Source organism: Primulina huaijiensis, chromosome 9, assembly GCF_012295235.1.
Source record: "Primulina huaijiensis isolate GDHJ02 chromosome 9, ASM1229523v2, whole genome shotgun sequence".
Lineage (NCBI taxonomy): Eukaryota > Viridiplantae > Streptophyta > Magnoliopsida > Lamiales > Gesneriaceae > Primulina > Primulina huaijiensis.
In genome coordinates, this window is record NC_133314.1 from 15,231,081 (window position 1) to 15,303,169 (window position 72,089).

Sequence of the window (72,089 nt, forward strand, 5' to 3'; positions counted from 1 at the left end):
AAGAGGAACAACAGACTTGGGACTTTTGCATTCAAAATATGCTAATCCAAGTATAATTGGTTATGCCGATGCTGGATACTTATCTGATCCACACAAGGCAAGTTCTCAAACTGGATATGTCTTTACTCGTGGAGGCACTGCAATTTCTTGGCGTTCACAGAAACAAACGCTCGTCACAACTTAATCAAATAATGCCGAGATTATTGCACTACATGAAGCAAGCCGTGAATGTTGTGTGGTTAAAATCAATGACCCAACATATCCAAATCTCATGCGGATTATCATTCGACGAGAAACCCGTGATACTATATGAAGATAATGCTGCATGTGTTGCTCAAATGAAAGAAAGATACATAAAAAGAGACAGAACTAAACATATTCGTCTTAAGTTCTTCGCATACACCAAGGAGCTTGAGAAGAATAAATATATTGATGTTAGCCACATTCAATCAAGTAAAAACTCATCAGATCTCTTCACAAAGGCACTTCCTACGACAATATTTAGAAAGCACATATATAATATTGGGATCCGCAATATACGAAATTTGTGAAGAATTGTTCATGTCAACATGAGGGGGAGTTTACGTGACTGCACTCTTTTTCCCTTACTATGGTTTTTATCCCAATGGGTTTTTCCTAGTAAGGTTTTTAACGAGGCAGTATAAAAACACGTAATGAAGACAATCATTATGATCATCATCACAAGGGAGAGTGTTGAAAATGTAAAAAATATTTATGTTGAAAATTATAATGTTGAATGTTGAAAATTAGGTAAAATTAGGTGTTGAATATTGAAAATTAGCGTGTGATGATGTATGTAATGATGAAATTGTTTTTGGATTGTTTTTCAAAGAAATACTATAAATAGGTCTCCATTTGTAAAGATTTGAGACAATTGAGTTGAGAGAAAAATATTATAAAGTGTGTAGTGTGATAATTTTGAGAGTTTGAGACTTTTACATTTTACCGTAAATTTTTACTTTTTCATAACAAGATATACTATTATTATTATTTTTTTACGTGTTGCATGCTTTTACAATCTATTGTACATGTGTGTAGAGAGAGAGGCGCTCGCCCACATGGCAGGCAAGTTGTATGTCTTGTTAGATTATTTTTTTTAATTTTCGAGAAGATGTTCATGTTAATATAAACATTTAATTAATGGTGTCAATTCGGGTGGGTTGAGTCGAGTTGAACAATAGTACTATTTAAAAATTGCTCAACCCGAACCTGAATCCGAATCAATCCGATTAACCAGATTTCGATTTTTTTTAAATTTTTTTAAAGAAAATTAAATAAAATTCAAAAAAAATATTATTTTAATTTAAATAAAAATAACACTATCTCCCTCATATTTAAATTTGAAAGTCTAATTGTAGAAAAATAAAATATATTTATTAAATCAAATAAACAATTGTTTAGAAAATAAAAAATGTTCAAAATAAATATTAAATTATAAAAATTTATGATATAAATATACAATAAATATTTTTTCAGACATACAATATATAAAAATGTAGGCAATATTTATTAATTATATATTTTTTAAAAAAAATTAACATTTTCAGGTCAACTCGGGTTGACTCGAACCCAACCCAACCCGATCAATTTTTTTGGGTCAGCTATCGGATCCAACCCGATCTGACCCGAACCCGAAAACCTCAAACTCAAACCTTATTTTTTTCGGATTGAATCTTGTCGGGTTGGTGGGTCGTGTCTAATTTTTATACCCTACATTTAATGTATGTTTTTTGAGATCCGAAATGGTGTGTGGGGGCAGTTGATGTGATATTTCAGAAGATGCTCATATATAGTAACTAATCTTGTTATATAAATTAAATTTTGAAATATTAAATATGAATTAAAATTTTCCAAAATTTTTAAAGTTTTATTTTTTAAAAATGTTTTATATAAATTAATTTTTTTTTCTAAAGATAAAAATCCTGAGTCCGCTACGATCATGTGGTTGATGTGATTTTAATGAATAAAGAATTTAATATTTAAGATATTGTTATAAGAATAAATGTATTTTAAGGATATAAAGAAAAGACAATGACGCTATTTTATCTCGGTATGAAACTTCAATATATAATATAAGATAATTTATCTATAAAAGAAAAAATTAAAAATAATTGGAAACAAAATTTTGTTAAATTACCGGTCAGACAAAGGGCAAAAACTTGTGTGAGACAGTCTCACGGTTAGTATTCTGGGAGACGGATCTCTTATTTGAGTCATCCATGAAAAAATATTACTTTTATGCTAAGAGTATTATTTTTTATTGTGAATATCGGTAGGATTGACCCGTCTCACAGATAAAGAATCACGAGACCGTCTCACAAGAGACCTACTCCAGATAAAGATGGATCGCCATTTTAAGGAATCAAAAGTTCTATTCAACCTGAAACCAAAAAAATTGGAAAACTTTAATCAACATCAGTTGCTTAATTTACTACTCAAATTTTTCACAAAAAAGAAAATTATAAAAAACCTCTAATTGTCAAAATCGGAACACTAATTCTAAAAAATTATGGCCCTTACGCAGTGGAATTGTAACAGTTATACGGCATCTCCCCTTTAGAGGAGTAAAAATTAGGAACTGATATCAGTAAACCACGAAAAGTGGAGGAATCTCAGTGCCTAGGTCAAAATGTGTTGATATGAATAATGTTATGCATGATATATGTTTTCGAAAATTATGTATATTATTATGTATGTGCTCGAATGGCTCCCACTTGCTGAGTGACGACCATATCACTCATCCCTTATTATCTCTTCCCAGATAATCCTGAAGGTTCATAGGGAATTCATCAAGAGCTATATCCGTCTATACCGGATTAGTTGGATCCAAGTGATTTAATTCATCAAAGATATAAAATTCTAACACTTTATGAATGTTTAATCATAAAACCATACGAGTGCTCAAACATATATATTTTGATTGTCAAAATAAAATAAAAATTTTAAAAAACTTCCGCTGCATTTGGGCACGAGAAAACTGAGATCCAACAGTGGTATCAGAGCCATGTTTTTCTAAATCGTATGATTTTGATATTGAATGATTTGTTTCTAACCACACAAGAAAATTTTTCAAAAAATTGTAGCACCATTAAAATTATTTTTTTCAGAAAACAAAAAAATAAAAAATTTCGGATCTGCCCGGAACTGTTCCGAGCAGACGCACGCAGCCCTGCGCAGCGTGCGGACGCTGGCCGCGCACTGCGCAGCGCAGCGTGCGGACCCTGCGCGCACAGGAGACCCGCCACTGCCCGAAACGTTAGGGCAGCATGCGGGTAGCGCGGACGGCTGCCCGTGAGTGTCTCGAGAACCGTGCTAGATGATGGGCTTGTATTGTTTGGGCCTAGGGTGTAATTTTCTGATTTTTCAAATTTTTGGGCAAAATAGATATTTTTGAAAATTGGTTCAATTTTTCTTGAAAAATTAATTTTTGAAAAATTAATAATTTTCTTGTAAAATAAATAATTAGAATATGATTTTAATTATTTTTGGTAAAAATGAGTTTTACAAGAAATCAATTATTATTGATTTAATTGAAAATTAAATAAAAGTATTTATTTAATTTATTAAATGCTTTAAAAATTGTGGTGGTTAGTGATAAAATTATTAGATATATGATTTATCAGTTAATTGAATTGTTTAATTAATTGAAGTTAATATTTGATATTAAATGCATGAAGGATGATCGAGAGCGTTGACCAATATGTTAGGTGTCTGTTAGGATATTTTACTGTTTTATTCATTTTCTTAATATTTGATATTATTAAATTGGGCCTGGTTTATGGCCCGTTCTCACCTCATGAGATGTATCCCTTATGTGTCATGGCTATTTAAATGTAATTATTAGAAATAGTGAGAGATCAAGACTGGAAGATGTTGGACCCAATGAACAAGATGAAGACATGTAAAATATTGGACGCTCTTGTAATAGTTGCATTTGCATCCCTGCATTCACTTAGGTTTTTGGACCTGGATCCATGTAATAAACAATCTTTATTTTAATATAATTCATTATTTCATGGTTTGTTGTTTCTTTATCTGAATACCCATGTGAACAACATAGATAAAGACCTTGATTGTACTTTAATAAAAATGAATCGTGATTCGATGTTGAAACTCATTTGTAAACACTGTATGATCTAAATTAGTTCCTAGTCGATTCAGCCGCCTAAAACATGGATAAAGGTCGCTTGAGCTCGAGACTAGCATATGTGATGTTGTGTACCGCGCTTCTTGGTAAGGGCCCAGAGATGTCCAAACATGCAGATGGGTAGTCATATGATGATTATACCGAACAACCCTCCCTCAGACTTTCTAAGTTGTTATCATTCATCGAGAAGATAAATCCGTGGTTATGATTGTACACCATTATTCTTTACGACCCGGGACAACACTGAGACTCTATATACCATGGTTGTGCTTTGACTCTTTTACTGGCTCCAAGAGAGTCATCAGGTGGCGAGATTGGGTACAGTAGCGACACATATAGGAGCCAGTGCATTATAGTCGGGGATTCACCGCTCACCTACGGGTGTGGATATCCTATGTGATCTGATAAAATAATAGTGCATGGAATCTCTGGCCAGAGTATGAGATGTACGTTTGAGAAGGAGTTCTCCAGTAGTACATGCGATGCCTCTATTTATATGTGTCACATCATTATCGAATTATTATGCAACCCTCGATGAACAAATGGATGCAGATTCGATCGGGATATATGAGATGAAGAGATCGTATTGTACGTTAATCATAATCGACTGGTTCTTGCATGCACTATCAGTTATACCTAGGGAATCATGGAGCGATGCTACTAGACGCTCTTTTCATGGTTCTATGGGTTTAATCAAAATATGATTTCTGGCATTCTCATGATCAATTGTTGATATATGGAATGAGGCAAATTAGGCTAAGCCCGAATAAATGATTATGTCCAGAATCACAAGGAGTTGTGAATCCACGACTAGCTGTATCCCTGAACCGTTGAGATTCACACAAGCACTGGATCGTTTGTTCCCGTTGAGAGAATAAATTCAAGAAGTTGAATTTATATTATGATATAGTAAATTCAAGAAGTTGAATTTATGATAATTAAATTTTGGGAGAATAAATTCAAAAAGTTGAATTTATAAAATTTGAGGATTTATTTTATTAAGCTCAAAAGTTGAGTTTATTAAATATTAAGTTTTCGGAGGTGATAAATTCAAAAAGTTGAATTTGAAATTTAATTATTAATTTCAAATGTTGAATTTATAATGTATTTAATTTATTAAGCTCAAAAGTTGAGTTCATTAAATATTAATTAAATATAGTGGGAAATATGTTTAATGTGCTTGTAGGAGTACAAGTCCAGCATACTTAAATAATTAAATTTCTTAATGGACTTTGATTAATTAATTAAACTAGTTGGACTATCTCAATTAATTAATCAAGTTCATTAATGTTAATTATGTGTATTAAGGTCATGACTTAATTATAAATAAGAAAAAGCAAGTCATAATCCTAGCCTCCACACCTTGAGTTTTTCGAAAATCACTCTCCTCTCTCCCTCAATATTTCGGCCACCTTGATTAGATTTTAGGGTTGCGCCGCCTCTCGATATTTTAATCTCCAACGTAAAAATTTATTCTAATTTTTCTAGTGCAAATTAGAAGATGAACAAATCATTTAGTCGTGGACCTGATTAGATGAATAAAGAAAAGAGTTCTTGAAGAAAGTTCGTAGGGAATTCATCAAGAGCTATATCCGTCTATAGCGGATTAGTTGGAGCCAAGTGATTTAATTCACCAAAGGTATAAAATTCTAACGCCCTATAAATGTTTAATCATAAAACCATACAAGTGCTCAAACATATATATTTTGATTGTCAAAATAAAATAAAAATTTTAAAAAACTTCCGCTGCGTTTGGGCACGAGAAAACCGACATCCCACAAATTTCTTGTGCGCTATAAAGTTATCAAAATCTCCTAGAGTTGAAATTGAGGAAAATAAGGATTGAAGGGGAGAAAAGAGTAAAAAAAAAAAAAAAAGGGAAAAAAAAAAAAAAAAAAAAAAAAAAGGGCATGAAACAAGAGAACTGCTAAAGAGGTGGAAAAATAGTGAATGTTCAAAAAAGAAAAAAATGAAAGTGAATGGTGGAAACGGTTTTGTTAAAAGTTAAGAGATAATGAACTATTATTATAAATGACGTAAATGCATGCTGGGATGAGAATGCACATAATGGTTACATTGGACTTACTCTCTTGTTTTTATCCTTATTTTTTATTGTAACCATGAGTCGAAGTTTTACATTACAAGCTTAAAAATATCTATTGATTTTCTTATATTTATCAAATATATCAGTGGAGATGGGAATGAGGATTTAACCTATGGACTTTTGAGAAACATTTTTTATGAGTAAGGATCTTGATCAAAAAACACACACACACACGCGTCTCATTGATTTGATGTATTTTTTCGAGTCATTACTGTCTTCATCAACTTACTTGGATGAATTATTTGAACAGAAAGTTAGCCTAAAAAGTCCTAATAATCTGTTTGACTAATGATTTCTTTAGTGGAGAAAAAAAAAAGTATAACATTCTCTGAGATCTTTTATAATTAAACTATTTAACGAGTTGAGCTTGTTCTTAGTTATTTATTTATTTATTTTTTTCTGTTTCTTCCATAATTTTGTTCAGGACTAACAAAAGTTAAGTTTGAGGAATTTTGATAAATTAAATTTTAGAACTTATATTTTATATATAATTGACTTGATTTATGTTAGTTTTCGAGAAGATTTACATGTTTGGTACGAGTATGTTGTGTCGTGCAGGAATTAGGCAATACATATTTTTTGGGATAAAAAGGCTTGAAAAACGACAAAAAGAATGAAATAAAAGTGCGGGATAAGGAAACAAATCAGTAGCCGAAGCGCCCCAATGCTTGACGTTTGTGAAAAGAAAAAATTAATTCGAAGCTTAAACACCTCAACTCCAGAAGGCACAATGTAATGTCCAAAAATCCGATTACGTAAACCGCATGCATGAAAATTATTAAATTGCTAAATTATTTTAATTAAATGATTTTTGGATGCATGAAGAATATATATTGATTGACTAAATGATTAACTGTGTAATTTTTCTTGGTTTCATAATTTAAAAATTTTCAGACGAATATCAGTGGTTAACATGGAGAGGAACGAAGACGATTAAGGTATTAAATATTTAAAAGCTAAATTTTTATTTTTAGTTAAGAAAATGTTTATTTTAAATAATTTAAGAATTTTTGCATTTTTAGGGTCAAATTTAAATTATTCAGTGGAGCCAGGAATTTTATGTAATTTATATGAGATTTTGGAAATAAGTGTTTTTAAATCTTTCAAATTTGAGGCCTAATGATTTTATTGATCTTAATGGACCTAATTTATTAATTAAAACCTAGGGTTAATAAAGCCTATTAATTAAGTGAACTTTTTGTTTTTTTATTATTAAATCCTAAACACACACACCCCTAAACACACATACACTTTACATAGGAAAGGTGAGCTGCCGAACTAAGGGTCTTGGGCAAGGGAAGTTTTGAATTTTTTTCTCCTCTGTTCTTCGATTTTCTTTCTCGTTCTTTCTTTCAGCAACAACACCCGAATCCCTTGCATCCTAAGGTGGGTTTTTGGTGGGTTTTTTTTTACAAGAAAAAGGGTAGAAATAGTCCTTTGTTCGTCACCGACGTTCCACCGCACCGATAATCGTATTTCGAGCATTTTAAATGCAAAGGCACATTCTAAACCCTACTTTTTTACATCATTCAAACAATATTATGCATGAATGAAGAAACATGATGATCAAGTTTTATTGACGTTTTGAATAATTTATTTTAAAGTTTTGAAGTTTTTATATGATGTTTAGAGATTCTAAAAGGAGTCTCATGTAGGTTAGAAAAGGGCTGGAACGAGAGGGAAAAGCGCCAAGCTTCGGTTAATGTTTATTGCATGTAAGGTTTCGATTTTGGCACTTGCGAGGGGAGGCTGCGTGCGGGCTGTCCAGCTGTGATCAAGACCTTGTTTTGGGTTTAGTCATGGTCCTAGAGAGTCCTAGCATGTCTGGAGACAAGGGTAGTACGATAGAGAAGCGTCGAGGGCTTGGTTGGGGCCTAGGGCGCATGGTTTTGGGGAAAGAAAGGGAGGAAGACGGCGCATGGTGGGCTGTTCACGGCAGCTGGTGCGTGAGTGGTCCAGTAGGTCCTAGAAGGGTGTCTAAGGTGCTGGAGTTGGTCTAGCTAGGGGCTGGTCGAAGGTGGCTCATGGAAGGAAGGGTTGCGATGCCTGAAGGAGGGAAAACGTGCTGTTTGGCTAGGGCTGAGGGAAGAGATTGGACATTGGTCTTGTGTGTTGGACCGCGGCTCATGATGGTGGACTAAGGTCTAGTAATTTGTGGTTCGAGTTTGAGAAAAATTTATTAAGTTTCGAGTCAATTCGGGCTACAAATGAATTACGTTTTAGCTATTAAGTTGGATAAATCGAACGGCGCGAGTTTACGTTTAAGAAAATTAGTAGAAGTCGAAAAAAAGGTTACATGATGGTTCGGGATAGGCTCGAGTAAAGAAACGTAGGAAAAAATAAAAAACGATTAGTTCGGGTCCAGGGGTAAAATGATCATTTTATGTCTCCGGGTAGTTCCAAAATCCTCAAAGTGTTCGGGCTACCACTGGAATTTCGTTTTAGCGATTAAGTTGAATAAATCTAAGGGCGCGAGTTTACGTTTAAGAAAATTAGTAGAAGTCAAAAATAAGGTTATATTATGGTTCGGGATAGGCTCGAGTCAAGAAACGTAGGAAAAAGTCAAAAACGAGAAGTTCGGGTCCACGGTAAAATGATCATTTTACGTCCCCGGGTAGTTCGAATGTCTTGACAACGTCCTGAGGGGTCATAATATATGTCAATTGATTTTTAAAATGAATATGATGAATTTATGATATTTTTACGATAAAATGTTACAGTTGAGCGATTTTCCAGAAAATATTTATTTTACGATTTTTTTAGGATATGATATGTTATAAAAAGAAATGAAAAATATTTTAAACGATTTGAATTGACTGCGAGTCGGAGGATTTGTGGTAGATCTGTTTTAAGAAGGGGTGGTGAACTTACTTTATTTTAGGCCACGACCTAGTGACAAGAGTTGCCTCAACGCCGATGGTTCGAATACAAATAATCCTACACTTTATTTCTGGCCTGACAACGTTCAAGACAAAGAAGTTTATCAGGTTAAGGTTTAAAAGATAGCTTGAACATTGTTGCTGGGGACTTTGGAAGACTTGAGAAGGAGAAAAGAATAGAGAAAAGTTCGTTACCAATTAAGTTTGTCCCTTATCATAAATAGATCGTCGCTTTCCTATTTTGGACTTATTAAATATAGAGTTTCTATTTATAACTTTCTAAAAGTAAAAACTTTATCAAAATCGTCTCCGGTTCTCTCGCAGCCTTCAGATTCATTTATTTGACATGCAGGTGGGGGACTCTGTACAAAAATGACAAACTGCATCATGTGCATCCTACAAGAACCGGAGGTAGCAAGGGATTGGCTATGGTCAGTGAGAAATGTTGACCGCTGAATTTCAATAAATATGTAACAAAAATACACAGTGCCTCTTATAAAGAACTATCATAACGCATCACTTTGTAGAACTATATATTGTTATAAACTGATCGCAAGAAGCTCCTCGACGATTTAGCTAATAATAGGATCAGAACCACAACTTAACTCCACAGGCTGCACACTGCATAGGAAACAAGAATAAAATGATATCATATGCTTGTTCTCAACAAATGAGTAGAATGATTGACATTAATAAGTACACAACTAGGTAAAAGTCAATCATCATAGATGTCATTGTATGTTTGATGCATCGATAATTAGTTCATCATATGACTATCAAACCCATTGGAAGGCATACCTTTGCCTAACTTTGAACATTCCTGTGCCAACTTGTGGTGGTATTCCCACAATGATGCATTCACTAACTCCTTCAATCCTATCCACCCTCCCATTCACAGAAGCATTAAAAAGAAGATCTGCGGTCCTTTCAAATGAAGCCAGCATTAGTATACTGTCTTTCATTTTCTGCACCCCATGTCTTGTTATTCCCAAGACTTCACCCTGAAAAGATAATCATGCATGATTGATCAAGTGAAAATATGAAGTTTAAACATCCAAAGTTGTGGAAATATCAGTCAGAATATTCTTTGTTGTCAACGAAACCTAATAAACCTAGTAAAGGGCCTGTTCTGCAAACTAATTTCCCAGACAACTAAAAATCACAGTATTTATTAATAGCCGATCGTTGCTCTTCTTTTATTAATGATTTATAGTATTATAGGATGATGGTTTATGGCTTTACGTTATGGTATGAATGGTAATTGATGTGATAAAATGGAATAGAGATGAGAATGGATGAGTAGAATAGATGGTCGATCTTGAGCCAAATATGTAATGGAAGCACAAAAACAATATGAAAACTGTGGCAGTAGTTGTGATTTTTAGTATAATAATTTGTATTTTGATCATGATGATATGAGAGCGCTTCCATTAGAAAGATAAAATATAAGACTATAACTTTCATGTTTTGAGTTTAGTTCAAATTATCGTGGAAAACGAGCCAAAGTGACAAATTACTTTTATGGGGAAAATCTTTCCAAATTTTTATTAAAATGAATTCCTTTCTCCAATCTATTCAAGGCTTCCGTGTTATGCTTTTGTAATTTCATTGAAGTCAAAGGGTGTTACATATAGTAACAGAATGTAGAAGAGAACAAATGGATTCAACAATCCGAGTATTTCTGCACAGCCATGGAAATAAAAAAGCATACAATATTCTCTTGCCATTGAAACCGCTAGCCAATTTCTGAAAATGTGCTTGAATGAATCTCCCCCAACCAACTCTCCCCCTTTTATTTTCCCTCCTCCAGTTCCTACTTCTAGTACGTTAATGTCGTTTTCAGCCCACTATTCTTTCTAGGCCCAATATGCTTGAGAGCCCACAACATCCTGACTCATTGCTTACGCAGTTTACTTAAGGTTGTCATATTTCATGGTTGACATTTGCATAACTTGGAAAGATTTAAAAAAACAGATAATTTAGATTAATTCCCAATGCTCATTGATTATGTGACATGACAACTTTCTCACTCTATCCTCTTGGTCAAAACTCCAGCTTTTTTCCTCACATGCATATTAGGATGTACAAATAAATTTCATGATAATGTGAGCTTGCTTCGTAATGAAATGAATCATACAAATTGTATACAAGTTAGCTTCGCCCAATACAAGCTTATAATTGAAAGAAAATGCGAAACTTATTGAATATATATTTTAGTTGACAACGATGGTCAACTAGGTAGTAGTTGTCCGCATTGATGCCATGCAGTAAGGTCACAGTTGGACAACTGCAGTCTCAAAGACCATATACCAGCAAATATCAAATTCTGACAAATGAAATTACCTTGGATGTCATTAAATCAGCCAAAAGCATCATGTGACGTGTGTCTATGGTTATTCCATGACTTGACATGGTTAATTGCATCTCATCAATAATCGATTTTCTTGCAGCTTCAATTCCAAGTGTCTTCCATACCTCAATAATGTGATTACTCGTAGTTTTACACCCATTAACTCCTTGAATGCCCATGACAGATAGCAGTCCAGTCCTGTACGTCAAAACAATAGCAAAACAACTTACCAACATAATCTAAATAACACTATATTGAATTCTGTATGCCATGAATGCACTTTTAGTCGTACATGCTATATATACATGTATGTATGGCAACTGGTGCCTGGAACACTAATGGAACATAAAATGAATGTTGAATAATGAAAGCATCCAAACTGAATAATAACATATTTTCATCATAATTTTTGAGCCTATAAAAGGAAAATTACAAATTAAACATCAAGAAACATACCCTTCTACAAGCAAATCAAAAGTTTCCTTTCCATTTTCCACAGTTTTCTTTATTATAGCACGTTCAACGGAATTGATTCCCTGACATAAAACAGCAATACACATTAGCATTTCGGAGGATTATTCAGAATGAAAATTCAAAGTCTCACCTTCACAACTACTTTGGAGAGCTTTTTCAGAAGCCCTCGGAGTTCAAATTGAAGCGTACTTCTATCAGCTTGCAGAACCACTTCCAGTTTCTTGGGATTCAATACCTTAACTTGCTGCAGCATTAGTATCAGTAAAAGCAAAGCTTCTATACAAACACAAACAAAAGGATGGATAGCTGAGGCACATTCATACCTGCTCCTTCAATTTCATTTTTGGGGTACGTAGAATTGATTCTTTTACTGTATATGCATCAATAGATAGTTGTGAATCCTGTAATCTTTTGACATCAAGTGTTATAACTACGGATGCCTTCCTTGATGCTTGAGACGTCTTAATACTTCTAGCTACCTACAGAGTACAGATATAAATTCGTCGATGGACCAACTTGATACTTCGCAATCACATAAAACCACAAAGCAAGGAAAATTCTCTTGAGTTGCACGAGCCGAATTTCAACGAACACTGAAGTCATAAGAAAAACCTGACTGCACAAAAAGCATTTGATGCTCGATGATAGCAAACTGGCATTGCACAATTTTAAGCCAACTATTATCATAATAGAGACAAAAACTCCAAATGCATGTGCCTAAAATCTGATAAATAATTGAAGTTATAAAGGCAATGACAACATGATGCAGACATAACCTGCAACAGGACCTTTACCATACAAAATCACCGCCTAAAGACAACAATTCAAATGCCATGTCCCAATTATTTAGCACTGTTACAAAAAATTCCCCATGCATTTTCCCCTAAATTCTCCCAGAGGATCTCCATTATGTGCAACTGCATAATCCTCAATTAATATGGATGAAGATTACCTGCTCTAAGAGTGTTTTCTCAATACGACCTTTTACTATTCTTGCACTTATCTCGTTGTCCACATACTCAAGTCTTGCAGATATAATTGGAGTGCTGATCGTTTTAGCAGCATTAGTTACTTCCAATATCCGAGGAACCCCAAGGGTAACATCTATCGTAAAATTAAGATTAAACTAATTGAAAAAACAATAAAAAGGAAGATAATGTTAGTTGAGCATATTTTATCAGAGAAGGATACTCATGCTGGCAACTCCAGCAAAGTGGAAAGTTTTCAATGTCATCTGCGTTCCCGGTTCTCCTAGACTCTGTGCTCCAATTGCACCAATTGCTGTCCCAGATTCAATTTTCTTCGAATGGTAACGAGAGACACATGTTTCTAAGAATACCTAAAAATTTATGGAAAATTACTTATCAATGCATGAAGGAGTATCTTAGATCTGTACAGACGAATAAATGCAAAAATATGGAATCATCACAACCACAAATTCAGTTAACCAGAACCAGAAGATAATAAAGGGGTTACACTGCACGATTGAATCCTTTTTACTTACTCTCATCAGAGAATAGGAAATAAACAAAAACAGTAAAGAAAAAGCAAACCTTCATCGTTGCACAGTGCTCAATTTAAACACTAAGATATTTCGAAAATAAATTAAACATGACGACAAGGTATGTTTACTTTTTGAGCAAGGTGACACCAAGTAATTAGTCATCAAAGAATTATGACAATAAACTTGGAGATATATTTAGTTTTTTCTTTGTTTAATTAAGCAGCATTTTCAGTATGTGGGCAGAAGGCTTCTACAGAACCAACTATACTGTCATGTCACATGAGGATATCCATGATCGATTTGTTATGACTAGGGCTAGCACATGATTGAAGGGCTTGACTGATTCAATAGTACGAATAAACAGAAAAGGCAATAAAATTAAATTTCTTTCAGCCCAGTGAGAAATTAAAAAAGAAGAAAGATTATAGAAAATTATAGAGAACAATACATACATACATATATAAATTCTTGAAGCTCAAATATTCAGATAGACAAGACAGATCAATATTTGTACTTGATTAGGTCTCTGGTAGTATAAGAGTCCTCGTACAAGTGACTAGGAATCCTTGTTCAAGTGAATTAGGAATATTTTGTACTCTTTATTTCTAACCTAATAAAATTCGACTCTTCCCAACCCATGGGTTTTCTCTCTACATGGTATCAGGGACCTTCATGGGTCCATGACTAAGTACGGTATGGCCTCAGCACCAGAAGCCCCTCCTCCACGACCATCGCCCACTTCTTCCATTCTGTCTGATAGTACATCCATTCTCATCACAAATCATAAACTCAATGGGCATAATTATCTACATCCGTCCAAATCGGTTATGATGTTTTTTTTGTGGCAAGGGCAAGGATGATTTTCTCTCCGGTGTGGCTCGCTGTCCGGCCAAAGATGATAAAACTTTCAAATCCTGGAGATCAAAGAACAATATGGCGATGTGGTTGATCAACTCTATGACAACTGAGATTGGAGATAACTTTCTGCTCTATCCCACGGCCAAGGACATCAAGGACGCTACTCGAGAAACTTATTCATGTAAAGAGAATGTTGTTGAACTGTTCGAGATCGAGAGTCGTTTCCATTAATTAAAACAGGTCGATGGCTGTATCACACAATATTTCACGAGCCTTGACAAAAACTGGCAGCAACTTGATTTGTTTGAAACGCAAAACTGGAAGTACCCTGCTGATGGGACAAGTTTTCGGGCCATCATTGAGAACATCTTTCAATTTTTAATAGGCCCCAATACCCAATTACCTAATTTGATGAAGTGAGAAGGTGTATTCTTGCCTTGAAACCACTGCCCACACTACGCGAGGCGTTCTCCCAGACCCACCATGAAGAAAGCCGGCAGAAACTAATGCTCGGCCAATCCCCTACGGCTGCGCAATTGGAGGGTTTTGCTCTGGCCTCCCATCACACCCTACTAGTTAAGCTGCCCACTGCTGATCACTCTGATTTCCCAGCTGGGAATACTCCTCAATATTCGGATGCCTCCAACAGCATGCGACAGGGGCATTTTTGGTGTCCTAAGTGCCAGAAACCCACACATACTTGGATACATGTTGGAAGATCCACGGCAAGCCTGCAGATCAGAAGCTTGCCCATGATCGACGGGTAAATTCTGCTTCAACAGCTGACAGTAAATAGGATCAGGAACCGTTTAGCAACGAGCTAATTGGCACTTAGAGTGCAGTCCACAAAGGGATTATCCCCTCTGCCTTACACTCCCAGAGAGTTCTTTCCAATGTCTAGATAATTGATTCAAGATCATCAACATACATGACTGGGAATTTGAGGTTGTCCAATTCTTACTGCCCGTTTACGACTTCCTGCTCCATCAGAATCGCAAATGGAACTTGCTACCAAGTGCTAGGTTCAGGGACGATATGTATATCGAAGGACCTATCTTTACATTCCGTTTCGTTTGTCCCAGATCTTATTTGTAATTTGTTGTCTGTCAGTTACCTGAATCGGTATCTTAATTGCATCACCAAATTTGTGCATGACTCTTGTATTTTTCAGCACTTGGCATCATGCAAGACGAATGCCAATCCCGATTGTTGTGATGGGTTGTATCTAGGAATGTAAATGAACCAAACCGTTTGCGAGCTATTCGAAACTCGGCTCGATGAAAAGCTCGTTTGAGTTTGTTTGTTAATCATATCAAACCAAGCCCAAGCTCGATTATGAGCACGAAAATTTAATCAAACCAAGCTCAAGCCTAAGGATATTCGGCTCGTGAGCTCGCAAACATGTTCGATAATAGGCTCGCGAGCTCGATCTCGAGCTTGGCTCGTAAGCTCGAGTCGTTTAGGTGGCTCGTAAGCTTGAGCTTTGCTCATTTGTTGAGTTGACAATGGAAGGAATTGAATACAAGACATGTTTGAAAAAATGATGAATTCACATCATTTAGTCACAATTACATTTTTAATCTTATTTGCATATCATTATACAAAAATGTTCTTTAAAATACAATAAATAAAATAAATTAACAGAAATACATCAACTTATTCTTTTTCCCTAAAAATTTACATAATCAAGTCATATACAAGTTGAGTAACTTTACTATTAGTCTATGAAGGTTAATTAAAAATTTTACATGCTAAATTGATATGCCATTTGACATTAATCAATAATTTAAGTTAATTATGTCGAATTCATTTCATAATGATGTGTTGTGTTCGATCTACTATATTTAATGAATATTCTAGATGTATATAATGAATATTTTAGATGTATGATTTTGGTGATATCAGTATATAATGAATATTCTAGATGTATGATTTTGGAATGTTCAATAATATACTGATTTATGTTTTTTTAGCTCTTATTTGTGTCGTTTTGGTTATTTATCAATGAATTTACATTTTTATGTCTGATCTAAAATTAGTTTATAGATATATTTAATTTTTAACAAGCTCGATTCAAACTCAAACTCGATCTTAATTCTATGCTTATCGAGCTCGAAAACGAGACGAGCTCAAGCCAGGCTTGTTAAACATGCTAAACAAGCTATTAATGAATCAAGCTCGAGCTTGGCTTGATTAACATGCTAAATGAGCTAAACAAACGCCGAGCTCGAGAATTTCAATACAAACCGAGCTCAAGCCTGATAATAAAAGCTCGAATCAAGCTCGAGCTCGAACTCGAGCCTCAAACAATCTTAAACAAACCAAGCTCAAGCCTGATACTGTTTGGTTGGATCGTTTACATCCCTAGTTGTATCTCCTCAAAGTTTTGTCCCATGCATTCCAACACCCAAATTTTTCACATCTTGAGAAACTATTTCCTTTAATATTTCGTAATAAAAGTTCCAAGTTTTTAATTGTGATATGTGTCAACTGTCTAAACACACATGGACTTCTTTCTCACCACAATTGTATAAACCATCGCAGCCTTTTTCATTGATTCATAATGACATTTGGGTCCCTATAATACAAAACATAGTTATTTAGAGCGCAAGGTGCACTAAAGCGCTAGGGTACCCTAGAGCTTAAAGCGCAAGGCAAATCGCACACTTTGTCGAATTAAAACGCATTTGGCATAAATTTTAAAATTCAATATATATAAAGTGATTTATACAATAAATCTATAATATTACACATAACCAGAAAAAAAAAACCTATAATCATCTAAAATTCATTAGTAAGTCATCAATTCATAGTATATTGAAAAAAAACTTCAAATATTTAAACAACCGGGACTACTTTAACTCTGTTCATCTTCACTTGAGGTGGCCATATCCTTACTTTTTACTCACAATGTTCCAAAACATATTTGGGGGATGTTATCCTACTCTCCACTTATCTGATCAACCGAATGCTCTCTCGTTTCCTCCAGTATAAGGCTCCCATTCAGTCTCTCCAAGCCTATTTCCCTACTTCACATTGTTTCATGATATCCCTCTCAAAATTTTTGGTTGCTCGGTGTTTTTGCACGTACATCCTCATAACCGTTGTAAATTTGATCCCCGCGTTATCAGGTGTGTATTTTCCTTGGCTATTCTGCAAATCAAAAAAGTGCTACTCTTCCATCACCAATAAATTTTATTCTTCCATGGATTTCACATTTTTCGAACATGAGCCCTTTTATCCCAATTATATGATTAAAAGGGAGCTAGCACTCAGTGAATCTCATCCTTGGGAACTTGAAACATCTGCCTTACCACAACTGCAACCTACGGTAACATTAGATGCCCCTACCACTTCACCGGAGCCAAAACTACGCACATCATCACCGAGTCAGCAAATCGGCCACCACAAGTCCATGCAAGTAGGAACCTGCACCATAAGGATATTCAACAGCACCCCACACAGATATAATAGAGCGCTAACTCGACCACTGAGCCAACGTTCATTGACGATACACAAGGTATGAGTAATTTAAATTACGATGATTATCATTGATTGATGATGATGATATGTCCATCGCATTAGGAAAAGGTGTTTGGTCATGACACAACATCCTATATGTAAATTTGTTTTTCTTGAGAAATTATAACCTGCATATCGAGTGATTGTATTCAGATTAGACCAGGTTCAGATTTCATCAACCATAGAAGTTGCTCACCAAGTTCCTAACTAGAAGGTTATTACCTTTGAAGAAATACGGGCACTTGAGTAAAATAATACTTGTATTCTTAGGGAACTCTCTCATAGAAAACCGACAGTTGAGTGTAAATGGATCTTCTCATTAAAGCACAAAGCTGATGGTGCTATCGAATGGCTCAAAGCTCGATTGGTAGCAAATGGATATACGCAATCACACGACATCGACTACCAAAAGACTTTTGCTCTTGTGGCCAACCATAATACCATTCGAGTTCTTCTAAAGATTGTTGCAAACCTGGATTGGCCGTTGTATCAACTTGTTAAAAACGTCTTACTCAATGATGATATGGAAGAAGAGATTTACATGGATATTCCACCTGGTTTTGAAACTGCGTCTACAACCAATAAAGTATGCAAGTTGAGGAAATCAACTTGTTAAAAACGTCTTACTCAATGATGATATGGTTCCATTGTTTCTCAAATGTTCTAAAAAGAAATGGATACACACAGGGTCAATTTGAACACACTTTATTCAGCACACTCCGGAGAAGGAAATAGCCCAGTCCTCATTGTTTATGTTGATGATATTGTTCTTACGGGATATCACATTGAGGAAATGGCGAGTGTAAAGGCCTTACTCTCAAGGGAAACTGAAATGAAGGACCTTGGAATTCTCAAATACTTTCTGGGAATGGAAATGAAAAGATCATCTCTAGGGATTTCAATATCTCAAAGGAAATATGTGCTAGACGTCTTCAAGGCAACCGAAATGATGGGAAGCAAACCAGTAGAAACGCCAATGGATGAAAATGTTAAGCTTGACGTATACAGTGACCTTCCTGTGGTTGACAAAAGAGATTTCAAAGGTTAGTTGGAAAAACCCAGATGGATGTTGTATACCGAGTTCTTAGATACCTCAAAAATCCAGGCACGAGAGATTAAAGTGTATAACGATGCTGATTGGGCTGGAATCCACACTGAAAGGCATTCTACATCAGGGTATTATACATTTTAGTGGGGAATTAAGTAAATCGGAGGAGCTAGAAGCAATCTGTGGTGGCACACAGAATTTCGAGCTCTGGCTCGTGGGACAAGCGAAGGTCTGCGGCTGAAAAGACAACTCGCTGAATTAAAGATTAGGGAGGACGATCCATGAAAGTAAGGTGTGACAATCATGATCGAGTCGATCGACATTTTATAGGTGAGAAGACTGAGAACGGTCATTGATCTCAGCTACATCCCCACTCACATGCACACTGCAGATATATTGACCAAGGCACTTCACACACCGACCTTTAAAGACTTGAGTTCCAAGCTAACTATTTATGATCAACATCTACAACCCAGCTTGAAGGAGAGTGTTGAAGCTCGAATATTTAGATAGATAGTATAGATAATTATTTGTAATTGATTAGATCTCTAGTAGGATAAGAGTCCTTGTTCAAGTGAATTAAGAATATAGAACTCTATAAATAAGATTCTTGTACTCTTTATTTTTAAACTAATAAAATTTGGCTCTATATATATATATATACACATATTAAGAATAATAATTCTCAACACCATATTTTTCAAAACTTGTTTTATGTCGAGCCTTAAACAATTCCAAATAATGTCAAAAGAGTTCGTTGTTCAAAAGGTCAGAGAAAACATCACCAGACTCAAAAGGTCCAATTTTAGTAAACCATAATTTCCCAATCTTGCTTAATTGTGCCACTACAGATTACGGTTGCTCTAGCTTCTGAAATAGCCAAACAGACCTAGAATACTTCTCTAAGAACCCAATCAAGCACTTCCATGTTTTTTCCCAACCGTAAACCAAAATGTTGTACATAAACAGACACATCAAATCTACAAATCTCATCTCCCTTGCAAAGCTTAATTATTTGGTATATTGACTAAATAGAAACAATTATAAAAAATAATAATTTAGCCATATGCACATATAAGTTTGAAAGTGTAAATAATGTGCTACTATGTTTCAACTAAGTTTCCAATATAATCCAAAAAACACTTGGGAGAATTCAAAACAAAGGTGAGAATCACCTCTAGTCGAAGGAATCGAGAAGCGGAAAATAAAATTACCTGTAGTTGCTGCCTAGTGATCCCTACGGTGTTTGCAGCAACAGTTTCTAAATGAACTTGACACTCTCTGGAATCTTGTCCTTCATGCAGTTTCAGGGCAAGAGTTGATTTTCCTGAATTCTCTAGGATAAACTTCGATAACAACACAGAAAAAGTCTCCAAGCATCCTTTTTGAGGCGGCAAATCCAGTGAGCACCCCCCTTTAGTGACATTGAATTTTGAGAGTCTTTCATCAGTTATTTCCTCTATCATATTCTTAATATCTTGAGTAGATAAAATCTGCTGCCCTAATGCAGGGCAGGTGGCCTGTCAAGATAATAATGGAAAATGACAAATAAATATAAGTGAGGACATTGTTGCTAGTTGGTGACTAAAAATATCCTCAATAGACAAGGAGAAAAACGGCAGGTTCCAAGACCTTCACTTTCATAAGTAATCTTTCAAAGTTCAATGGAAGTCCACTTTTCCCTTCCATTTGTGCAGGATCCATACCATCACCTCCATATATAAACTGAACAATGCAAGCACTTGAATTTCTAACGGAATTGTCATAGTGAACAGATAGGTCCTCCATAGATTTCATTAGTCTACGCGACAAGTACCCCGTTTCAGCAGTTTTAACCTGCAAGAATAATAATAGTCTTTTGAGCTGGATTAACAACGGCTGCTTAGAAAGATAACATCACTCAAGCATGAAAAAGGTGCGTTGCTTCTTCACATAATATGTATGCCTGCCTCTATTTCTCTTATATTTTAGAACACAACATCATGCAAGTTTTTCTCCGAGATTTTATTGTGTTTTAAATTGAACAGTTACGTTCAAATTTAGGAGGTGCAAAAAATCAAAGAATACATCCAGGAAACATATTTGATATTGTTAAGATTACGATGTGTGATTGGACTGTAAATAGTTAAAACGAATAGTTCCTACCATATTTGTTACAATATTTCACATTTATAAAGAGACGATGACTACAATCTAAAATAAGATATCTTTATTTCACTACTACAACTCAAAATTAAGGAAATACCACCTCACTTCATTTATACATCTCACCATCTAAGTTTCCAACCAACAGAAAGTTAGGTAAGTACCCTCCATCCAATTTCTCACCTCATGCAGTTTCTCCGACCAAACACACCAAGGTCACCATAGGAAAATAACATGGATGGCAGGATTTAGGAAACAACAAAATTGCCTAGCAAAACACACGTTTTGTATGACCAAGTTTACGCATGATATTATAGTCTCATGGTCAGAAAACCGAGCCCAAAGCATCTCAATCCCAATACATTACACTTTTTGTGAACCGGAGACCGACAGATTTTGCAGAGTGCAAGAATTAACAATGTAACTGGGCTATGGTCAACTTTAAAGAAAGATGCAGAAAATAGAAGTGCCGAATAAGTCAACTGTATTTTAACTTTTATCCCTGATGGAATTCTGAAAGCTTGCAGAGATCGTTGGGGACACTCGTAGAGGAAAATTTTCAATTTGTTATCTTTCGTTTCCGTAATTAGAAAATAAAAAATTTATCCCTACCGCAGTATCTACGAGACCTTCTCTCCCTCCCATGGTGTGGAAAAAAAATTCTGTTGCAGTTAATCCAGAATAAAACGAATTCTGAACAAAGCCTTTAGCCTGCATTAAAAACAAAAAATCGATGTTAGGTCTTGCACACATTCTTTTTTTGACTTTGAGTTGAACTCACGAAATGGTGATAACTTATTTACAGACAGCAATCAATTGTAAACCTTAGCTCACTGGGAGGCATATATAATTTAATGATGAACACTACTTTTATCTTATTTGAAAGATTAAGCATGTGTTTTATTTAATCATGGCAATGTGGATGTACACTGATAATGTCATCAGGCTTATACTACTGCGTGAAATTTCCTGGGGCAACCTGTCTTAGGATTTCTCTGGTTTCTGTTTATAATGGTGGTCAAGTTAAATGCCCTGAAATTTCCCTAGGCAATTCATCTTTTAGGATTTTCCTTGGTTTTTTATTACAATGGAGATCAAGTTATATGGCCTCATCGTATGTCTGCATTCCATTCACAAAACAATTTCAGGCACCCTACCAGTTATTTTAAAAGAACTATAAAAATAAAATCAAAGGTAATCTAGTATCCCACAAACCAAAAAATAAAAATAATAATTATCAAATACGACGGTATACATCTGGGTCCTTCGCTTCTCTTTCAAAATGAGGCAGCGTTCGATCAATGAATCCATTTGGAGCACGACGACCACCAACAGATTGTTGACCGACACATGCAATCATCTGGCAAATGTTAATGGGAGATCCTTTGGAACCACACTGTGACATGATTAAGGGGCTGTTCCTCCAATTCAGATTATCCATACAAACCTATCACAAACAAAAATTTACCATGTCCAATAAGTATATTAGTCTAAAATGTAATAAAGAAGGTGAAACTAATGACTGAAGAAATTTCTAAAGATACTATAAATACACATTTTATCAACAAAAAAAATTATAAGAAACAATATTTTATTAATAAAATAATAAGAGTTAATCATTTTCAACAGAAACTGTATAATATCAATGCTCTATCAATGATACACATAGGCCTAATCTCTCAATATATCTGGGATCGACACATTCTTAAATTCACCATGAGTGTCAATCCACATAACTTTGATATTGATTTTATCCCAGCACTCGTCACTATTTTCTTTCGTATCTTCAAAAATTCCTCGATTTCTTTCAAGCCACACTGTCCAACATATGCCTTGAACCACCACTTGCCAAAAAATTCTTCCTCTCCTAACAATTAGCTGTCCTAGATCCATAGCGAATAAATCATTCGTTGACTTAGGCACCACCCAAACCAAGTCCAGTTCTTTCAAAGCTCTAGTCCACAAGCCGCTCGTGAATGAACAATGAATTAGCATATGATCCTATCATTCCTACACAACACACACCAATTGGGACTCATAGCAATGGAGGGCCACTTTTTTTGCATCATCTCCGAGGTCGGCAGCTTATCCAGAATCACTGTCCACGAAAATACCTGAATCTTTGTTGGAACTGAGACGGGGACCTTCCAAATAACATGGAAATAAGGAAAAACGGGAAAGTGACTTTGCGTTAAAAAAGACTCAAAGAAAGATTTGACTGAGAAAAGACCAGAAGGATCCCCACTCCATACTCGATGGTCATCTACCCCTTCAATCAACCTAATCCTATCTAACAAACCTAATAACTCAGTCAACTCTAAAAATTCATCATCTCTTACAACCCTTCGAAAATGCAAATCCCATGATTGGGAAGACAAGGAATTGTCAAATTGAACAAAGTGTGATATAGGCATATTATGAACCGCGGATAGCTGAAATAAAGCTGGATAAAGATCCTTAAAGGAAGAATGCCTCCACCAAATTTCTTCCTAGAATCTAGCCTTGTTACCTCTTCTAACCTTAATCGTAACAAATTGTTGAAAAGTCAGGTATGAACGGGAAATAAATTTCCATGGGCATCTGAACGTCACGTTTCTTGCTAAACCCGCATCCCACCCATTCTCTTGTAACCCATATTTCTCACTATGATCTTCTTCCACAACGTCACATTTTCCACATAAACCTCCACCACCATTTCCCCAACATAGCCTTGTTTCTCAAAATAATATTCCCAATACCCAATCCGCCCTTTTCTTTAGGTTTGCACACATGTTCTTAGGCAACCAAGTGACTATGTACTTCACCATCAGCTCCATCCCATAAAAAATTCCTTCAAATTTTCTCCATCACGTCCGTTATACCTTTTGGCACCCTAAAAAGAGACGTAATAAATTGGGAGTGCATTTAAAACCGATATTATCAAAGTTAGTCTTCCCCCTCTTGACAGAAAAGATTTCTTCCAACTTGCCAATTTTTTCGACATCATAAACAGAATGGGTTCCCAGAACGAGGCTTGTAATGGATTTCCACCTAAAGGCACTCCCTACGTAATCGGCCACTTCTCTTTACCACATCCAATTTGCAGTGTTAACAGTTCAACTTCTTCTTCACAATGGATACCCAACAAAGCACTCTTTTCCAAATTGATTTTTAATCCAGACATATCTCAAAATGATCTTACAACTTTCACCAAAAACCTAATATGATCCTCTTTCTTAACAAAGAAAAGTGTATCGTCCGCAAACTGAATATGAAATATCTCTATCTTGTCTTTTCCAACTTCGATTCCTCTGATTAAATTCCTGTCCTTAGATTTATCAACCAATCTCCCCAACACATCCACTACCAAATTAAACAAAAAAAGAGACAGGGATCACCTTGTCTAAGCACTTTATGAGCATTAAATTTACCCCTTGGCCTTCCGTTAATCATAATAGAAAATGATACGTTCGACACACATCCTTTGATCCATCTTCTCCATCTCCGTCCAAACCTCTTTTTCCCCAATACCAAATCCAAAAAATCCCAATCCACATTGTCACCTTTTCAAAATCCACCTTCAATACCCACATTTTTTCTTCTTCCTTTTTCTTTCTTTCAATAGTTCATTCGCAATAAGAACACAATCTAGTATTTGTCTTCCCTCAACAAACGCATTCTGAGATTCGGATATTGTCTCTTACATCACATTCTTAATCCTTGCTATTAAAACTTTTTCTATTATCTTATACAAACTTGTTGTAAGGCTAATCAGTCTGAAATCCTTAACTTTGATCGATTCATTTTTCTTCCATATCAAACAAATGTATGTTTCATTGGTTACACCATTTATGATTCCGCTTTCAAAAAACTCATTGATAACCTTCATTAAATCTTCTTTAATGATATCCAAGCACTCTTGAAAAAAAGCTAAGGTGAAGTTGTCCGCCCCCATACTAAGGCTAAGATCGAGAGATAAATTTCCACGGGCTTCTGAAAGTTGTGTTCCTTGCCAAACCCACATCCCATCCATTGTCTTGAGTACCATAAATGTTTGTTATCACTTTTTTCCATAACTTATCTTTTTCCTTTGGTCGGGGCGGTGTTGAGAGAGGGTAATATCATTCGATTTTGAGAAGATGTTTGGGTTGGGGAGAGTCATTTTCAGAGAGTTTTCCTTCACTTTATAGGATTTGCAAATATCAAAACAAACCGGTTAACAGCTTTCTGGCATCGCACTCTGAGGGACCCGGTCATATCTTTCATTGGGACATTCGTTTTAGAAGAGAGTTGAATGAGGTCGAAGTGGGTGAGTTTACTAACCTTTTAGGGGTTCTAGATCCCGTTAGACTGCAGAGAGGTGTGGGGGATTTTAGAGTCTGGTTGGGAGACCAGTCAGGAGTGTTCTCAGTTCAATCATTTTACAATTCTTTTTTCCCTTTATCATCAGTTCCTTATTTTCCTTACTTTGAAAGAATCTGGAAAGTACCGATCCCTCATAAGGTACCCCTTTTCGCGTGGATTGTGGCTTTGGGGAAACTCCCCACTTGTGATTCCATTCAAAGAAGGTGGCCCCTATGTACGTTGTGTCCTCAGTGGTGCGTGTTGTGTAAAAGACAAGAAGAAAATCAAGACCACTTGCTGGTGCATTGCTCTTTCGCAAGAGATATTTGGACAAAAGCCTTGATAGAGTTGGGTTTTCAATGGATACTTCCGAGGACCGCGGCGGATATGATAATCTTGGAGCTGAGAGGAGTTCAAAACAGAAAAGTTACGAGTTTCCTGCCAATTGTCATACACTGTACACTTTGGTCTATATGGTTGGAAAGAAACAAGAGAATTTTCCAGGACATTGAAGAAAAACCAGAAGAAGTATGGGAGAAGATAAAGTTCAGAGTGGCGAGCTGGACAATCAATATTAAAGAATTTCAACATTTGTCTATTTCTGAATTAATTAGGGATTGGAAATATGTATGGGCATGATCTTAATAGGATAGTGCATAATATGTTGCCTTGATAGTCATTGTGCAGATTACTCATCCGCTTAATTTGTAAAACTTCTATTATTAATAATATATAGTTTCTTATCAAAAAAAAAAAAAAAAGAACATGTGTAGCCATTTTTAAAATTTTTAGAAACTGTAAATATAATCATTAAAAGCCAACAGTAATCAAACGAACAAAAGATAGAACCACTTACTTTTGCAGTAGATTCCCGTATGTTCTTTTAGGACTGCAGTTATATTGGCTTCAAGTGTCTGAGCCTTATTACAGCCAGGTAGTGGGACCAGTTTTCCAGATTTATAAGTATTGATGTACTCCGTACACTTGCCATACTGCTCATGAATTGTATCCTTCTTTTTCTTGTTCAAGATGTCCTCGGGTTGGACATCATTAATACCTATAGAAAATCCATGATCTCCGATCCATCGAGCACTGTAACAGCAAGACAATCAGAGTTTAAACCTAAGAAACTTCATTAATATTGAGTTAACAAGAGACTAAAAGAAATAAAAATTACCAAAACTTTCGACTGCCATCACATAAATCATTAACATCCAGGACCAAAAGGCTTATTTCCACACAAAAAAAGGCTAATTTCAACCCCTAGTTAAAAAAATTTCCATCTGTCAAATACTGTAAGCACATGCGGATTGCTATTTTCCGTCTACACTCTAGATTTTTTTATTTGTTTGCAACATCAACGAAACCAAGAGTTTCCACAGCTAATTTAGAATCCATACGTATCCTTACCGAAATTACATCAAACAGATTATGAACACATTCAGAAAGTTGTAGGATCATTGTTTTATAAATGATCCACTGCCAATAAATAAAGTTTCCTCACTTTGTAATTCGAAAAAGCTTTTCAAAACTTGAAAAAGTTTGTTCTTAAAAGGCTATGTAATTTGAAGCACCTAGTTCATTTCCCTAGTACAAAGCTATCCCTACTCATGTCTTGTTGTTAAGTAGAAAATAAAGATGAAATGGAACTCCAATGGTGTAAAACAATCCCAACTCATGAATGGTTTCGATCCTTTTTAGGAGAAAAAGTAAGATGAGTTGAATTTGATATAGAAGTCTCCCCCCCCCCCCCACCCACCCCATAGTTTACAAATTTGACAATGTAGTACCTTAGAGGACTTATATGACATGCTGATATCCTTACATAAAAACTATAAACAAACTAAAACAAGATTTGGAATAATTCATTAAAAGTAACTCGGGGCACCGTGGCATACAAGAAAAACAGTATATAATCAAAGCTTATAAGCATAAGTTCAACAACTTAAAAAATTTGTGGAGAAAACCTATACACAATTGAATAGAAAATCCGTTAATTACAGCTACTTGGTCACACCTTAACTTTGCCAACCGATTCATGCAAGCAGCAGCAGCATGTGCTTCATAATCCCTAAGAAGAACAGAATAAAGACCATCCTTATTCCCATTGCCTGGTCTCATACAACAAAAAGAATCAGAAACTTAGCTTAATATTCACAAGCCAAAATCTAGGAAAGGTTCTCCAAAGAAAGACTGATTACGGAAAAGTTACTAAAATAAATTAAAAAGATTTTCAAATCCAAAAACCCAAGTAATTTTATTTTGTCTTTCAAACCATTCTTCAATTTCCTGCACCAAGAAACCCAAATTTCAAATTTCTTGATTTTTTTACCCAGATTACCTCCAATGATTAACTTCACTTAATTATAATTTTGAAGAACTGGTGCATTATTTTAACAGCATGTTTCCTTTTTTATATATAAATAACAGCATGTTTCTAAAATTATTAGATAAGTAATAATTTTTTTACAAAATTGCATTATATTTATAAAATCAAATTTTATATTAAAATGAAATTAATGAGTTTGAAAACCTAAAACTAATATATCATGTTTATACAAAATCAACTTAGATATTTTTTGGGATAACAATTAGAATTTTTTAGACAAGAAATTTGATAGAAATTTAGCTTAAAGATATACAACCAATCAAGACTGGGAAAAAAAGTCAGAAAAAGGAGGCTTACCCAGTGTAACTTTTCCAAGTTGGCCACTGATTAGCTCACTGTTACGAATGCAAACAAACCCATCCTTTGGGCACATTGTCTCAGCAGATTTTTGGCAATTCTTTTCTGCAACATTAAAATTTACATATACTCTCATTTTTGCATGTGGACGCAGCAGTATACTAAATAATTGTTTTCCGGTCCAAAGCTCCAATGGCTGCGATAGAAAGTGCTACTTAATAACTTATTCAATAGAAAATAAAAAATATTAAGCATCAGCAAGAAGCTATATTAGCTGCACAAGTAGCTTTCTCAAATACAAGAAAAATATCAGCAAGAAAGCTACATACCTGCACAAGCAGCATTCTCACAGAAGAAATTTTTTTCAATCAACAACCACTACATTTCAGTATGAATGACAAAATAACGTTGAGCATTAATAAGTATAGTTACCAGAGTCTTATTATCAATGCAAACTAAAGAATGGAATGTTAATTAGGTGAATTTTAATTGTTAAGTTAATATTTATATTTTATAGTTCCTAAACATAATTTTTTATTGCATATATTTGCGCATTATTTATATTAGGCATCTAGATTTCAAATTATTATCACTTTTTGCTTCACTTTCATATTTTTTATTCTTGTTAGAGTTTTATGGTCTTACGTGGCTAAATTTTGATTCTTGGTTGAGGAAGTCGATACCTTGAATTTTTTTAACTTGTGAGATTTGAGGTTTACATACGTTTTTCATTGATTGATTTATATTTAAGTATCAATTGTTTTCTATTTTCATGATTATTGATTACTCGTTAATTGCCAGACTAGCCAACTAGTTTTTTACAGTATAGTCTATTGCTAAATAAGATGTCAAATCCATAATTGTTTAATCTCTTTGTGAAGTCACTAAGATTAATAATTTTCTTCTTTTGAATTATTAACTCATAAGGAAAGCAATTGACTAAATTAAATGCAACCGCTTGTGTTTGTACTGTTTAGCTTCATCATTCGTACAATTTTTAATGTTGTCATTAAATTAATATTTTATCCCTTGCATGAGATTGTTTGATTAATAAGGGATAATTAGAGTACATGTTTCAATTTAACTAAAAATAAAGCAAGATAGAAATTGAATTTCAATTATTAATATTCGAATATAAATTGATATTATTGCATCAACTTAATAAATTTAAATGGTGAAGTCAACCGACACCAATGTTAATTTTCATTGATTGTTTAGTATTTTTAATTTTGATTGCATGATAATTAGTTTATTTTCTAGAATTTATTTGATAGGAAACAAAGTTACATTAATAGAATACTTTAATAACAAAAAGGGGATCAGAGGTCCACGCCTAACTGATACTGAGTTTCCACCTCTTGTCGGCAAACCACACACCAACTTGGACATAGAGAACAAAAAAAGTTTCTCCTTTGCATCAAATCACACGTCGGTAATTTCGCAAACGCAGTTATCCACGAAAACACTTGAACCTTGGATGAAATATACACTTTCCATATGGCTCGATACAGGGGAAACACATTGTAATTGCTATTAGCAAAAAACGACCAAGCGAAAGATTTCACAGAAAACTGCCCTGATGACTCCCAAATCCACTTCCTACAATCACACAACCTAACCCCCTCAATTAAGCCAAGCATTAAACTCAATTCACTCACCTCATCATCCTTAAGATCCATCCGAAAATGAAGATTCCAAGAAAGATTAGTTATTGAACACGGAGTTAAAGGTCACGAAATAAGAAATTGGCTGATTAGCACAAAGAAAATAAAATCAATTCACTCACCTCATCATCCCTAAGATCCCTCTTAAAAAGAGAATAATTCTAAGAAAAACCCCCATATTTTTTTTCTTTGTTTTTAATTTTTAGCACAATAAAATCCAGGCCTCCTCATGGTAACCATCCCTACTACATATTAATTAATTTGATTTGAGTTGGGTTAATCTGGGTTAGATTCGACTAATATGTCATTGTGTCACCTCATCCTTTGCCATCACATTTTAAAATTTGATACTTAAAAGATGAAGATAATGACTATTTGATATCTTATGTTACATATTTTTTAAAAAGTTGAATTTATTTTCATTTGTTACAATATTTTTTTTATTGTTCTTTACTTCTGCAAAACGTGTGTTTCGATTCGCGCTTGAAGCCCCAAGACGCTTGAGTGCTTTAATGCGTCTTGCGCTTTTGAAACTAGAATAGCCATCTTCCCACCATTGCTGTCCATCACAAACATCGCGTGATCCAACAAAAGGATGATCATTTTCTATATGTAAGTGTAAGTGTAAGTGTAACTGTTAGGAATATTGAATTAGATTGTTAAAGTGTTGTAATTTATTTTATTTCCTAAATGAGTTAACTAATTAGGGCTAAACTCAATATATATAATGGCAGTACCTGTATGCTCGTGAATCAAGACAACAGATAAGAGAATAAAGTATTATTCTTCCTTTTTCCGTGGCTTCCTTCTTTACCATAGAATCTTGTCACTCTGACTTTGTGTTCATGGTATCAGAGCCAATGCTCCACACTGGTGGTGGTTTTCCCCCACTGGTCGACAACTTTCATAGCATTGGTGGTGGTGGCCGACGCAAATACGAGCGACAATGAGAGAAAATCATTTTCTTCTTGTGCAGATACAAGAGGGTGATCGTGACTCCTTATGTAAGGTCTATTGCATTTTTATAGGCCCAATACTAAGCTCCTTTAAGCCAACAAAAACGGCTTTGAGTATGGAGGGACCTGAAAGTGTAACAGAATTTGATGGCTCCTGGAAATGAAATTGTGAAACCAGTGGCTGCAACTCCAATGTTTTCCTATGGGTTCGACCAATCTCCAATTCAATTGACCGTTCACAAATTGAATGGTAAAATCCAATTCGAGTGGGCCCAATCCATTAAATTAGTTATCAACGGCAAAGGTAAATTGGGGAATTCAATTTGTAGCCAGTCTTGACAGAGGAAAAAGGGTGAAATTTGGTGTGGTTAGTTGAAAAAACCAAGATATTGCTGCATGGGAAATCACCACCAGAATCCCAAATCCCTCAAACCAGAGTAGGCAAGGTGGGTCCAAGACATATCAATCTGGACAAGAAGAACAACAGAATTAAGTAATTTCGCCTGGAGCATCGTCTTTCAGTAAAGATTATTCAGAACAATTGTATAACTTGTTTCAATTCACACAAATTTCACATTCCACACCAGCGCCTTGTTCCTTGGCCCAACAAGGTAATCATTTACAACCTACTGTCCTTAATGTGTCAACAGTCAACCTCGTCCCATTGTCCTCGGATAATAGATTCAGGTGCTACAGACCATATGATGACAACTTCCCAATTGTTTTATTCCTATGTTCCATGCGCAGGAGATGAAAAAGCCCGAGTAGCTGATGATTATTTATCGGCTATCGCTAGGAAATGGGTCCATTGCAGTTTCTAAAAATTTGATTCTGCATAATGTTTTCCATGTAACTAATATTTCGTGTTAACCTGCTATCTATTAGTAAAATAACCCTTAATTTGAGATGTGCTAATTTTTCTTCGAATTCCTGTAAATTTCAGGATCTGAACCTGCTGACATACGTATAGATTCTAATTGTAGGCTTGAAGATAATTCAAAGGATATTGTGTTGGACAGAACATGGACTGTAACGTCCAAAAATCTGGTTACGTTAACCGGATGCAAGAAAATTATTAAATTGCTAAATTAATTTAATTAAATGATTTTGGATGCACGAATGATATATTTTGATTGACTAAATGATTAATTGTATAATTTTGCCCAATTGCATAACTTAAAGATTTTCAGGCGAATATCGGTGGTTGGCCGTGGACGAAGGACCGAAGACGATTAAAATATAAAGATTTAAAAGCGAAATTTTTATATTTAGTTAAGAAAACATTTATTTTAAATAATTTAAGAATTTTAATATTTTTAGGGTCAAATTTAAATTAATTAATGAGTGCAAATAAATTATGTATTTTATAAGGGATTTTTTTTGGAAATAAGTGTTTATAAATCTTTTAAATTGAGGCTTAGAAATTTTATTAATCTTAATGGGCTTAATTAATTAATTAAAAATTAGGGTTAATTAAGCTCATTAATTATATATTTGGAAAGCCTTTTTTAAATAATTAAACCCTAAACCCTAGTGTGCGCACACACACCGAAAAACAAACACACAAATTTACGTGAAAGGAAAACAGCAGCCGAACCCTTCTTTGCTTGCAAGAGAAGTTTTGAATTTTTTTCTCCTTCGTTCTTCGATTTTCTTCCTCGTTCTTCCTATTTTCTTCATTGTTCTTCCTTTCAACAACGAACATCCGACTCCCTTGCATCCCAAAGTGGGTTTTCGGTGGGTTTTTTACGATAAAAAGGATAGAAATCGTCCTCCGTTCGTCACCGACGTTTCACCGCACCAACAATCGTATTTCGAGTGTTTTAAACGCAAAGGTACGTTCTAAACCTTTCTTTTTGCATCATTCAAACCATATTATGCATGTTTATGATCATTTGAATGAAGAAACATGGTGATCAAGTTTAATTAACGTTTTGAATAATTTATTTTAAAGTTTCGAAGTTTTAATGCATGTTTGAGTCACGTTATGATTCATAGGAGCTCACTGCCATTAAGGGGAAGGGAGATGATGTTTAGAAGTCCCAAAGGGAGTCCCACGTAGATTAGAAGAGGGCTGGAACGAGAGGGGAAAGCGCCGAACCTCGGTTAAGATTATTTGCATGGGAGGTTCGGTTTTGGCACTTGTGAGGGAGGGGCTGAGTGCAGGCTGTCCAGCCATGATCAAGGCACTGTGTTGGGTCGAGTCATGGTCCTTCAGAGTCCTAGCGTGGCTGGAAACAAGGGTAGAACGATAGGGAAAGGAAAGGAGAAAGGCTGCATATGGTGGCCGTGCGCGGGAGTCTGGTGCAAGGGCGGTCCAGTAGGGTCCTAAGAAGGTGGCTAAGGGGCTGGAGTTGGTCTTGCTAGTGGCTGGTCGAAGGTGGCTCAATGAAAAGGGGGCCGTGACGCGTGATTGTGGGGAAACCGTTGCGATTTGGCTAGGGCTGAGGAAAGAGGCTGGACCATGGTCTTGTGTGGGCTGAACCGTGGCTCACGAGGGTGGACTAGGGTCTAGTAAGTCGTTGTTCGAGTTCGGGAAAAAGTTATTAAGTTTTGAGTTAAATCGGGTTACAAAACGGAATTACGGTTTAGCGATTAAGTTGAATAAATCGAAAGGCACGAGTTTACGTTTAAAAAAATTATTAGAAGTCAAAAATAAGGTTATATAATGGTTCGGGATAGTCTCAAGTCAAGAAACGTAGGAAAAGTCAAAAACGAGAAGTTCGGGATCCGGGGGTAAAATGGTCATTTTACGTCCGGGGTAGTTCGAATATCCTGGCAGTGTCCCGATGGGTCATAATACATATTAAATTATTTTTAAAATGATTATGGTGAATTTATGATATTTTTACGATAAATGTTGAAGTTGAGTGATTTTCCCAAAAATGCTTATTTTACGATTTTTGGAGGATATGATATTTTATAAATAAAAGGAAAGGAAAAAAATATTTTGAAGGATGTAAATTGACTGTGACACAGAAGATTTGTAGGAGATCCATCTTAAGAAAGGGTGGTTAACTTACTTTATTTTAGGCCTTGGCGTAGTGATAAGAGTTGCTGACGCCTCGTTGCTAGGTACCTTGGTTTATAGATTGATCAATCGAACAGAGGATAAAAGATAAAGAATAGTCACTTTCAAGGATCAAACTTCACTAAAATGATTTACGATAAGAAAATGCTTTATGATATTATGCGCTTAAATGATTTACGAAAATGTTTATGAGTTTTTATGTCAGCTTATTTTATAGAAAATATTCTTTTAAGGATGCATGTGTCTGTATATGTATTACTCGTTACGTATGGTTTGGACGTACTGAGTCGTTAGTACTCACTAGGTTTGAATGGTCGCAGGTGAAGATGATGTTAAGGGAGGCTCGGACGCTTGAGTGGATAGGACATGACAGTACACTCTCGAAGACCTTACATTTTCCACAATATTCTGATAATCAAAGTTTTGATTAAGATTTTGAGGATTATTTTAATGAGAGATTTATGTTTCGTTTTTAAAAGTTTAGACACTGGATTTTGTAAGATTGAATGTATGCTTTTATGGTTGGGAGACTGGATTTCGTATGATTGAAATATCCTATCAAAGATTGGTTGGGAGACTTATTTGGTAAGCCAATAGATGCATAATTCTAAAGACATTCATCTCAAAGAGGACATAAATTTGTATTTAAAGGGTACACCAAGCAAAGCAATCTTGTTTAGGAAAGTCATTGAGTTGTCTCTTGAAGCTTATACTCATGCAGGCTATGCAGGATTAGTTGTTGATAAAGGATCAACATGTAGGCATCACACTTTTTAGGAAGGAATCTTGTGACTTCAAGAAGCAAAAAATAAAACGTTCATGAACAAGAGCACAAGCCAAATTTAGATCTATCATCTAGTAACATGAGAGCTAACTCTAGCTCACGATAATTTTGGAGGAACTACACAGGTCAAGTGAAGGAACCTAAAAGCTCCGTTGATATAATAAACTGGTCATCAATGTCACTCATAATTCTGTACATCATGATAGTGCAAAACTTGTTGAGGTTGCGGGAGAAACTTCAGAAAGGATTGATTTGTTTCCCATTCCTGTAACCTAACAATCAACTGGGAGATATACTCAAAAAGGGACTTCCTAGAGCTGTGTATCATAGATTAATGAGCAAGCTAGGAATTGAAGTAATTCACTTGCCAGCATGAGGATAAGAGTTAAAAGATATGTTTTGTTTTGTAGAAAATAGAAACCATATCTTGTAGACAATATTATATGATTATTAGGAATTTATTTCTCTATATTTCTAGTACACATGAGTCTAGGAATTAGATAGTGTTAATTTCCTAGTTTAGAGGCTGATTTATAAGATCGCATTATTACTGGTTTAGTTTTATTCTAAGTTCAAACTTAAGCAAGACTTTTTCAAGCTTTCCTTGGCAAGCCAAAAGAACATGATCCTCAATTTAAGCTGATATTTATAATTTACTTGCTTTAACACTCAATGTGTCACATTAAAAAACATCCTTGAAGCATTATCAAATAACCCTAAACCGAATCACAAAAAATTATCTTCAGAGGTCGCTCCTGAAAAGTCGCAATTTCTCACCAAGAAAAAAGAGACTTGCCAATAAATAAGAACATGCAAACATAATCATCGGCGATAAAATAAAAAGTTTCAGGCATATTCAAGCCCAACAAATCCCAAGGATGAAGAAAAGCGATGATAATAAACAAACTGTTTAAGACCACAACTCACGTAATGAAAATCAATCACGATAAAAATGTTAGGCAAAAGTTTGGCAAGGCGAATGAATAATGAAAAGTGAACGGGGAAGTTAAAGGAGCGGGAAGGTCAAATAAAAGGACAAGAAATAAAAGATACACGAGTTCCAATATGCAGAATAGTTAGGAGTGATAATCTAGTTAGGAGTGATAATCTACCGATTAGAAGCATAATAGTGAGAGAGCTACACAGACAAACCTTAACTATAGCTGGAGTCGGCAAATCAATAGGGTCCATGGCATCACCCATATACGAACACATGAGCGAAAAGGAAGCACGATCGTAAAATGTGTCTTTCCTTGTTATAAGATATGATGATGTTAAAAAATCCTGTGTTGAAGCTACCAATATTTCCCCATTCTTTGGAGTACATAAATTATTTTGCACCTGAAACATGAACAAAAAAATAGGGCCAATAAAATGTCAACGAGGATCCTAGTCAAACGACGATCAATCATACTTGTGGACCTATTTGAAAAGCAGCAATCAATAAAAAAAAAGCATCATGCAAAGGTTCCTAGGTTTTTTTTATAAGAAACGATATTATATTAATTAAAACTAATAATTACAAAAATGGACAAATGGCCTGCGCACTACAATGCAAAAACCTGAATCATATTAACAGAGCAAAGGTACCTAGGTTTCAACAAAGATTTATCGAGATGTGCTACCTTAATTTTCATTCAAACCAACAGCTATAATCAAGACAACAGAGAAGTAAAGTTGATCAATGTTTTGACACAACAGCACTAAAAAATACTAAAGCAACACTAGAGAGCATGTAGTATTCTTTAGGCAATGCGAAGAAAAAATGAATTAAATTTCTGCAGAGGTCATTACTCTTGTGTAAACATCTATAATGATGCTTATATCATTCTTTTACAAAACCACGTTTGAGATAAACATTAAGCACCATCAGTCAAAGTTGAGCTCCCATCCTTCATCCTTAAACCTTCCACCACTAGTCTAAGGCTGTATTTGAATTGATGGGTTTGATTTGATGAGGCATTTGTAGAAAAAAATTGAAATAACTCTACATTGAGATGGATTTGAAATCCAATACCATGATTCAAAAACTAAAAATTTAAGGACTTAAATTCTATTGCAAGATGAAATTATCCAAACACACAAATGGATTTATTATCATGGATTTGAAATCCTTAACTCCAAATTCATCAATCCAAATGCACTCTGAGCTTTTCTATCAAGACGAAAAAATTCCACCAGCACAGTAGAAATGTCACTGCAACTGACACCAGTTCCGCTGTTAAACATTTACCGATACAGCGGAATTAAAACCAGTAAGAATCTAAATTGATGGCCTCAGCAAAATAGATTCCATTGGGTAAAAAGGAATTGTAATTTTGTCCGATATGATTGCATGACATGCTGTGGAAACAAAATTCTGATGTGATTGTTTATGAGCAAGATTGGACAATTGGACAAGATAACTAACTCGACTCGACACATAATTACAAGGTCCCGTGTTAGTATTACATGTCCAAACTGGGATTAACCAAGCACAGCTAAGCTAATGTAAAATCAATCAGCATGTACCCCCATCAGAGTAAGAGCCTCAGTCCGAGCTTCTTCTGTTTGTGGTACATGCATATTCATCTCATCACCATCAAAATCGGCATTGTAGGGGTTACAAACTGACTCATTGAACCTCAGGGTGCGCCACGGCATTATCTTTGCCTACAGATGAAAAGAATCAGACAATGCAAAAAAGACATCTAATTGATTTCAACGTTTAAATTGAATAATAGTAGGTACCCTATGGCACATAATTGACATTCGATGCAAACTTGGTTGCCTATTAAATAAAACAATATCTCCATCTTCAAGATGGCGATGGACAACGTAACCATACTTCAACTCCTCTGCATGATACTTCCTGGTATGACGCTCCAAGGATCTGCAAGACAACAAACATGTTCATTGAGAATCACTTCCACCCCTATTGAAATTGCAACAAAAAGCAAACACTTACATCTCATCACCATTAGGCTGCTTAATAAACTTTGCACCTGGGTATTTGTTCGGCCCATTACGAACACACTGTCGCAATTTCTCTATATTGTGGTGTGAAACACACTCAGGATAAGTTAGAATTTGAGCCATTAGGCTCGGAATAGCAACCTGTCAACAAATGCAAGTCAAGTACTAGTGAAGGAGCCTAAATTTATTCAAAGAAAGGTAGAAAGCCCAACCTCGTTGATTTTCAGGTTTGGGTCAGGAGAAATAACAGTCCTTCCAGTAAATTCTACACGCTTCCCAGACAAATTTCCACGGAACCTTCCTTGTTTTCCATTAAGGCGCTGAACAAAACCACTCAATGGCCTGGTAGCAGCCATGCGTGATGGCATTCCACGGGTTTCACTATTAATATACTGTGCTACCTCCATTTGTAGATCATCCCAGCTAGCCTAGCCCCACATTTTTGTAAATAACACATTTAAGATTACGTTGTTATGTTTTTGGTAGTTTGTAAGGAAGAAAATACTTAACTGCACCATGCATCCACAAAATAATAGGTCGAGAAATAAAACTATTCTAAACTGGAATTTCAACAAAAAATATCTATTCGCGTGTTTCTGTAATCATCACTTCCCGGTATCTCCTTAGTGACTAAAATTCTGAGAAATCAACTGAGCACTAACTGTGCTGTTTCATGAAAAAATGCCTCGATTACCCAGGTATTTGGTTAAACCACGGGTTCTGCCTTATCTAATAGCAACTAAGAAAAACACCTAAACACGTATTTGCTCTGCTTTATATAAGAAATCTATAAGAACTCAGAACTTAAAATTTGAAGACCACAGATAGCCAGGTTGAATAAAGAAAACAAAAGCATACAAATACCAGAAAATAGACACCACAACTGCTGAAATAGGTTTTAAACAGAACATCAAAGAGAAGTGATTAAAGCGAAGTATACCATGTCTTTGCTATAAAAGCTTGTTTCCTCAATTTCTTGCCGAAGTCTAGCATTGGCTTGGATGATGCGTTTTAGTCTCTCTGTAATGTCATTCTCATTGCTGCACCAACCATCAAAGAATTAGAAAATTCTTCAGGATGATTTCTCTCTCAAGAGGAGGGTATAGACATATTTAAGTCATGGATTGCAGGCCTAGTTGACCCTAGCTGAGCAACAACATTTGGGAAAGTAAGTTATTTCTATTAACTGAATTCTACTAATTAAATCCTAACTCAGTAGCCGAGTACCAGTGGATAACAAAGAAAGCGTGAAAAAAATGTTTTCCAGAACTTGGTGTATTACAGTTTGTTCATTCTTCAAATATTCAATAGATGGAAACTAAAGAGCTGAAATTTATAACGCAAGCAGCAGCAGATTGTTCATATAAGCATGAAAATGCTAACATATGAACAGTTGAACAAAATATGTTAACAGGTGATCAACTCAAGAACTAAATTGTACTGCATTCTTGAAAGAGAAAAAAACAGTCCTAACTAACCAACACAACTTTATAAATCAGTTGAACCTTATGATACCTTTTGCATTTTCATTTTTCACTAGTCATTCGCAGCTTTTCTTTAATGTTAAGTTTTTTATCAATAGGTTACACAACTTGTCGTCCATTGAAATGTTATACGCAACATAGGAATGTCTGGTAGTGTGCTTACAAGAAGCAAATAAATAGGCCACACAAGAGAGGGAAATTGACAAGTGTAGGCAGAATGGGAATCATATGCAGGATTCTTTTAAACTTTTTAGAGGACAAGCATGCTAAGCCCGACCAAATCATGAATTAAAGCCCATTATGTAAATTTCAATTTTGTGTAAACCAATTGAACAATGAAGATAAAAACATTTATTTTGTGTGCATATTTTTTTTTTTTTGGATAGAATACTAATTTTATTATAATAATTTGATGTTACACCATTACCGCGGATAAGAAATCCGCAGTTACATTACAAGAATTTTAATTGTACCCAATGCTAAAATACATCATCATTGTACCCGCAATATTCCCAAACTCTACGACTTAATATCAATAATATCACAAGCAAATTAATTTCCAGTCCCTAACCAACTCCGAGATCCCAAGATGACTGTACTCTTTCAAGTTTGTTGACCAAGCTGCAATTCTGAATTTCACTTTGGCTGTAGATACTATGGGAGAAAAAAATTTCGAGCTAAACTTGAAGGAAGGGAGAAAAACATGCTATCATCAGGCAGTCACATTAGTCTTATTCGAAGTGTTCTCTCTACCCCTATATACCTTGTTGAAGATCTTATGTAAGATAATTAAGATATTTATTTTAAGTTTAACTTTAAACTCAGATAAATTGGATATTGTAGGGATATGCTGTTAGGCTTTTCTTTATATATATTTCATATTGTTTCATGTACTTTCACGTTAATAATGAAGGAGAATTATCTTCATTATACAGATTTTACACCAATCTACATGGTATCAGAGCTTCAAGAATAAACCCTAGCCGCCGCCATGACAAAATACGACCATATGGCTTCGTCATCGGATTCTGATAAACAACATCGGCTCCGCCACATCCAACCACTCCCGATCTCTCTTCGCTTCAATCCATTACGTGCCACAAACTCAACGGCCAGAATTACCTCAAACGGTCCCGGTCCGTCATGATGTTTATACGCGGCAAGGGAAAAAAATATCTCATCTCTGGCTCCTCCAAACGACCGGCCACTACTGATGGCAAATTCAAATCATAACATCGTTTCTTGATTCTCGTCAGCCAACCCCCTCGCCACGACCATAGCAGTGTTTTTTAAAAAAACATTGGTTAATTCTAGAGAGCAAGACAAACATTTATTTCGTGTGTACATTATTATTTAACTAGTGCATTTGTTAAGCTCAAGTTGCTATCAATCTTCAAGTTTCTAACAAGCTGCTATCAATCTTAGAGTTTCTAACAAGATCACAATAAAAGCTGCAATTTCAACTCCCTCAAGCATAAAAATAACCAGAATAAACAGAAAGAGAGAGAAATATAGTAATGCAAGAGTTGACCTCAGTATTCCACCATCTACAAAGACAGAAGGGCGTATGGCAATTGGTGGCACAAGAATATTGGTGATCATAAGTTTCTCTGGCCTGTCATTTAGATAAAGCAATTCACAATCCTGAAGATAAAACCAAAAGACAAACATGAACTACAGAAACTGAGAGAAAATAAAATCAGACGTGAGTTTATGATGATGCTGAAAAGAGTAAAGCAAAAAGTTCTTATAGCTTATTGAGGTGCTTCTTCAAGTCAAGATAATAAAAGAGTACCTCGTCTAGCATATTATTCAGTAGGTGGTGGACTATTCTAGGATCAAGTGTGTAAGAGAAATCTATAATTCCCTTGAAATCCTTGGTGTGGGAAAGAGCAGATTGACATTCATCCATGTAACCGTCAACTTTCACACGATTAAGTTGGATTCTCATGGGTGCCCTTTTTACCATGCCTACAGTACAGAAATAGTTGAAATTTCAGCATCAAGTTGTAAGTGGTAATCCTAAGTCCGGCAGCAAATATAAGACAAACTGAGGGCATTACTCATTCTACTAGTGCAAATAACAGCAAACGAGAAATAGAGAAGGTATTGTATCCTATGCAGTGTTCTAAATGGCGGTCGAGGCGTTAGGCGGCCCTCGACCGTCCTGCCAACGCATGAGGTGGCTGTTTTAGGCGGCCCAAGCTATACGGCGGTGGGCAGGTGGTCGAGGGCAGTGGGTAAGCGGTCGAGGTGGGTGGAGACGGTGAGCAGGCGGGCCAAGTTGTAGTCAACAAATTTTAAAAACCTAGTCAAAGTAAATTAATTTAAAACTCAAAACCCTATTTGTTTAAATAAGACCTCACTTTCTTTTTTTTTTAACTCTTGGCTCTCACTCCTCACTATCAATCACTAAGTCCACCACACAAACTGTCTGCCGCCGCCATCAGCAAGAAGCTTTACGTTAAGCATTGTATATATATTATTTAACATACTTTTTTATAATATTTCAGATTTTGTGATCTTTTAAAAAATCAAATTTGTTTTTATTCCATATTATTATTGATTTATTGTTGAAGATTAATGACGGAAAAGGATAAACAATCGGAGTTGGAATTTAAGCCAAAGTCTAGTGATATTGTTTGCGAATATGAGGTGTTGTATAATAAAGAGAAAAGGGATAGGGATGGCAATTTCCTCCGAACCCGTTGAAGGATCCGATACCCGACCCGAATAGAAGAGGGTATGGAGGGATTTTTAGACCCGATTAAATAATTGGGTAATCGGGTATGGGGATTTTTGGGTTCGAGTATAGAGGCGGGTTTGAAATAATCCGACCCACACCCGACCCGAATACCCGTTTAAATTAATTAATTAANGAAGGAAAGTTTTATTCAAATTCATTTGAAAATTCAAATGAATTAATCATTTTGACTAATTGCCTTTTGAGTTTCAGTTATATGCTGGCCTTTTTGCCATTTCTAGGAAGATTGTGTTCAGGGTGAACGGTGCGCTCTCACTTTCTCCCTGGGACAAAGCAGTGCGCTCTTGTTTAGCAGGCAAAGATTTTCCTACGCGGCCTCTCTACCATATCTNCCCGATGGGTATGGGGATGAATTTAATAAATGGGTATGGGGATGGATATATGAAATCCGACCCATACCCTACCCATTGCCATCCCTAAAAAGGGATTGGAAAACATGCAAGTGGTGCAAGAGGTTTATTGAAGGAGGAGTTTATAAGATGAAACATCATATTACGCCTTGTTGACGGTGACAAGAAGCCCTCAATGACCTTTTATTGGGTGCTTTTAAACAAGCCAAAGAAGACATTAAAAAATCTTTCAAAAAAGAGGAAAATGTCATCCCTATTTTGAAGATTATTGATGGAAGTTTAAGGTAGACTTGATAGTCATTTGCATTATGACGCTTACTCGATAGTCATTTGCATGATTATATATGATTATCTATAAGAAAAAATTACTTAAAAAAATGCAACCGCCTGGGCACCGCCTAGGCCGAGGCGGTAGGATGTCACCGACTGCCCCGCCGCCTCCCGCCATTCACAACATTAATATTGTTAGCCAAACCGAAGTTTCCGTTCCAATAAAATGTGGAGTCGGAAACAAACAACTTGGATACGGTTTTAATTCAGGTTCCTCGCGGTTTTGGTTCCAATTTGGATACAGTTTGAACAAATTTAAACTGATTTATTTTTCTAAATTTTAACGGTTAGAAAAAAAATAACGTTAAAATTTGTGAGGTAATCAAACTAATTAAAGTTAATTAATTGACGATTACATCACAAAATATTATGCACTTTTAATTTTTTAAACAAATAATAACAGGGAGTTAAAAATTATATTTATATAAAGTAATTTAATTATATAAATTAAGTTGCCAAGACCTTATTTAAGGATAATTTACAGGTTTAATGGTTCCACATGGTTCCATTATATTATTTTTAGGAATTAGAATCCAACTGTAATCCTCATTTTTTGTTTCCATTTTTGAAAAACAATTTCAGTTTCGGTTCATGTTTCCGAGGAAAGGAGGTAGGCTCTATGCCTATGCATCCGATATGACAGACACTGCTAGTATTCAATAGCAAGAATGGGGCATTTCGAAGGTTCAAGACTATTCATATGGCTTGTCTTTATGCTTTTACCAAATAATAATACAGTTTTTACACCGTTCTCTTGTTGTTCCCGGTAATAACTGATTTCCCTGGATCTCTGAAGCATTTACTCATTTACCACATACATATTCAATGACATAGACTTATATCATCCAATTTATGAATTCAACAACAACATTTTGCCATTGATTGGGTGCCTGACCATTTTTATGTCCACATCTGGAGCACTTATGAGCCTTCTTACTCCCTGCCAGAGCATTGCACTTCTTTACTACTTGTTTCAGTAACTCATTCTTTTTCAACAGATCTAATTGTGGATTTCTCATTTTCCTCAGAAATTCTTGACGGACTCTTTCCTCAAGAAGTATTCTGGAACATTTCTATTCATAGAGAAGATGTGAACCAGATGATAAACTTTCAACAGAAAACTAGTAAATTGGACAAAAATTAATCTCTAGGTCAAAAAATAATATTGATTAAAATGATGGGGGGGAAGAGAGTTGACAAAAAATATAAATATTGTAAAAACAAATCCATCATCAAATCCAAATTTCAGAGTCCGGCATCCAAGTAAAAACATAAAGTATTTTGAGGTAATTTGTGAAAGATATAAAAATGCAGACACAATGTTAAAGATTAACAAAATTAAATATACACATGTAGGAACTGGTTTGAGAATGGCCCAGTAAGCTACAAGCATAAGTTAATATTTTGCAACTAAAATGTTGAAACTATATAGGATATAATTCACTATGCACATGATGTAAAAAATGTCATTCTATGGTACTAAATCTTTCTAAACTTTTTCATATCGTTGTTGCATTGGAACTCAACACCACACATTACAGCCCTGAGTCTCTTTAATTTGAATTCGAATTTATATATGGGTGCCAGAAACGCACGTTCACTTGTCTGATGAGTTGCAACATACCCCATGACACATCCAAAAATAAGAACCTTGTAATGGAGACTTTTAACTGTGTCATCATATGCATAACAAGAGTATTTCCATAACATATACATCTGACCCAAGTACTATGACATGCTAGAGTTTCAGTGCTCCAGTAACTGAACTAGAACAAAAATAGGATTTTCCTTTAAGGTATATTAAATTGTTAGCATGAAATTTGAAAAATATAATGTTGCTTGTAACATTTGCAAAACCTTTTGAGGGGCTTTTAAACTGTTATGCCAAGGAGAAACTTTGTAAGCTTGTCAAAAGAAATTGCAGTGTTCTCAATACAAGTTTTTGCATAATGATTTCATTTCAGCACATAAGTTCTAACGAGGATCTGAGGGCTGTCAGTATCCTTGATTAAGTCTAGTTAATGAAAGCATGCAAATCGTTGAAATAAAAGTTATCACGATTTTCTACTTACTCAGATTCCATTAGCATAAAATTGTCATTTTAAATTTAGTAAACAAGGAAAAATAGCATGAGTTAGGTACCTTGCAGATACACTTCAGGATATCTACTATTGTACTTAAATATCCAACGTTATACACAGGAAGAGCTAAAGCCAAGTATCCACAGTGCCCAGGACAATGACGAAGCTTCCCGTTGCAAGTTGTACAAGAGACATTCTTGTTTGTAGGCCCCTGAAACACAAAAAGGTGTCAATTAAGACAAATCTAACACTATCACACCGTTATCAATCACTAACTTCTTTTTTTTAGGTTATGAAGGGTTACGGATCTTTTTTATTTGCAAAGAAAAGGCCACTCTTGAATTTTCAGTAAAGATGTTAAAACTCATGTAGAATTATTTAAATTAACATGTAAGCTGGTTACCATCACCTTGACATTCATATACAGCATAAAAAAGAGAGTCGAGCCAAGTCAAAAGTTCAATAATCCAATCACTGTCAAAGTTAAAATTATGTTTTTCTTTCCAGTTTCCATTATCAAAATTTTGAAGCAAAATACAATGAACTGTTCAATCATATTCTGTTTGGAAGGTGACCCACAGAAGAATAGGAAAATGGTTCTTTGATACATCATTTTCATCCTCGCGAGGAACATCAATCATAGAATACTGTTGATCAGAAGATAAAATGCAACTTTCTCTTATAACAAGAGCATTTTGAATATGACAAGGTAAACTAATTTATTTGAAGCAAAATTCCAAAATATTATGTGGGATCCGCCCAAAGTAAATTTAAAAAAAAAAGGGGGGGGGGGATAGACCACAATGGAACACTAAGGAAGGAGTAGAACCAAAAAGTGAGCAATTGAAAAATTAGAAACAAAACACTGCCCAAGTACCAACAAGAAAGGAAATAGCATAAGAGGTTCGCCAAAGTGCCTAAACTTAAACGTTCAGCAAGTTTCAAAATCAATCATCCAAATTTCAAATGCCATGTCGGTCATAATATAAAGAAAACAAATCAACCACCTAAACTTCAGATTTTCATCTTGAGCAAAGATTTAGATTGGCAAACAGTAAAAAAGGAAATAAACTTGAACATATATAACAAAACAACAGAGCAATTTAAAAAGAAAATGAGTTGCGTCATTACCATTCGAGGATCTAACAAGCCATTGTCAATAGGCTTTCTATAAGAGTCATAATAGACGCCAAGAGAAACTTCAACTTCAGCAGCTTTTAATATTTCAGTGTCGGAGAATGTAGAAAACTGAATGCTTTCTCTGGAAGAACGACAAATACAGCTTAGGTAACTGAACAATCACAAACTCGGATAAATTTCAAATGTCTTGCTGTAAGATAAGATTGTCATTCAAGTCATAAATCCATAATTAGCTCATTTGCTACAAAATGTTCTTAAGGGAAAGAAGTGAATAATTTTCTAGTCCACATTAAATTAAACCATGTAAATGCTTCAAATTTTGTTACTAAGAATTTATTAATAGGACACCTAAAACTCTTTGAATTGTCTGACTGTCAAAGAGTATGTGTCATCTATCAAATAGCAAGCATCTCAATACTTTATGCAATAATTTGTCAAATAAAGGGAAGAAGACATCCTCACTGAAAATCTGAAATTAAAATGAGGGATTTTCTAAAAAGCCCTTTCACAAACTATCATAATGAATTTTGGCCTTCAAGAAACTTAATTTTTAAAAATGGCCTTAAGTTACAAAAATAACTTTTAAAACCTTTCGTTTTATTTAGCCTTCTTTCAAACCTTTCTACACAAGCACAAAAAACATATTAAATTGCAAAATACAAGTTCATGATTAAAATCTGAAAATATTTTTATATATATATTAAAGAAAATCTATAAATAGATAGGAATTTTCCATTAAAATTAGTAGTCAAATAAACAATAAGTTGACGTTTTTTGAAAAATAATAATAATAATAAAATATGAACAAATCCCATTTTACAACATGAGATAGTTAGAGCAGACTGCAGAGTCTAACTTTCTTGTTCTCCCTGTTTTTTCTTTTTAAATTTGTAAATAGAAAATAAATATTAATAGTATTATAAAAAAATAATGAAATAATAATAAAAATAATGATGAACAATAAGAATACTAACTGTAGCTCTCTTTTATAATAATAATAATTATTATTATTATTATTGTTATAACGTAATGAATTTAATACATTTATATTAAATTGACCAAATATTACACTAATTCATACCAAACATTCATTCTATATTAATGCACTATTACTAATATAAATTAATATTTATCAAAATAAAATAAAAAATAGACCATTTTTATATAAAAAAAATACTTGCATGTCAAACCCAGATATAGAAAGTAAATTTATTTCTACTAAGTCGTCGTAATAAATTATAAGTTATAGTACTAAATTGAGTGAGAAAAAAAAAGTAGAGTACGGGAATTTTAAGATTTTAAAATAACACAAGGTTAAGTTATAAAATTGTTATTAAATAAGGATATTTTAAAAATAGAGGTTTTAAATGGGTTAATACAACTAAATTCTCAACTAAAATTACCCTTTCCTGTTTAACTTGGTAGTAGATGTGTTGGGCAGATTGGTCGACAAAACAAAGGCAATGTACCTTATTCATGATTTGGAAATAGGCAGAGAAGAGACTGAGATCTCCCATATTCAGTTTGTTCTTTGTGAAGAATGATAGCCATTTGAGTTTTTTGGAAGAAATTTTATAATCTTTTTGTAAAATGTCAGGGTTAAAGGTCAATCTGGAAAAAAGCGCAGGGTTTGGAAGTAAGTAGAGAAGAGGCTGAGATCTCTCATATTCAGTTTGTTCTTTGTGAAGAATGATATCCATCTGAGTGTTTTGGAGGAGATTTTACAATCGTTTTGTAAAATGTCAGGGTTAAAGGTCAATCTGGAAAAAAAAGCTTTATTGGGGCTTAATAATGAAGAAGAGAAAGTGGAAGGGTTAGCTAGCGAAATTGGTTGTGGGAGAGTCTTGGCCCATAAGATATCTGGTGTTTCATGAGGTGGGAAATCCATTAAAAATCTCTTTTTGGAAGCCAGTCCTTTTCAAGATGCGTATGAAGTTAGCGAGTTGGAAGAAAGTGTTCCTATCTACATGGGGTAGATTGATTCTAATATGAGCAGTGTTGAATAATTTACCAATGTATTTCATGCCTTTATTTAAGATCCCCTGGGGTGTAGCGGACAACATGGAGAAGATTATGAGGGACTTTTTGTGGGATGAACCTGCTGGGAATCACCATTGTCACTTGGTAGCTTGGGACCAAGTTTGTAGACCAAAAAAGCGCGAGGGATTGGGTATTGGTAACATTTGTCTGAGGAATCTGCTAAGAAAATGGTGGTCGGGATTCTTCAGTGAGATGGAGTCGTTATGGAAGAAGATTGTTAGCAAATATGGGTTACATTACAATATAATGGATGGGATGCGGGTCTAGCGATGAGTGCTACTTTTAAGAGTCCCTGGAAATTTATTTCGAAGATCTATCCGGCTTTTTTTCTCAGTGTGGGATGTGGTTAGAGGGAGAAATAAGATCAAGTTTTGGGAGGACAAATGGTGGGGGATTCCTCTTTTCAGGAACTTTTTCCATCATTATTTTCAGATTTCTTTGGCTCATAATCAGCTAATCTCTCACTTTTTTCTTTCCAATCTTCATCCAATTTTTCCAATCTTTCATGGAATTTGCACTTTCGTCGAGATTTGAGCGATGAGAAGGTGAACGATTTGAGCTACTACCAGGGTCCTTGTAGAGGGTAGGTTTGATTGAAGGAGCTGAAGACATTAAGAAGTGGGTTTGGGATTCTTCCGGGGCATTTGTTTAGTGAAAACTTTCTTCGAGTCTTTTTTTCTGGATAATACTTTTCCCTCATTTCCTCTTTATCATACTATTAAGAAAGCGCTGATTCCATCCAAAGTTCAAAGTGTTCTCGTGGACTGCGGTGTTTGGAAAATTACCAACTTGGGAGATGATGCAAAAGAGGTATCCCATTCCCACTTGTTCTCTTTGTCCAAGTTGGTGTGTGTTGTGTCAGCAAGAGGTGTAGACCCAGGACCAATTGCTCATTCATTGTCCTTTTACGAGCTTTCTCTAGTTCAAAGTATTGACGGAATTGCACCCGGTTTGGGTATCTCTGAGATCAACTAGGGATTTATTCACAGCAGATCTTGGTCGTGATCTAGGCAGGAAGGGTAGAATTTTCTGGGTTGTGGTAGTTTACAGCATCTGTTGGTCAATTTTGTTGGAGTGGAATAGGTATTGATTTTACTTTTAGTATCCGCTTAAGTGAGAAAAGAAACTTCATTCAGCTTGAAGAACCTTGAGACATAGAAGAGGACCTTTCAAGAGGATTTTTGACAATGAAGAAGACAGGCTTGAAGATTGCTGGGACAAGATAAAATTTAGGATCCCATGCTGGATTTGGAAGAATGTTGAGTTTAAACTTTTTCAATTACAGATTTATACAGGGATTGGAGTCTAATAGTATGTTAATATGATTCCGGTTTAAACTTATCATGTGTAGACCTCTTGTCAGTTTTTTGTAATTAAAATCTTTTATTAATATAATCTTGTTTCCTACCAAAAAAATAATAATTATCAACTACCATTGACATGGTAAGAATGCCCACACTTCCACAAGACTGGGGAAGAGATAATAATTCAACAAAACTAGACACTAGATTATCGACGGTAAATAATTTGGAAATAACTTGTAAAAGGAAAAGGCTCCATTGGTTTTAAAGTTAATGAAATGCGAGAAACAGAACGTGCATACATTCTTCGAGGGCCAACATCTTCAATGTATGGCTGCTTGGTGAATCGTATAGTTGCTTCTGCTTTACTCATCTCTTCCTGTAACCACCACTAATCAGTTGTACAACGACGTAAAAAACACACACAGAGATGTGATATTATAATGATACACTTTGATATGTATGTACATGTATGAAAAATATGTTAGTCTACATTTCCTTCTTTTCTATTTAGAAGAGTAAAAAAGAAAAGTTACAAAAATCCGGAAGGTCTTCTAAGAAAAATTTATCCCCCTAAAGTTCAAGTCCATAGATAAACAACTGAAGTTATGACTGAATTCCAATAGCTAACTCCATAATTCAGCAAATAACGCGACCGATAAATTGCCACTGTATCAATAGTGAATTGAATCGATTTGAAACTAAAAAGTGACCAAGATAACATGTAAATGAATCTCCATCTCACTTTAAAAACGTAATATATATATATATATATAAAATAAAAATTAAAGGTCCTACCTTTAAGCCCCTACCACGAATAATATCAAATTTTCCCCAAAAACGGTGAATAAGAAATATCAACTGAATAAATCCCAATTCTCAATGGATAATAAAATTCTTCAGAGGGAAAACAAAAAGAAAATAAAACTGCAACATCTATAATACATAAAACTGAAGTCAATGTATGGCCAGAAAAAAACAACTTTCTAATCAAAATCTTGAACGAAAAACTAAAAAAGAAACGAAAATGGCAATTAAATTTAAAATTATTAGAAAAATTACACGAAAAATAATTGAAAGCAAAAAATAAGAGAAGAGTCGCACGTCCCAGAGTGGGAGAAAGTTGAGGTTTTGTTGCTTATATATTGTCTGACATTGGAGTAGGACAGAGAAACTTTTTGGGCTTTTGAAATCCAATACATGTCATAGCTTTACCTTTCGTCCTTAGCTTAAAGTCGTATTGAAACTTCACAAAATTCTTCAAATCTCTTCAAAGTAACCTATATCAATAAAAATGTAGACTTAGCAAACTATTCAGAAGACTCTAACTCTAAAATTTTCTTACTGTTTTCTGGTAACCAATATTTATTATCGATTTCTAACTCTATCGATGAAATAACTAAATAATCTTAAAGTAAATTTTCAAAAGTTAAATATATAGAATATACCTAAAAATAGTCCCAAAAGATAAATTTCATAATTTCTAAAATTAGTTTGAACTCCGTACAAATTTTACCAAATAAATGATCCTACAGTGTCAAAAACTCAAACCAATAATTTATTGGGCTTCGGAAAACACAAAGGGACATTTATAAATATTAAAAATGAAATTTTTAAAGCTGAAAATATTTATATTTTAAATGCTCAAAAATTTCGGCCAGTTTGTACTATGGGATTTTGGGGGGGGGGGGGGGGGGGGGGGGGGGTCAAATCAAAAGCTAATAATTAGTGTTCCGAACATTGCCAAAGGTCTCAAGGATTATTTATCAATTTGAAACATGAATTTACATATCTCAAAGGTCAAATTTTCATACATCAAGAAGCCCCTAAACTAACTTATGCCCGCCGCCCAAAAAAATGAGAAAGAGGTCAGCTTGTAGTGTGATATGTAAATTTTTTTAGTCAATTCAGTACCTAATTGACGCGACTTAAATATTTTACAGCATTCCTACGATAGTCTAACAAGTTTACAAGTACGAGAATTGGAATGAAAGGGGCTAAATTATTTTTTATAAATTAATTGTTCAAAACTGTACCAAGACGGTAAATAAATGAGAATAAAATCGGAGTCTTTGTTTTATACCGTTTTGATGCGGAGAATTAGTTCGAAAGCGTTCCAATGATGTTCCTGGACAATATCGTGATGTGAGGATTTGATGGATAATCGAAATCGAAGGCGAAAACTCCAGAACCACAACAGCCTATTTCGCAAGTTACGGGGCGCGATGGTCTTGCTTCGATTTCAGGCGACGCAGGCAGCGGCGAGGGAAGGGACTGGTGTAGAATCAAAAAGCAGAGTATTGGGAAGATTTCACCCACCTAAATTTCAACAATTTTGTTCTAGGATTGGCGACAGGGTTTAGGGTTTAAGGTTTTATTTTTTATATTTTTAATTTATTTTGGATCAAATAAACTCACCTAAAAATAAGAAACGAACAAATTTTATAAATCTCTTCACGTAATCATAAACTCAAAAAACTGTCGTGAAAAAGTAAAAATTTATGGTAAAAAATAAAAATCTCAAACTCTCAAAATTATCACACTACACACTTTATAATATTTTTCTCTCAACTCAATTGTGATTTTCTTCACAAATGAGAGATCTATTTATAGAAAATCTTTACAAATAATCCAAAAAATAAATTACATCATTACCTTCATCATCACACACAAATTTCAATATTCAACACCTAATTTTACCTAATTTTCAAAATTCAAATATTCAACATTCAATATTCAAATATTCAATATTCAAATATTCATTTTCAACACTCCCCCTTGTGATGATGATCATAATGATTGTCTTCATTACGTGTTTTTATACTGCCTAGTTAAAAATCTTACTAGCAAAACCCATTTGGGATAAAAACCATAGTAAGGGAAAAAGAGTGCAGTCACGTAAACTCCCCCTCATGTTGACACGAACAATTCTTCACAAATTTCGTAGATTGCGCATTCCAATATTATATATGTGCTTTCTGAATATTGTTGTAGGAAGTGCCTTTGTGAAGAGATCTGATGAGTTTTCACTTGATTGAATGTGACGAACATCAATATATTTATTCTTCTCAAGCTCCTTGGTGAATGCGAAGAACTTAGGAGGAATATGTTTAGTTCTGTCGCTTTTTATGTATCCTTCTTTCATTTGAGCAACACATGCAGCATTATCTTCATATAGTATCACAGGCTTCTCGTCGAATGATAATCCGCATGAGATTTGGATATGTTGAGTCATTGATTTTAACCACACACATTCACGGCTTGCTTCATGTAGTGCAATAATCTCGGCATGATTTGATGAAGTTGTTACAAGTGTTTGTTTCTGTGAACGCCAAGAAATTGCAGTGCCTCCACGAGTAAATACATATCCAGTTTGAGAACGTGCTTTGTGTGGATCAGATAAGTATCCAGCATCGGCATAACCAATTATACTTGGATTAGCATCTTTTGAATACAAAAGTCCCAAGTCTGTCGTTCCTCGTAGATAACGGAATATATGTTTAATCCCGTTCCAGTGTCTCTTTGTTGGATATGTGCTAAATCTTGCCAATAAATTTACGGCAAAAGATATATCAGGCCTTGTACAATTTGTAAGATACATAAGGACACCGATAGCACTTAAATATGGTACTTCTGGACCAAGAATATCTTCATCATCTTCACATGGACGGAATGGATCTTTTTCTATGTTTAATGATCTACCAACTATTGGAGTACTTAAAGGATTTGATTTATCCATATTAAAACGTTTAAGGATCCTTTCTGTATAATTTTTCTGGTGAACAAATATTCCATATTCTTTTTGTTCAATTTGTAAACCCAGACAATACTTGGTTTTTCCAAGATCCTTCATTTCAAATTCTTCCTTCAAGTATGACACAACTTCATGAATTTCATTATTCGTTCCAATGATGTTTAAATCATCAACATATACAACAATAATTACGCATCCGGATGTTGTTTTCTTAATGAAAACACAAGGGCATATTGAATTATTTACATATTCCTTTTTCATCAAGTGATCACTTAACCGATTATACCACATTCGGCCGGATTGTTTTAACCCATATAATGATCTTTGTAATTTCACAGAATAACATTCTCTGAGTTTTGAACTTTGTGCTTCAGGCATCTTAAATTCTTCACGGATTTTCATAAATATATTACTATCAAGTGATCCATATAAGTAAGCTGTAACAACATCCATAAGACGCATTTCTAAATTTTCAGATACTGCCAGGCTAATCAAATACCAAAACGTAATTGCATCCATCACGAGAGAATACGTTTCTTCATAATCAATTTCAGGCCTTTGAGAAAAACCTTGTGCAACAAGTCGAGCTTTATATCTTACGATTTCATTTTTCTCATTTCGCTTTCGAATAAAAACCCATTTGTATCCAACAGGTTTTACACCTTCAGGTGCAAGGACTATAGGTCCAAAAACATTACGTTTATTTAGCGAATCTAATTCAACCTGGATGGCATCTTTCCATTTTATCCAATCCTCTCGATTTTTACATTCACCAAAAGATTTTGGTCATGATCTTCATTATCATTTATGATGTCGATTGCCACATTATAAGAAAATATATCATCAATTTCTTCTATATCTTTTCGGTTCCATATTTTTCCAGTATTAATATAATTAATAGAGATTTCATTATTCTCGTCAGTTTGTGGTTCTGATAGAACATTTTCATCATCATGTGTTTCTTCAAGAACAATATTCTCTATTTTGTGATCATCATGTGTTTCTTCAGGAACATCATTCTCTATTTTGTGATCATTGTGTTTCTCTATGAATTTTTTTTTCGATAATTTTTATCCTTGGAACCGACTGGCCTTCCACACTTCAGGCGTTTTACGACATCATGACTTTGTTCAATTTGTTTCTTTGGAATTTCAATTCGAGCAGGAGCATTTACAGCATGTATATATGATTTAGTTACCCTTTTTGCATCTGTAAATGCATCTGGTATTTGATTTGCTATTCTTTGCAAGTGCACAATTTGCTGTACATCTTTTTCACATTGTTGTGTTCTTGGATCCAGATGTAACAATGATGATTCATACCATGTAATTTCTTTTTCGGTATGTTTCTTGTCTCCCCCTAACATTGGGAAGATTTCCTCATTAAAATGACAATCAGCAAAACGTGATGTGAACACGTCGCCTGTCTGAGGTTCAAGATATCGAATGATTGATGGACTATCATAACCGATATAAATTCCAATCTTTCTTTAAGGTCTCATTTTCTTTCGTTGAGGTGGTGCAATAGGCACATACACCATACATCCAAAAATTCTCAGTTGAGAAATGTCTGATTCTTCACCAAATGCAAGCTGCAATGGGGAGTATTTATGATATGTACTTGGTCTGATGCGAATTAATGAAGCAGCATGTAAAATTGCATGTCCCCATATAGAAATAGGAAGGTTTGTTTTCATAATCATTGGTCTAGCAATCATTTGTAGCGTTTAATCAATGATTCAGCCAATCCATTCTGTGTATGTACATGAGCAACAGGATGCTCAACAATGATTCCCATAGACATACAATAATCATTGAAAGTCTGGGAAGTAAATTCACCAGCATTATCAAGTCTAATTTTCTTGATTGTATAATCGGAAAATTGATTACTCAATTTTATTATTTGAGCAAGTAATCTTGCAAATGCAACATTTCGAGTTGACAATAAACATACATGTGACCATCTGCTGGAGGCATCAATCAATACCATAAAGTATCTGAATGGTCCACATGGTGGATGAATTGGTCCACAAATATCACCCTGAATACGTTCAAGAAACATTGGTGATTCAGTTTGGATTTTGGCTGGTGATGGTCTTATAATAAGTTTTCCAAGAGAACATGCTTTACATTGAAACTTATTATTCTGAAGATCAAAAGATCTTCTGGTCTTTCAGCAGATGACCATGTGTATTTTCTATAATTCTTCGCATCATTGTTGAACCAGAATGTCCTAATCGATCATGCCAATTGGTTAATATTGAAGAATTATCAACTACCATGTTTGATTCAATGGGACTTATATGTGTATAATGCAATCCAGTAGGGAGCATTGGTAGTTTTTCAATCACATATTTCTTTCCTGCTTTATATGTGGTAAGACACATATATTTCTCATTCCCTTCATTCATTGTTTGAGTATCATACCCATGGGAATATATATCATTAAAACTCAACAAATTTCTTTTCGATTGTGGTGAATACAAAGCATCATTGATCAAAAATTTTGTACCATTATGTAACAAAAATTGTGCTTTACCACATCCTTTAATCAAGTCTACAGGACCTGATATTGTATTCACCATTGTTTTTGTTGGTTTTAGTTCCAAGAAATATATTTTATCTCGGAGGATAGTGTGTGTTGTACCACTATCAGGTATGCAAACTTCAGCTTGGTTCATAGCATTTTCCATATTTGAACTTCAAAAAAATATACAATGAAATAAAATTACTGACAATAAAATACAATACAATATAACACACTATAAAACATTATCATACGAGTACATGAAAAAATAAAATATTTTACATATTTATTCCACCAGCAAATTGATCATTATCTGATAAATCAATCAGAAAATCTCCTGCATCAAAATGAGTTGAACAACTCAAAGGTTCACTGTGTTCAGTAAAGTTGGTCACTTTTTCTTTCCCCTTTATTGATTCTTTATAAAGTTTACAAAGGTGCTCAAGGGCTCGACAAATACGGGACCAATGTCCTGGAGTACCACATCTGAAACAAGAACTTTCAAATCTTTTTGAATGATTTTCATTAACACTCATATTCTCATGATGCCTTTTCAGTGGAAGGTTTGGGACGCTCTTTTGAGATGAGTTATATGAGTAACTATCTCGATTATTTTCGAAACCACGGCCGCGTCCAGGACCACGACTACTTCCACGTCCACGTCCATGTCCACGTCCATGACCACGACCTCGATTTTGTCCTCGACCAAAATCTTGTCTATACCTTTGATTTTGGTTTCCAGGTTTAAATTCATTTTTGCTTATGACATTTACTTCAGGAAATGCCGTTGAACCAGTGGGTCGTGCCTGATGATTTCTCATTAAAAGCTCATTATTCTTTTCCGTCACAAGGAGACAGGCGATTAGTTCAGAATATCTCGCAAATCCACGCACTATATATTGTTGTTGTAGAGTTATATTTGATGCGTGAAACGTGGAAAATGTTTTTTCAAGCATTTCTGATTCTGTAACCTCATGTCCACAAAATTTTAATTGCGAGATTATTCGATACTTCGTCGAATTGTAATCACTTACTTTCTTAAAATCTTGGAATCTCAACATATTACATTCATCACGGGCGGTCGGAAGTATAACTTCCCTTATATGTTCAAATCTTTCTTTTAATCCTTTCCACAGAGCCATGAGATCTTTTTCGATGAGATATTCACACTTCAACCCTTCATCAAGATGTCGGCGCAAAAATATTATAGCTTTTGCTTTTTCTTGTGATGAAGATATACCATTTTCTTTAATAGTCTCGCTTAGACCCAATGACTCAATATGCATTTCTACATCGAGAGTCCATGACATATAATTTTTCCCCGTAATGTCGAGTGCAACAAATGCGAGCTTTGTCAAGTTTGACATGGTGGTACTAAAAAAATTATGATGCATTTTATTAGTTAATGAATATTGCAATACAAAGTAATGGATAAACAACAAATACAAGCATTCGTAAAAATAAAGAAAACACACGAGGAGGATATTCTCCGATAAGTACAAGATTCGTGAGTATTATAACCAAAATAATTAAAAATAACTTTGTGAAAGCCATCTTCTTTTTTCTTCAAAAATTTGATGAAGAATAATTTTAGAGAAGAAGAGAAAGTTGGAGTGATTGAATGTGTTTGTGAGATCATATTTATAGGGCAAAAACTAGCCGTTTTGTTACCGTTTATGACCGTTGGTGTACAAGAAAATAAATGTATGTATTTGTATAATTTTATGGTAATAATATGGTGTATATAATATTAGTAATGTTTTAAATAATTATGTATATCATATCACAATATTATAATGAGGTGTCATAAGATATTTTGTTTAAAAACCTTATAGACTTTTATACTTGTCGTATCCCTTACCGGGAGTGTGGGATGTCGTCTTAACATCCTCCCAGGATTTATAACAAGTTTTTGAAAAATTTATTTTATTATAATATTATATTATATATTAAGTATATACACAATAAATAAATAAACAATAAAATAAATATTATTACTTTTGTTACCTTTTTCTTCTGTTTTGGAGCTTGGAAAAATATGGAGGACTTTTAGAGCTTCGTGCTGATAACGTGTTGTGAAAAAGTAAAAATTTACAATTAAAAATAAAAAGCTCAAACTCTTAAAATTATCACACTACACACTTTATAATATTTTTCTCTCAACTCAATTGTGATTTTCTTCACAAATGAGAGATCTATTTATAGAAAATCTTTACAAATAATCCAAAAATAAATTACATCATTACCTTCATCATCACACACAAATTTCAATACTCAACACCTAATTTTACCTAATTTTCAACATTCAAATATTCAACATTCAATATTCAAATATTCAATATTCAAATATTAAATTTCAACAAAAACAACTTTTTGCATATCAATTCATGCGTCATTCTACATTTTTTAATCTAATGTCTTTATTTATAATTTATANCAACTTTTTGCATATCAATTCATACGTCATTCTACATTTTTTAATCTAATGTCTTTATTTATAATTTATAATTTTCACGTATTAGCTAGTTTTGTCCACGAAAAATAATTTGATAAAAATATTATTGAAAATTCATTAATTTAAATATAAAAAAGAGGTTTAACATTAGATAATAAAAGCATTACAATGAGATCGTAAAAAAATATAACATAATTAAAATATTTATACTTAATAATAAAATTATTTTCTGCTAATTGCATTTTTAGTGAGTTCGAACGTGTTAAACCAAGTCATCTCGAAGTTGTTGATGTATTTCTCTATCACATAGAGATACTCTCGAAATTCTTCGGTAGAGCTAATGACTATGTGTGTCGATGGAGGAGAGTCTCCATTTGACCAATTGGTTGATGCGTCACTCTCATCATCAATAATCATGGTGTGCAAAATAATGTATGTATCATTATATCCTTAAATCATTATTATACCAAGTTGGCGTAGTACCTCTTAACTATTGTCTATCGAGCAAGTTTCTAGCTGGACTGCATACCCTTCCAGCTAGACGCTCTAAATACAAGTTATACAATTATTATAAGACTCGAGCTGCTTCCAAAATTCAAACTAGAATGTTGTTCAAGCTGCATTTGGTTTCTAGCTGGTACACTTGCAAAACAATTCACTATTTCTACCTACCAGCCAGACTTGTCAGAAGATTGTTTGACTAATAATGTACATTAGTTGATATCTCTTAGTGATTTAAAAATGTCTTCTAGTAAGTCTAATATATGTGTTAGTCTTTCTTTTTCATAAATCAACTTTATCATGAGTCATTATTTACCATATTTGGATAGATGTCAAGAAACATTAATTATGGCGTACCGTAAGGTCTATAAATTCGAACGACGTAACCTGATTGCATTCAAATCTAGGGTTTTATTAAAATGTCTAAGTTATTATTTTTAAAGCATTAATACGATTAGGACATGATTATATGTTTTTATTTCATAAGTTACTAGATTTCATTTATATGGACTTTTAGTAGTACGCGCGAACGAGGAATGGAGATCGATTACAGTTAAGGAAAATGTTTTATTTAATTAATTACCTTCAATTATTTAATACATGGTGAATTTATATTGAATTTTAAAAAATGGGCCTTTTTAAGATATTTTTACGCATCGAGCCATATTTTAAACCGTAGGCGATTTTTAACAAAACAGAGGACCTTTTTGAAGGCTCGGGTAATATTTTAAAAAAAACGTACCTAAACGAAATATTTTACGTTCGTGTCGTTGGTCCTAATGGGCTTGTTATTTGTCTTTTGGGCCTAGATCTCTACACTTTAATATTTTAACCTAGGCTCATTATCTTAATTAACTATTATGCAAAATTTTCACTCCCAAAACCCTACCCCCACCTCCCCTCTCGGCCGCCCACCTCAAGAAAACATAGCAGCAGCTTTGGTTCTCATTTGCAAGAAAAGTTCAGTAGAAACTTGTCTCATCTCTCCGAAGCTCGTCCCTCTTTTCGTTGGTTCGATTTCTTTGAACATTTTCATACTAATACACACCCAATTCCTTTACTTTCTCATCTTTTACACCATAATACATGTTTTGGAGTGGTTATGCATGATACATGTCGAATCAAATGATTCGGCTCGGTATTTACACGTTTTTCTTCATGAATATGATTTTTGCTTTCATGTATATATCATTTTTGACATGTCTTGCAAGGGGCTGCCAGGATCGAGGGTTAGAGGACTCAAATCACGTCTGGTTGATAATGTTAAATGCTAGGTTCAGAGGTGGATTGGGTTGGTACGAGGCCGATCGAAATTTATTGTTTGTGGCTCGGTTTTGGGGCGTACAGGTGGTTCACGTGTATTCGAGAGCATGGGGTTGACGGTCATGGCTAGGGCAGTGCATGAAGGTTTGGTTGTGGTCTAGGATAGGTTGGTTCGAGCCTAGTCTGGGCCGAGTGAGCGTAGGAAGGTTTGGCTTCGAGGTGGAAATTTAGACTTTTCCCCGCAGATATGACACCGCGGCGCTACCCAGTTGGCGCTGCAGCACTTGAGCTTCGGCTCTTGTATCGCCGCAGCGCTGATGCATGGCCTAGGCACTTACAAGCGCCGCAGCGCTACTCAGCCAACGCCTAGGCGCTAGTCCTGCACATGAGGGTTAATGATTTTGATGAGCATGGTTCATTTTGGGTGTTGATATGTCAATGTGTTCGAGGTTATTGAGGGTTTAATTGGGTCATACGGGGTTTGGTTAGGAGTCTTTGAACTATGGTTAAGATTCATTTTAAAACCGGGACTCTGGTCTAAGTTTTAATTGGATTATAGAAAGTATGAGCTCGAGTTTATGTCTAAGAAATGGTTACAAATATGTTTTAAGGCGTTCGATAAGTGTGATTGGTAATCGGTCATTTTTGCAACCGAGTTATGTTAGCAGTTCTGGTAGTGCCCAGACAACTGTTTATGCATATTTAAATTGTATACGGTGATGTTGAACATGGATTTTTATGTTAATGTTAGAAACACGTTACATGCTTGGTTTTAAGAAAATGTATGTATATGTTTGAATTTTACAAGTGATGAATATGATGACATGTTTTGAAGGAGGTGAGTTGGTTGTGACTAATACGAACACGAACACGAACATGTAAGGCCAAGGCTCAGTGGATGGGTAAAACTGTCGCTGATGTCCCCGCCGTCGGGTACTGCGGTTATACGTAGATGGATCCATCGACTTGGAGCTGATACGAAAGTCACAACTAATAATCTGAATTCAATAAATAAAAATGAACACGTATATGCTGATACGATACGACATGATTTGAAATGAATATGTTTATACTTTTGAAGATCATGAAACTTATTTTAATTACAATACTTTTCATTATTACTTGATATGTATATGTACTTGTTATTACAGTTCAGGTGTGTTGAGTCTTTAGACTCACTAAGTGCGATTGATGCAGGTGATCATGAGGATGTGGAGACTGGAGGCGCTGAAGACTGAGTAGGCGAAGCTGGGGGGGCACTTGATAACCCGAGGACCTTGCATTTCTTCCGCATATTATGATTAAGAGTCAGGGGTTTTAAAAGTAGTTTCACATGTTCATGATTTTTATGCTCTGGTGATTGTCAGAATTATAGATATTCTATTATCATTTTTAAACAATAACACCTCGATGAAGTCTCATTTTAAGATTTTGTGTAACTGCAGTTATTTTATTCAGTGATTGGATGAATTTTAAAAAAACATGATTAACTTATTTATATGTTAATGAGTGTGTAATTTCGGTCATATCTTTAAAAAAAATATTTCAGTAGTACTTTAAGAAGCAGGCGTTTCACGTCCTATGAAGGGAAATGAGACAAAAGACATGTTATTTTTATATTTGCTAAAGTCCTTTGTGGAACGTTGAAGAAATCTGAACACTTAATGAAGTTCAACTATTTAAATACAAGTGTTACCTTCATCAAGGACTACTGAAAAACAAAGATCTCAAGCACTCTAATCTCAACACTCAAGATGTTTCATCTTTGCACAAGATTAAATCATTATCCAATCAACTAGGATCACTTTGTGCTACACAACCACTCAAGTTTTTCTATTTAAGTTATAGGTATTTAGTGGTGTACTATGTCTGAACCCAGGGTTCAAACGAAAATAGGAGTTTTATTTTAGGCAGTGAAAAGTCATAACTGAAGTGTTTTGTTACAAAATATTGTAAAACTAGAGTCTTCTAGTAAATTCCTTATTTAGGTGGAAGAAGTGAAGACAAAGAAGTATTTTGGATTCCATATTCCATAATATCTTGTGTTATTTATTTTAACCATTCTATTATTTATCTAATGCATTTGTTTATATATTTATTTAACTTGTTAAAAGATTCAGCCAAGTGGATACATTGGTTCAATAGTTCCAACCTACTTTTTTTGCACTGTGAAAAAATCCTTTTCAAGAAGTTAAGTGAATCTAGTTGGTCAAGAAAAATGCATTAATAGTTGATATCTATTAAGGATAGCTCAAGTTTATTTCAAAATTTTGAAAGAGTTTATTTACTCATCCACCCTATACTTTTTCCCTGATCCTATCTAGTGGTACTAGAAAAAGTTCCTTGCATCTATATATTTGAATAACTTCTTTTAACAAAATTCCAATGTTTTCTAAAAAATATTATGATGATTGAAAAATATGTATGCAGACACATATGGCTGCTCAAGATGATGACATATGGTATGTCATCCTTGATGGTCCCATGAAGATCCTCGATTTTTCTCGACCTTTGATCTATATATTGCATTGATTCATTTAACAAAATTTCAATGTTTTTTAAAGAAGATTATGATTACTGGAAAATATGTATGAAGACACATCTGGCTACTCAAGATAATGACATATGTTATATCATCACCGATGGTCCCATGAAGATCCTCAAAGCTAATATTGCTATTGTTATCTCTAAGGGTGGATAGCAAATGGTGGAAAAGCATTGGTTTGAGTGGACCATTGAGGACAAGAAAAAGGCCAACCTCGACATTGCGAATAATGATACTCTTTACAAAACTTTGGATAAGAATATGCTTATCAAGATAAAAAATGTGTTCCACCGCTAAAGATGTATGAGAAAAAAATAACACAGTTGTGCGAGGAAAATTATCAAACTAAAGAGAATAAACTCATTGTTCATATAAAAATTTTGATAATGCTAAAATGAAACATGGATAAACATTAAATGAATTTGATGAATGATTTATTAATATTTTTATTGAACTTGTTGCTCTTGGCAAAGTGTATTCTAACCATGAACTTTCTCTGAAGTTTATGAGAGCTTTATCCATTGTAATGGATGTCAAGACATTAGCAATGAAGGAGTTCAAGGATCTCAACAAACTTGAGTTGCATGATATCTTTGATGATCTTAAAATCTATGATTTCAAGTTGGACATCAGGATTGAGGAGATCCTCATACTCCACAACCAACCAAAGCTCTAGCTGCTACTAATGTCGTTTCAATCGTTGGTGAAGAATCATCAAGTAAGAATTCTGCTGAGAAGATAAATAGTCATGTCTCTTTTTGTTATGAAATTTGGAAATTTTATGAGAAAGAACAAGCCAAAATTAATTAAATCTCATCATAAAAGGACCAAGCTCATACTTGTTTTAAATGTGGCAAGAAATGTCTTTTATTGCATAATGTAACAAGCCCAAGAAAGGTGAGAAAAAATCTTTTGAGAAGGAGGTCTAGGGATGCCAAGAAGTAATTCAAAAAGAACAAGGACCATAAAGTGCTTGTTGTCGAGGATAGAAAACTCAAATGGCTGACTCTAATTCTAAATCATATAGCTTAGAAATTTTATCCAGCGGGAGTGATGAAGAGCCAATTCATGGCTGATGCAGAATTGGATATTGTAAATGATTAGGTATTTGACTTTAACTCGGATGAATTTACAAGTAAGGATCTCATCACTGCACTGCATGAAAATGGTAGATATGTTTAAAAGACTATCATATTCATTTGAGGAAATAAAGATATAAAAGAAAAGCCTTGCAAAAAATTCAAGCAACTCTATTTGCATGCTGCGAAAAGAACTTGATATTTTTAGAGTAAAACTCAATATACTGGCCACTGACAATGACAATATGAGAAAATAATTTCAAGTAATGATAAATATTAATAAAATATTGACACAACTGCTTAATTCTTAGAACAAGTCTTCTACTTCTATGGGAAAAATTCATGAGTTGCAAAAATCAGCTGGTGATAGAACCGACATAGAGTTTGCAACAGTGAATGCATTCTTTTGAGACAATTACTCAATTGTGTTTGCACAAAGACAAGTTTAAAATGATCAACTTTGTTCAGTCCAGCACAATATATGAACATGACGAGCTTGAAGTCCAAACCAATCGGACTGTTCCTTTTGAAAACAAGGCTAAGCATAGAGCACTTGGCTATGTTGAACTTGAGAGTTATAAGTCTAGCCGGATCTGGCTTCTCAAGAAACTTGATCCAACTAGACATAATTCTATGAAAGGTAAACCTAACTCGTATTATAACTATAGATCAGTTCAAAAGAGATGTAGACTGAATGACGAGGATAAAATATCTAAACAACATCTAGTGCGATAAATGATACAACACAACACTGCATATAATTTTGAACAGTCTCTCACTCTTTATGATACACACACTACCATGCCAATTGGTCTAATTCAAGTATAGGTCCCAAAATGGTTAATCCGATAATGGCCAACTAGGATTGAGTACCAAACATTTGTCTCAATGACCGCATGTACAAAAGGAAAATTCGTTAACAAACTCTATATGGTATCTGGATAGTGGCTACTCCAAACACATGACCAGAGATGTCAAGCTGCTATCGGAAGTCATTGAGTGCAAAGGTCCAAAATCACCTTTGGGGGCAAAGGAGAATGAGATGTTTTGACAAGATAATGTTCCATTATTATTCGATTTTGAAGGAGCGGAAACTCCGCCTATAAATAGGCCATGTGGATTTCATAAATTGGCATGAAAATGAAGTGTTCCTCTTGAATTCAGTCCATATTTTATTGTTTCCTAGCCATATTACCGAGGGCCAGCGAGTAGTTAGGCTATATTAAAGTGCAGTGAAGTTAGGCTGTAGCTGCTGGGATTTCAACATCAGATGACTAACGACGGATACATGTATAGCTTCATAGCCTTATGTAATGTTAGAGTATATCGGTTGTAGTATGATCAATTAGTGATAATGGTATGTTTATTGTAAAGCCCCCCGTGGGTGGACTTCGGTCTAGGCGGGATCCTTGGGTGAACTTCGGCCCATGAAACTTTACTCATAAAACTCTCCACACCTGGTTGATGGAGTCATGCCTCCCCATGTTTTGCACCTAAGACCTCCAGGGGGCTTTACATTTATTATGTTGTCTAGAACCGGAGCTTAGGATTTCTATATCGGTTTTTTAGAGATACGTAAGTATTGTCTGAGATATCATGGCTGATTGTGCATTTCTATGTGATGCATTTTACTTGGCATGCTATTCTAGTGCATGTCTTGTGTCACGATTATTATGCTTCATGCATATCACTTTGAACCTATCATACCATCGATATATTGTGACGGCGCAGAGTCTAAACTAAGCATGTTGGTTTTTGGCGTGATCCCTGGTAACCAGTACACTTTGCATACATGTATCATATAGAAATATATGCTCATACTTTCATATAGGGCGATTTATCGCTCACGTCCTCAGTTTTATGTTCTTGGACATCAATTCCACAGGACATGTCTTAGATTGAACAGACCCCGTGGGGGAAAGCAATGAGCCAGCAGTGATAAAAGGAGGAGGTTTATTTCAGTTTTTCAAGTTTTTAATAAACAATGTCATTGTGAATTTTTTGCATTTGACTGTATGTAAATAAAAATTATTATTATTATTGTATATCTTAATCAGAAATTTAGTATAATTATTTTTAAAAAACTAAGAGTCTTTGTTTTTTGAAGAGCAGGCCACTCGCCAAGAGCGAGAGGAAAATGCTGAGGGCCACCAGAATAGGGTTGAAGAGACACAGTCCCTCCCAAGTGGGGAGAATATTGAGATGGGAGAGATGTGGAAGAAAATACAAATGTTGAGGCATCAGTTAGGAAGCAGAGCGCCGACACCCAATAGAGAATGTCCTTTTTCACTCTCCATTCTAGAAGAAGAGCTTCCTTCAAATTTTTGACAGTCAAACGTAGGAGCGTACGATGGACATACTGACCCCGAGGAACACTTGGGGGGGTTTGGGAATGCGGTTTTGTTACATCAATATTCAGATGGGGTCAGGTGCAGGTTGTTTCTGGGCACGGTGGCAAGGTCAGCCCAACAATGGTTTAACACCTTGCAGCCCAAGTCCATACAGTCTTTCGAGGAGTTTTCTACGGCTTTCTTACACCGATTCGCTAGCAGCAAGAGGCACCAGAAAAACAATTTGAGCATGTTCGTGATGAAACAACAAGAAACTGAAACTTTACGAGAATTTGTCCAGCGTTTCAACAGTGCAGCGCTGGAGATACCAGCAGCTACTCCTGACATCATGATAAGTGCCTTTATCCAAGGACTGAGAGGATGAGAGTTCTTTAAATCGTTGGTCAAGAAACCTCCATCAAGTTATGATGATCTATTATCTCGGACAAAAAATATGTAAATCTAGAAGACGCCCAATGACATAAGAGGATGGAGCAACGGCCTGTGGGAAGAAGAGTTGAGGGGGCGAAGAGAGGAGTTAGCAAGAGGAGTGCAGGTGAAACGGAGGAGGACAAAACTAGAGGTAGAGGACAATTCTCATCACATTTTCCTCTTAATAGGAATCGGGATAAAGTGATGGAGGTAAGGGAATCAGGGGAGAGGGGGGAGAAGTTGCAGAGGGTGGAGAGCAGTGCTAGGTTTCCGCCGCTGGGCAGGCAAGAAGAATCCCCATCCGAGAGTGAACCGAGATCTCGCCCGTCCTCTCGATGAGGTCGAGGCCTTCCATGGATAAATCAGAGGGTCAGGGAGCAGAGAAGGGAAGGTCAAGATCAAGATGTCCCTCAGGAACCCGTTGAACCGATGAGGGGAAGGAATGAGGACAACCTCACTATGAGAGTAATAATTCATATGATCTCGAGGGGTGCTACTGATGGAGACTCCGGGCGAGCTCGGAAAGCACATGGGAGAAGGTTGAAGAATTTTGAGAAATTTAGGGGTGCGGACTTACCCCAGGATTCTGCCATCAACTTTGGGCCAGAAGACCTTCGAGATGTTGTGGCTCCACATAACGATGCCTTGGTGGTGACAGCCACCATTATCAATTACGATGTGGGACGGATCTTTATTAATAATGGAAGCTCCGCGAATATCTTTTTCAAGAGCACTCTATATCAGATGAAGGTGGAAGGATTTGAGTTCGAGCTGATCTCTACTCCTCTATATGGGTTTGCAGGACATGCTATTTCGCCATTTGGTCAAATTGTCATTCTTCTATCTTTGGGGAATGAGCCTCGGCGGGTAACAAAGATGGTAACATTTACTGTGGTGGACACCCCATCAGCGTATAATGGAATTCTGGGACGGCCAGCCCTAAATGATTTCAGAGCTGTAGCTTCCACATATCATCAGAAGCTGAAGTTTCCTGTGATAAAGAGGGTTGGAGTCCTGTGCGGAGACCAGAAAATCGCGAGTCGGTGTTATGAAGGAATAGTGAGGGAAGAAGGAAAGAGGGCGCGTGTGGAGGTCAATATGATTAGAAAGAGAAGAAGCGGGTTGCCCGTGGTAAGGAAGGAGATTCAGGAGGTGATGGATGAAGAGCCGGAGATCATAGTATTCGGGTCCGAAAAGAAGACACTCAGAATAGCCCCGGACCTTGACCCAAGGGTCGGGGAAGAACTCATTACTTGTTTACAGGCTAATCTCAGCGTGTTCGCTTGGTCGGCCCAAGAACTCACAGGGACGACTCCAGATGTTGCAGAGCATCGCTTGAACATCTTGCCTAATGCTCGCCCTATAAAACAGAAAAAAGACACTTCGGGTCTGAGAAAGATAAAGTTATATGAAAAGAGGTGGGAGAATTGCTTGAGGCTGGGCATATTCGAGAAGTGCAATTTCCTACTTTGCTATTGAATGGGACTCCCAAAGAGTTCAGGGAAGTGGAGGATGTGTGTGGACTTCAAAGATAAGGCGTGCCCTAAATATTTTTATCATTTGCCTCGGATAGATCAGTTGGTGGACTCCACAGCTGACATCAATATCTGTGCATGTTGGATGCTTATCAGGGGGTACCACCAAATCCCTTTGGCTGTGGAGGACCAAGATAAAGTGAGTTTCATTACCTCGGAAGGAACTTTCTGTTACGTGGTCACGTCCTTCGAACTCAAAAATATCAGAGCCACGTATCAGCGACTGATGGATAGAGTATTTTCTGGGCAGGTGGGAAGGAATGTCAAAGTGAACGTGGACAACATCATGATGAAGTCAAAGGACTCAACCCAGCTCATACCTGATTTAGTTGAAACCTTTTTCACCCTCAGGTCCTATGGGCTGAAGTTGAACCCTCAGAAGTGAATTTTTTGGGTGAAAGGTGGGAAGTTTTTGGGTTATATTGTTACAGAGAGGGAACTTGAGGCTAACCTAGAGAAGGTTCAAGCTATCCAAGATATGGTTTCTCCTCGAGGACCCAATGAGGTGCAAAAGTTAATAGGGAGGATTGCTGCACTGGCGAGGTTTATCTACAGGTCCGCTCACAGAAGCTTACCGTTCTTCTGGACTTTTCATAAGGCGAAAAAATTTAAATGGGGTCCGGATTGCGAGAAAACTTTTAGAGAATTGAAAAAGTACCTTGCTAAGCTTCCTGTCCTGCGCAAACCGGCAGCATGTGAGCCTTTGTGGGTATATTTATCTACCACCAAGGGAGCTGTTAGTTCAGTCCTTGTCAAGCTAGAGGGATCAACTCAACAGCCGGTCTACTATGTTTCAAATGCACTCAAAGGGGCAGAGATAAGATACTCAGAGTTAGAAAAATTGGCTTTGGCTCTAGTGATGACGACGAGACGCTTTTGACCCTACTTCCTATCTCATCCAATTGTGGTGCTCACCAACAGTCCATTGGGTAGGATCTTAACTCATTCAGATATGTCTGGCCGTTTGGTTAAGTGGACTATTTATGAAGACTATCATAGCCGCTTGTCCTTTAGACCAGTGGGGAATTGATATTGTGGGGCCTTTCCCTATAGCTCTCGCTCAGAATAAGTTTCTGTTGGTAACAGTGGACTATTTTTCGAAATGGGTAGAAGTAGAGCCTTTGGCTAGGATCACCGAGAATGATATCTTGAAATTCTTGTGGAAGAGTATAGTTTGCAGATAGTGCCTAGAAGGCTGATATCTGATAATTGAAGAAATTAAAGAGATGAAGATCCAACATGTCTTTACCTCTGTAGCTTACCCGCAGAGTAATGGGCATGTGGAGGTGACTAATCGGACGCTAGTGCAGGGTCTAAAGGTTCGACTTGGCAAGGATAAGGGCAATTGGGTGGATGAACTACCAAGTGTCTTATGGGTTTACGGAACCACTCCGAGAGAAGGAATCAAAGAAACTCCTTTCAGTTTAGTCTAAGGTAATGAGGCGGTGCTCCTGTCTAAGATAGGATTGGAATCGGTGAGGGTGATGTTTTATGATGAAGATAATTATGTGAGACGGGCCACTAACCATGATCTGTTGGAAGAGAAGAGAAAGGCTGTAAGCATTCACATGGAAGCTTATAAGAATCGCATTGCGCAGTCTTATAATCGGAGGGTCGTTCAGATATGATTCAAGGTAGGTGACTTGGTCTTGAGGAAGGTGCAAGATGAGCAGAGAGGAAAGTTAGACCCAAAGTGGAAGGGTCCCTTCAAAGTGATCGAAAATCTTAATTCTGGAGCTTACTACTTAGAAAATGCGCAAGGCAAGGCCTTGAAAAGTTTATGTATTTCATCTTTAAATTTTCCTATGTAATCAATTGGAATTCAATAAAATCAAGTTATTCTTTTCATTTCATGAATGTTGTATTATTAGGGTGATATAAATTAAATTTTCTTACTAAGGCGTCGCTTAGTAGATGAGCAAAGTTGGTAAGGAGAAAATTTATTTTCCTGCTAAGGCATTGTCTAGTAGAGGAGAAGAGTTGAGAAGAAGAAAAACTTTATTTTCTTGCTAAGACATCGCCTAGTAGAGGAGCAGAGTTGGGAAAGAGAAAAATTAAAATTTTCCTACTAAGGAGTCGCCTAGTAGAGGAGTAGAGTTGGGAAGGAGAAAAATTTTATTTTCCTACTAAGGCATCGCCTAGTAGAGGAGCAGAGTTGGGAAGGAGAAAAATTAAAATTTTCCTCCTAAGGCGTCGCCTAGTAGAGGAGTAGAGTTGGGAAGGAGAAAAATTTTATTTTCCTACTAAGGTATCGCCTAGTTGAGGAGTAGAGTTGGAAAGGAGAAAAATTAAAATTTTCCNTATCACCTAGTTGAGGAGTAGAGTTGGAAAGGAGAAAAATTAAAATTTTCCAACTAAGGCATCGCCTAGTAGAGGAGCAGAGTTGGGAATGAAAAAAATTTTATTTTCCTGCTAAGGCATCGCCTAGTAGAGGAGCAGAGTTGGAAAAGAGAAAAATTTTATTTTGATGCTAAGATATCGCCTAGTAGAGGAGCAGAGTTGGGAAGGAGAAAAATTAAATTTTTCTACGAAGATATCGCCTAGTGGAGGAGCAGAGTTAGGGAGAAGAAAAATTAAAATTTTCTACTAAGGCATCGCCTAGTATAGGAGCATAGTTGGGGAGGATAAAAATTAAATTTTCTTACTAAGACATCGCTTAGTAGAGGAGCAGAGTTGGAGAGACGAAAATTAAATTTTCCTACTAAGGTATGGCCTAGTAGAGGGAGGAACAGAGTTGGGGAGGAGAAAAATTAAAATTTTTCTACTAAGGCATCGTATCGTGGAGGAGGAAATTTTTTATTTTCCTGCTAAGAAATCACCTAGCAAAGGGGTTAGAGGATAAGGTCGTAGAAATTTTTATTTTGCTGCCAAGGCATCGCCCAGCAGAGGAGTTAGGAGTGAAAGGGTGAAGTTCTTATCGCTTTCTTGCTAAGAGTCATGGGGCGAAGAGGTTGAGCTTTTATTATCTAGACTGTACCTAATAATGGAGAAGTGGAGAAGAGATCGAAAGTCATATATTAACTACTTAGGATGTGCCTAGTAGAAGAGAAGTAGAGGTGAAACAAAAGTTAGATTTTATTTACTAAGTTAGGTGTTGCAGAAGAAATGATGCGACCAGAAAGAGAGAGCTTCGCTAAGCTCGCACTTTGCAGATTTTATTTTACCCTAATGGTTTAAAAACATCAAAGATAAACTCAGAAGAAGCAGTAAATTCAAATGAAAAATACTCAATGTGGCATAAAACGAGTTTCGTACATATCAAAAGTGCGCAAAAGGAGATAACCAGATAAAAGCGTCATAGAATCCATAGTCACATAATAGTACGGAAAGTAAAGCAATGCAGTGCATGACAAATACGGTCCGAAGGCATACATCGTCTGCATAAATGAAAAAATAGCATAAGTAAAGAAGAACGGTCTAAGAATCAGGAGAGAGACTCGTTATGAAATCCTCAATGTCGATGAAGTCGGTGGGAGCGCCTGGCGGAGGGTAGCCGTGAGCCTTGAAGAGGTCGACTGCAACCTCGAAACCCACCTCCAAGTAATGATAAGCTTTAGGACCACAAATCTCGTTTAATTCTTCAGACTTGAGGAATTCTTCCTTGAACGAGGAGTCTTCTGTAGCATGTTGCGCCTTGGCGTCTTTAAGGTCCCTGCGGACTTGTGTCGTTTCAGCTCGAGAACTCTTTAACTCTTCTTTCAGCTTCTGGATCTCTTTCGCTTGGTCTTCTGTCAATCGCTGAAGCTCTTGTTTCTCCTTCAGAAGCTCATCACGTCGAGCTTGGGACTCCGAAAGCTCTTTTGCATGTGTCGCTTTCGCGTCGTCTATGGTCGCCTGGAGTTGGCCACGAAGAGCTTTACCTTCGTGTAAATCGTGGCAGGCGCTTGACCTGATAAAGTCGGCCCGCTCAACCAACTCCCCAAGATACATGATGCCCTGAATAAAGGATACAAAAGTGAGAGAACGAGAAAATATCAATCTTATATTGACTATCAAGTTAAAGTTTGAAAAGAGAAATATACCTCGGTAAGGCTGCTGCATGTCCGACGGGCTAAATCAGACCACAACAGTGAACTCAAGAAAGATGCGTCTGCGTGGGAGGGGAGATGAAATAATAGCTTTTGAGCTATGTGAGTAGGGCCTCGGCCCACGCTAACTGACTCCGAGGTATACAAAGGATGTATCGCCAGCCCAAAAGGATGCTCATCATCTGATCCAAACACCTATAAGGAAGAGGCTGCTGTGACTGAAATCTCGAAGATTTTGCGCTTCTCTTTCTGTTGGACTGAAGGGCTGGGGTCAGTAGACGTCTTCTCTTTGCCAGAATGAGGAGGAGACTCAGCCTGAGAAGGCGGGGAGGAGACTCGCTTCTGGGTGGAGGAGGATGATCCTACCTTCTTATTTTTCGCGGCAGTAGGTGAGATGGCAAGCTTCTTCACAGCAGTAGAACAGTTTCCCTTCGTGTCTGTCGTGGCTGCAGGGATAGCTGGCTTCTTGGATACTGATGTTGAACCCCCTGCCTTCTTATTCGCAGCCTCACAGAGCATTACGACATTCATGACTCTAGTACCTGCGAATAAAAACAATGAAACAAATGAGAATATTATCACCGAACACAATAAGCAAAAGAAAAACAAAAAATGTGAAAAGATGAGAATATCTACCAGCGTCCTCCTGTAGCTTAATTTTTGCGGGACTCAACCCAGCATGGCACAAGAGATCTTCAGA

The 72,089-nt window shown here is 35.6% G+C and overlaps 2 protein-coding genes across 2 annotated transcripts; both read right to left on the reverse strand.

Moving 5' to 3' along the window:
* Window positions 1–9,465: 9,465 nt before the first annotated feature.
* On the reverse strand, window positions 9,466–51,325 carry LOC140984470 (DNA-directed RNA polymerase III subunit 1-like). The gene is given in 30 exon segments (XM_073451905.1): window positions 9,466–9,772; window positions 9,950–10,152; window positions 11,495–11,699; window positions 11,958–12,037; window positions 12,106–12,219; window positions 12,299–12,454; window positions 12,928–13,079; window positions 13,167–13,314; window positions 20,122–20,427; window positions 20,540–20,743; window positions 21,665–21,763; window positions 22,308–22,499; window positions 26,232–26,252; window positions 26,254–26,467; window positions 27,393–27,486; window positions 28,062–28,257; window positions 35,649–35,837; window positions 37,008–37,148; window positions 37,227–37,368; window positions 37,444–37,592; window positions 37,664–37,879; window positions 38,392–38,491; window positions 40,467–40,579; window positions 40,731–40,906; window positions 43,275–43,452; window positions 44,522–44,671; window positions 45,592–45,721; window positions 49,244–49,320; window positions 50,157–50,221; window positions 51,025–51,325. Coding segments are annotated over 28 exon segments (4,188 nt in total). The 5' UTR covers window positions 49,315–49,320; window positions 50,157–50,221; window positions 51,025–51,325; the 3' UTR covers window positions 9,466–9,723.
* A 19,288-nt stretch (window positions 51,326–70,613) lies between these two features.
* On the reverse strand, window positions 70,614–71,580 carry LOC140985339 (uncharacterized). The gene is made up of 2 exons (XM_073453171.1): window positions 71,384–71,580; window positions 70,614–71,297 (listed from the first exon to the last, which is right to left on the reverse strand). The coding sequence occupies exon 2, from the start codon at window positions 71,289–71,291 to the stop codon at window positions 70,779–70,781; it is 513 nt and encodes a 170-aa protein (XP_073309272.1). The 5' UTR covers window positions 71,292–71,297; window positions 71,384–71,580; the 3' UTR covers window positions 70,614–70,778.
* Between the last annotated feature and the right edge of the window lie 509 nt (window positions 71,581–72,089).

Bases quoted from the DNA above. Each gene is read 5' to 3' on its own strand.
- LOC140985339 (XM_073453171.1), bottom strand. From the start codon at position 71,291: ATGTATCTTGGGGAGTTGGTTGAGCGGGCCGACTTTATCAGGTCAAGC.